The sequence below is a fragment of the Arachis hypogaea genome, chromosome 1 (genome assembly GCF_003086295.3).
Source record: "Arachis hypogaea cultivar Tifrunner chromosome 1, arahy.Tifrunner.gnm2.J5K5, whole genome shotgun sequence".
NCBI lineage: Eukaryota > Viridiplantae > Streptophyta > Magnoliopsida > Fabales > Fabaceae > Arachis > Arachis hypogaea.
In genome coordinates this window covers 106239246-106302383 of record NC_092036.1, presented here as the reverse complement: position 1 = coordinate 106302383, position 63138 = coordinate 106239246, and the positions used below count along the sequence as shown (strand labels likewise).

Genomic DNA, 63138 nt, shown 5'->3' with positions numbered 1-63138 from the left:
GAATTTTTTTATGACAGACAGAACAACAAATTCACTTTAAAATTGGTGTATCTTTTGAGCATATTTATCCTTTTTGAAATGTGCGTAAAAGTGTTTTTCCATACTCAGATTGGACATGTTAGTTTATTAATATGTTAAATAATTGCTTTCCTCTTTTTTAATTTTAAAAATGCATTGAGATTTATTGTGTTTCTTTAAATATTTGGTTGCCTCATGATTCACTGAGTGGCAAGAACAATGGCGTAAATTGATTTTATAATTGGGGTGTCCTTTGATCACATTTAGCTTTTATGGGCTGTTTCTTGTGCTTTTTGTTAGCAAATTTAATTTTTAATTGGTGTGTCTAAATTTGATGGTCAGATTAGTAATTCTCTGAGTGATAGTGTATGTTGGTTAAACTTTTGGTTTGTATTGTTATTCTTAGTCATGTGTCTGTGTTGAATTAGAAAACACAGAAGCTAAAACGTGGTGGTGTTAATGTCTTATATATATTTTTTTAATTTGCATAGCTTATTGTGTCTTGAGGTGAATTTTCTTATGACACACACAACAGCAAATTCATTTTAAAATTGGTGTATATTTTGATCATATCTAGCCTTTATGAAATATGCATAGAAGTATTTTTCTGTACATACATTGGATACATTATTATACAAATAGGTTAAATAATAGTTTTCCTCATTTTTTGTGCTAAAAATGCATTGAGATATATATGAATTTTTTAAAATAGTTAGTTGCTTTATGGTTCACCGAGCCACAAGTTTAATGGTGCATATTGATTTTATAATTGGTGTGTACTGTGATCACATTTAGCTTTTATGAAATGTTTCTAGGAGTTTTTTTTGCCGCCTCAGTTTGATTATGTTACTATACATGTAGATGTTACATGTTTGGTAGGACACATTGGATTTTCGCAATCTGAATTTATGTGGGTGTTTTCAATTTTTTTCGCTATCCGTTCAACTATAATAGGTTCTTACATGTTGACTCTATTTCCCCCAATATTTTGTACTTTTAGCTTAGTTGACTTTTGGCAACACAAGAGAAGTTTTTACTTGAAAATAATTTCTGCTCTTTACGCAGAAACCACCTTATATACATGGGAAAGCCAGTAAAACCTCATCCACAAATTTGTACTATTGTTATAGTTCCTTATCAGTTGTTTGCTTCTGATAGTCCCGTGGTATGTTTTACAGAAATTACTTGAGACAAGATGCTCACTATGTTACATCGCGGACTTGTTCAAAGAATTGGAAACCAACCAGGCTCAAGCAAAGCTTGATGTGATAGAAGAAATTGGTTTTAGTTTCCTGAAGCTAGTCCCAAGGTGGCAAGTGAGGTAAGGCCTAATGGTGATGATGGCCAATTCCTATGATACTGAAACGAGCACCCTCAAGCTACAAAATGGGAACATCCGCATTATGCTAGAGTTTTTCCAACGTGTTTTCGGTATTCCGCCCGTGGGTGAGTATACCTTTACCTATTACACACTATTGAATTGGTCATATTTGTTTCGGTCTCATAGTTATTACTATGTTCTACCTATGACACTGCTCATTTTACCCTATTTTATACATATCCATGTTGCAGTTGACGACTTCCTACCCTTCGACGGCAGGAATGCTGCTCATGTGTCAATTAAAAAAAGATATCACTGATTGAAAACTATACAGCTCAATGTGCAATGGATACCGAAGATGACAAGATGAAGTTCTGGAGACACTTCATCCTACTGGTGTTGAAGATGTTTTTGTGCCCGACTGTGCAACATGTAATCTCGCCATGGCACATCGACACAGTACTTGATGTATCTGATTCGGCGAGATATCGTTGGCCATTGCATATTTTTAATTCTCTAGAACAGGTAATTAGGAAGTACCAACATAAAAAGAACAAATCCTGTAATGGCTGCATGTTTGGGTTGCTGGTAATATTGTTAATTTATAATGCAATCTAATGTGATTAAAACGTGAATCCCTAAAACTAACTTGTTTATACAATATCTCCAGGTGTTGTACTTCTAGAAGCTAAAGCACGGTGAACTCGAGGGTTGTCAAGAAGCTGAGCCGTGGCTTTCTGCATGGACTGCCAAGGAGCTTAGCGCTATGGCAGAAACTATTCAACCGGAGGTATTCATTGACGTAGTGCTATCGGTGTCTTGTGTCCCGCATAAGTTGTTTAATTTTTCAAGTTATTGGTTTTGTGTAAAATAGTCAATTTTTAATTAAAAACACGTTTTCTGATGTAATTAACTACAAATGGACTTTTTGAATTCATGAAATTCATGGTTTTGCATTTTATTATTAAGCACTGGAAGATATCGCTAACGGGTGTGTCGTTTATTACGTCTGTATTTTTATGTTATCGAACATGATGTTGCTTTAGCTGTATATGTCTTTGACCAGTTAATGACCAATAACAAGATTGCAGCGAACCTGGCCAGAATGAAGATGGGAGCATGGAAGGTGCCACACTAGAGGACACAAGTGACCCAAGCCCTGAACGAGAAGACATGGACCACAGAAAAGTGAGTTAAGATTAATATTCACTAAATCTTTTTTTCATGCTTAAATGTAGATCGATTTAGTTTATGTTTTACCTTTCATTTACGTTGAAGTTGTGTTATTGATGTGATTTTAGGAATCTACTCGCAGGGAGGGAGTTAGAGAGGTTTTGATGCACCCGGATACACATGCAGTTGCATCGGATGGTGATGACGATGACGACGAGCCCATTGAAAAGAGATTGCGCCGAAGATCTGATTCAACAAGGACACCTCAACCACGTATGAGGGATGGAGAGGCAGGCACGACTAATAGGACAAATGAAAAAGGGAACCCTAAGGTGAACAAGATGTTCCTTCTTAGAATTTGTTAGTTGCATCTATGCAGTTTGGAACATGATCATGGGTTTATGTTATGGTTAAAATAGTTACTGGAGGTGCCATTATTTAATAAACCTAAATGATATGCTCTATCAGTTAATCTTGGGTTCTTTGTGTCATGTGAAAGCACTTCGAGGTGCTTGTGAACAACTTGTTTGATATTGTGGTTTCAGGGATCCACCATGAAAAAGGGAGTTATTAGCGCATCATTGCGCACAACCCATCATTCAATATCATCGGAAGCGGATGACGACGATGACCAGCTCATTGGCATCAGACTCCGCATCAAAACTCTTCAAAGGAAAACACCTCAGCGTCACAGGGTAGAAGGGAAAATCATCACAACCATCCTGTCGAAATCAACTAATCAACCAACCGAGACAGTTGATCCTGAACCAAAAACACCGTCAATTGCATTGGTTGAGTATGCAGGGGTTGAGGAATATTCTATTGAATTTTTTGACAGGCAAGTGATTACTACATAAATTTGTTTTTGGTAGTAGTATACAAGGTTTTCTTATAGCCTCCTAAACAATTCCTGAAGGTTGACCACCGTAATTTTTTTTATTTCAAACAGGCATCCTGATATCTTATCTCAGCGGGATCTGGAGAGCGAAATGATATGGGCAGATATAGAAAAGGGCGTTTACGCCTCGAGACCCATTAGCATAGATCCAATCCAAACAATCATTCTAAGAGGTTATTCCTACCGCACACCGAGTCCACAGCTCCCCTCTTTCTCTTTTGGGATGACGCAGCTCTTTAAATCACCCACACCTTCTCCTCCCCGACCTATTTATCCATTACTTCGGGGACGAAAAATCATCGAGCATAATGAACAACGAATCAGAGGATGGGCTGTGGACACTTCTCTTGATAGCCAGCAAACTTTGGTGTCATATGAGGGTAGACCACACCTAGTGCTATCGAGAGAAGACTTGTGCACACTAAGACCACGTGCGTGGTTCAATAACAGTGTATGTGACGGAAAATCATGTTACTCCACTTTGTTTGTTGCTTATGCGTTGTCGATATTTATGATTTTACAAGCTGGTTATGTAGGTTGTACACTGGATGTGTTGCGCATTCAATGACTCCTGTGATTCATTCGCTCTCCCAGCATAACCCCCAATTATATCTGGATTCATTGCTTGATCAACTTCCTAAAAAGAACAAACATGCATAAACATAAAGTGAATAACAATTACAACTTTATCCATCTAGTCATGTTAACAAGTGGTTTAAAACTAACGAAATGCTAAACACATACCGGCGGTGGATTCTTCTTCTTTTTTTGCATAGATTTCTTGATTTAGATGTCGAGTTTAGATCCAAGCCTCTTCAATCTCAGGCGACCCTTCGTTGAAGCCTTTGAAGGACCTTGAATGTCAGATTCACCAAGAGCGGGGTCGCGCTGTGTGACCGTGCCATTTTGTGTAGTTGGAACACGCCTAAACCCCAAGTTCGCATGATAATTAAGCAACTTTGACCTTAACTGATCAAGACTCGAATGTAACATGGCCGCTTCTTCTTCGCATGTCACAAAATCATGGGAAACATTATAGAAGTGTGAACACAGTCGTCTAAATAAGTTGTGACTTTTTTTCTGATCGCTTCTCGTTGTGGTTGCTCTTGATGAAAGTGTGTTTTTGTTGTACATTCTTGCTCCAACAAGGGATAACATAGCAAGACAGTGGCAACAAAGAATACCTCTTGATCCAAACATGTTGCATTCGTACCAAACCTTGTGTGTCTCTGGGTTAAACTCGACAATGTACGTCCAGGACCTAGGCTCCCCATATAGTAGGTATTGCTCATTCACGGTCACCCGAAACAAATCACCCTCTTGAGTGACACCACGGACTAAACAATCCCCTCTTTTCTTGAATTCATGTTGAACTTCCCTAAACTTAGAGGTTGTGTACTCACGCTGAAATTGTCTTTCAATTGTAGAGCTCGATAAACATGGGACAACTCCTTTAGAGTCTGCAGCATCGTCCTCCAATTTCTTTTGCTCTTTGTTCCCAAGCACATTGTCATACTTATGAACGAACTGAACGAGTCCATTTTTGCAATGCACATAACCACCGAAAAAGGCCTGCATACCCCCACTCCGTTGGGTACTTCTCATACCAGCCCAAAATTCACCTTGAAAATATATTGGAACCCACATTCGACGATCGTCATAAAGGTCTACTTAGTGAACCAACTATACATCGACATTTCAAGCAGAGATATTCCATAAAAGTACCCAAATAGGTTACCAATCATCCGATGACAACGGAAACTAAAATCGAGTAAAGTAAAAACAGAACATGTATGGCAAACCTACCATCCAAAAAGAACATAAGAGCACATACAGAACAAACCTGATAGCCATTTATTTTTCTCTAAGTTAAACTCAGTAATGAATGCACACCAATCCTTCTCGAAAGATTCTTCAGAACGGGCATTCCAAACAGTGCCATGCATTTTAGCATCTATTTCTCTATACCGAGCATATCCTCCGAGCTTATGTAGTATCTTCTTCATTATGTGCCATATGCACCATCAGTGTCTAGTATCTAGGAAGACATTCCTAATAGTGCCAAACATGGATTTGCACTGGTCCGTAATGATGGCTTGTGGGGGAGTTCCCATGCACTTCAACCATTGTTTAAAGACATACTCAAAGCTACGAATTTTCTCATTTTCCAACAAAGCAGATCCAATTAGAGTGGACTTTCCGTGATGGTTAACACCAACGAAAGATGCAAACGGAAGTCCATACCTGCAATAAATACAGCCAAAAACTACTAAATCACAATAGTGTGCAAAAAATGTAAACCCTTACAATGGAGACAGACACACAAACTTACTTGTTTCTACTGTACGTTGTATCAAACGATACCACATCTCTAAAATATTCATAGGACGCCCTGCATATTGCATCTACCCATAGCGCACTCTTAAACTTGTTAGTTTCGTCCACATCAACTGCATAAAAGAAATTCGAGTTTATATCTCTCATTCGCATGAAATAGATAATCATTTCCTTCACATCTGCATTTATGTAAGCACATCGCAGATTCCTCATTATGTTGTTCCTCACATCCGTTTCTAAGTAACCCAACTTTGATGACCCACCAACCTCGTTCGCCAGTGCGAGATAAGTCTTGTTGGGCCGTATGCTAGCCTCATCGTTGTTCTGAATCACAATCTTGGCATGCATGGTCAGTTCCCTGTACTCACTGTAATGCACAACTTGCTTGGCAAAACACGTGTGAGTGTGCTTCAATTCTAATTTGGACACCATCCAATTATCGTTCTGCTTATCAAGCATCACACACATCCTTGTTTTGCATCCGGCTGTTGTTATTCTCTTTACCCGCGTTGCTGCCTTCACTCGAGACTCCCGATAATCTTCACGACTGCAATGTATCGATTGGTTAATAGGTACCTTTAATTCCTTCATGGTCTTGTCAAAGTTGGTATTCCTAATCCTAGTCACAAACCAAACTTTTTTTACATAATTAGAATAGAACTCTTGTGCCCACTGTAATGAATCAAATCTCAATCCTACGTATGGGATTTTCTCTATTGGAATTCCAGTGTGATCCGACAACTGCAAATCCATTCAGAAAAGGTATCATTCAACACAAAACACAGCAAACTAATCAATTTCCAATATCTCGCTAATTTTGTGACAAGAATAAAATATGTTTCACACCTCATTATTAATTGTCATAGCATCATCCTTTCTTTTGAATAACGTCTTCAGATTCTTTCTCCTAGAATTGATAACCGAGGACATATCACGAAACAAGATAAACATCGACCATTCGACAAATAAAAACACTTCCAATAACCATGTATCTTTTGATAATACCTACAAATAAACAACCCAAACTAAACTGATAGAAAACATTATTATCCATGATCATAATCATAAAAAAAATGAAAAAAAAATTAATCAAAGCTGCAAACATCATCTCAACATGGTGAACTAAAAAATAATAAAACACAATCCTTGCAACAAAGTGTATCCCTGTTAATAACTCAACAATTAAAACATTAAAAATAAGTTGTAGGTAGCCATAACCAAATACGCTACTAAAACACAAATTACTTGTTCCACAAGTGGTGTGTCATCTTCACTCAAAGACGGATTATTAACGTCGGTGGAATTAGAATGCTCACTCACGTCATATGCAATGTCGTACATGCTTCTTCAAAAATTGATGTATCCATGGACGTAATGTGATACACTCGCCTTCAACGGAGACACATACATCGGAAATCAGTTCTCGATGAAGGGTCTGTGTCGCAAATGGAATAGCTATTTCAGATTCTTATTGACGTGAATAAAATCAGGACGGAGAGATTACCGGGTATGGTTGACGAGACGACGGTTGTGCGACACCTTCATGCACTCACGTTGCATCTATCTTCCACGGGGCTGTTGGTGCAACCAATTGGGATCCGGGGGGAAGAGGCGGTCACCGTCGGCTAGTCACGGTGGCGTCCCGGTGACTGAAAATGTTCCACAATGGAAGGAGATACGGTTGGCGATGAGAATTAGGATTAGGGTTGCGTGATCGGATTGGTGTCGCGGGCTTATCTTCCAAGGTTCTACTCACCTCATGTACAGTTAATAAGTTCTATATTCTTTCTCAATGTTATTTATGGACCCCACATTAAACCTAATTAAGCCATATACAATTATTTTAAATTCTTTTTAATTTGTGTTGGTAATAGTTGGCAGACTCTTCTTTTGGTAATGTATACTTTTTTCTTTCATTATAGTAATAGTGAAAATTTTGAATTTATTTTTGTTGATTTTTAATTTGAAATGGATAAATATTTTATTGGAGGATTTTTATTGGTTTTATTTTTATATGTGCAAAAAATGACAACTCATATTACTCTTTATGTATTATTATATGAGACTTGTATTTTAAAATAAAAACATTCCACCTTTTAGTAATAATACATATTTTTTAATTTGTTAATTTTCACCTTAATTGTCTAAAATAATAATAGTGTCAAATTATTATTTTCTTGGACAAATATATATTAAACTAAATGAAAATAGAATTCCTTTAGCGATAAATTAGTTTTGTCCATCATTAACTTTTTTTAATGTTATATTAAAATTTTAATTCTTTCATGTATATTTTTATGATCCAAAATTTTTTTCATATATACTTTTGTCTATTTACTAAAAAAAAAATCCCTACTAAACCACCAATCCACTCATATAAATAAAGCAGGTTTGTATATTGCTAGTATTTTGAATTTTACCCAATGATTTAAATTAACCCAATCCCACCATCACAAAGGACCTCTTCCAAATCATGTTACTACGGCTTACGGGTTCAAAATGACGCCCATAACTTGATCAGTTATTATTGCTTTCATGTTATTAAGTTATTTGCTACTCGGCCACTTTGTTATCCTGAACATAATGATAACATGCAATAAATAGAGTAGCACACTTTCTTATTTGAATCCTGCTACTATAATTTAACCATAATCTACAATTTCTTTCGTTTTATTTTAATAACAGTTAATTTTTAGATTGGTTAAGAATTTAGTGTATTTTAAACACAATTAAATCCAAATATATTAATTTATCACTACAACAAGTTTCTTTTTATAAATATGAAAATAGGTGAATAATATTTTTTGAATGAGTGACCAATAAAATTTTATTATTGAAGAAGTGTAAGAATTAAAGCTCTTGTTTACAGCGAGAGGTCAACTAACCTTGTCCCACATCATTAGTTAACGTTGCCCTCCATTTCCACCTCCAAAAGAGGTTTGAAATTTAAAACCAGTATAGGGGTCAACTCCAGCAAATAACGAATAGTCAAAGGGCATCTCCACTAATTCAACAAAGTTGAATTTGAATTTGAGCGGGCCAATATCCTATTCCATATTTCCATTTCCTTCCCTACTCCAACGTGATTTCACTGACGCATCACCTTCTTCTTCTGACACGATCACACTCTCTTTTATGATCTAACCTTCAAAATCTCACATCTTCAAACCAAACCTTCTTCTTCTTCAATCTCCATGAACTAAAAGCCTATCTCACTGAACAAACCACCGGAATGTTTAAAGATACCTCGGCTTCTTCTAGGACCTTCCATCGAAGGAACCCCCAAGCGGAACCAAACGAGAACGAATTTGAATCATCCTCGCAGTTGCAGAACCCAATCAACTATCCACCTCCTCGTACCCCTTTGAATTCGATACCTGACCCTTCTCAGTACGAGAAGGAAGCTCAGGACCCCGAAGCTGATTCACTCTCCAAAGCCGAAGCTGTTCGGCTGGGTCGGCGTTACTCTGAGAGGTTCGGGAACGGGAGCAGCGTCTGCCTCAGCTCCGGGACGACAAGGGCTTCGGCTCGGCTCGGGAAGTCGAATTCGGAGCCGAACTCTGCGCAGAGCACGCCAGCAAGGAATGCTTCAAGCTCGAGGGTTTCGCTTGGTGGAGGAAGCAAAGGAAGAGGAGGAGTGAGTTCGTGTGCGTTGATGAGAGGGATCTCAGCTGCCAATGTCACCGAATTGTGTACTGAAGTTCCGCATTTTGAGCTCAAAGATGATCCTTCATTTTGGATGGATCATAATGTGCAGGTAATTGGATTTTGTTGTTGGAGTTGGTGAAATTGGTGTTTCACTGTTTTGTGTGTCTGAATTTGGGGGTTGCGTTTTTTTTAGGTTCTGATAAGAATTCGACCGTTGAGTGCTGCGGAGAAGATTGTGCAAGGACATGGAAGGTGCTTGAAGCAGGAAAGTGCGCACACTTTGGTGTGGCTTGGTCACCCTGAGACCAGATTCACCTTCGATCATGTAGGGTGTGAGACTTTATCTCAGGTGCGGCTTAAATTTGGATGTTATTTTTGTTCTTTTTGTTTGGATATATACTAATGCAAATTACAATGTTGAAGTGTTTGTTTAGCATATCTTGAAAATTTATGTTACTTTGGTGTTTGGACTTGGCTTCAGGTTTCAGTGGTTGCGCTTGATGAGTTCTGTTGAACGTCGACTTATTGATTTTGAAATAAGAGTTTTCTGAAAGGGGGGTGTGTTGAAATGGTTTCATTTGAATTGGTGCAGGAAAACCTTTTTAGAGTTGCAGGAGTGTCAATGGTGGAGAATTGCTTGTCTGGTTACAACAGTTGTATCTTTGCCTATGGTCAGGTATGATTAGTGGGGACTTGTCTTTTTTTACTATTTCGCAACAAGCTGTTATATATCTATGTGGTTGGTGCTGAAGTGTTAGTCTGAATTTCTGCAGACAGGTAGTGGCAAGACATATACCATGATGGGTGAGATTAAAGAAACAGATGGGAATCTTACCGATGATAGTGGGATAACACCAAGAGTTTTTGATTATTTATTTACAAGGATCAAAGTGGTGTGATATTTTGAATCCCTGTCATTCCTTATGATAAATTATTCAAGTCAGTTTAATGTGGTTTCTCTGTTTTGGTCCTTTATTTTGTTGAAGTTCTTAAGGGAAATATGTTAAGTGTAGGAAGAAGACAGCACGAGGGAATATAAGATGAAGTACAGTTGCAAGTGTTCCTTTTTGGAGATATACAATGAGCAAATAACAGATCTTTTGGAGCCTTCCTCAACTAATCTGCAGGTTATCCAAAATTTCATGCATACAATCTGTTTTAAATTGTATTCTACGCTTTGATTAACAGCGTTTGTAACTCTATTCTCTCTGTAGCTCAGAGAAGATTTGAAGAAGGGTGTATATGTAGAAAACCTTACTGAGCATAGTGTTGAAACTGTTAATGATGTTCTCCGTCTCTTGATACAGGTGAGGTTTTGCTGTCAAATACGTATGTAATTAGAGTTTGCCTTAAATATTATATACTGATGCTTGTTATCTTGTTTTACACGCTCTTGTTCCCCAACAAAGGGTGCTGCAAGCAGAAAAGTGGCTACAACTCGTATGAATTGTGAGAGCAGTAGGTCTCACAGTGTTTTCACTTGCATTATTGAAAGCAGATGGGAGAAAGATTCTATGATGCACTTTAGGTTTGCAAGGTTAAATTTAGTAGATCTGGCTGGTTCTGAAAGGTAACTACAAGTTTTACAATTGCAACAGATACCATTGCTCCAAACCTTGATTAATTTGCACATTGTTATAGGCAGAAAAGCTCGGGAGCAGATAGTGAACGTTTGAAAGAAGCTGCAAATATAAACAAATCCTTGTCAACTCTTGGGTAACTATAATTACACCTACATCCAGCTTATCACGTTTTTCTTGCAGATATTATTGCAGTTTAAGAGTACCAACAGAATGTAGTGTGATCAAATGACTGGAATTTCTTATAAAATTAAAAATTAAAACTATTACTTTTTATTCTTAAATAGGAAAGCAATACTTTTTATTAATTATTTGGAGAGCTTTATGTTCAACCTACCTGTATCATTTTGTTCTTCCATATGGTTAGGTTGGTCATAATGTCTTTGGTGGACTTAGCACATGGGAAGCCAAGACATGTCCCCTACAGAGATTCAAGGCTTACATTTCTTCTTCAGGTTAGATACATGAAGCTACAAAGTTAGTTTTGGTTATGGTACCTACAATGTAATACATTGTTCTCTTGACTGAGTATGATGACTCTCCAAGACCTTATATGCAGGATTCTTTAGGTGGAAACTCAAAAACAATGATCATTGCAAATGTCAGCCCATCCATTTGGTTTGTGTAAACTTGCACTTGAAATTAAATGATGGTCCTTTCCATATCTTTTGCTTCCGAATATCCTTAATATTGCTTTTGGTTCCCATGCAGCTCTGCTCATGAAACGTTAAGCACTCTGAAGTTTGCCCAGCGAGCCAAGCTCATTCAAAACAATGTACTTATCTATTTAAATGCATTATGTTTTTAAACTATGATATCCTCGCACCATATTTTTACTCATCACTTAGAAACCTGGTTAATCAGGCTGGTTGATTATGCATATCTTATGTTTGATTTGATGATAATTGAGTATTATGATTTTATCACATCAACCACAGTCCAAAAACTAAAATCTGCTTTACTGAGATATCATGATACTTGACTGTTATTACAGTAATCACACTACATGCTTGATCTCTGATTAATTACGTTTTGTTTAATCATGTAAAGCTTATGACTATGGTTAATTGGAAGATTGTTCAGTGCTGCTGTCTACTGTCGATTCAGCCACAAAATACCGCAACTAACTCCAAACTTATACTAAATTAACCACAATACTATTATGCTTGTCCGCAATTTTATGAAGCATTAACTACATTGAGAGGTAGATTATGAATTGATTGATTTTCTCGCTCTTTCATAAATAAGGCAAAAGTGAACGAAGATGCTTCTGGTGACATAAATGCATTGCAGTGGCAAATTCAGCAGTTGAAGGTATCTTGTTAAGAGTTTCAAAATCTGAGGTCATTATACTCTATCATAGAGCTGACTTAGTTGAAACTTAACTGGAACAGAGTCAATTGTCCCTTCTGATGAAAAATAAAAACTTTCCAACTCCACTATCAAATTTGGTGCCAAATTCCAAAAGCTGCAGTCGGAGTGAAAGTTCAGAAGGATATGATTCTTTGGGAAAATGTGTGACAGCTGGCCAGAAGATGCTTCTTTCAAACAAAGAGGTACATTTCATGGCAACTATTTGTGCTAGTTTTGTATTTATGGGTTGTACTGTGTAAGAGTATCAGGTTTTATCGAATAATAATCAGTCGTGTAAAGTTAGAGACGTAATATCTGGCAGATTAAAAGCATGAAAGCTGCTTTGGTTGGAGCCTTGAGGAGAGAGAAAAACGCAGAAGCTGCAGTCCAGAATTTAAAGGCTGAAATTGAATGCTTGAACTCCTTGGTAAGTACAATTTTTACAGGAAATTAAGCCTTCAGGTTTACTCTTTTTTGTTTAAGTCTTGCAATAATTATTTTTATAAATATGTATACCTAAAAAGGTTTTAGGCTGGCTCTATGGATAAGCATAAGAATGACAATATCTTTTATATCATTGGCTTGGAAATAATCATAAGCCTTTTTCGTGCAGGCTCGACAAAGGGAAGAGGATGCTCGGCAGAGTTTAGTAATGCTGAGGCATTGTGAAGAGAAGATTAAAAACCTTGAACTACTGGTAGATGATAAACTGTCAGCTGAGAAATATCTCATAGAGGAAAACAAGGCCTTAAAGGAGAGGAACCAGTTGCTTCAAGAGAGTGTTGATAGAAACACAGAAGCAAGTCGACTTTCTTTGGAAAATGACAGACTTCTCCAGCAACTCCAACAGTAAGTCCAATGGATACTTCATATATTTACATGCCAAAATCTTCCTTCTTTTCAGTGGCTCATTATGCATCATTGCCTCTGTTCTTTATTGCCAGATTTGAAAGCTTCTATGAGCATGGAGAGAGAGAAAGATTGCTGGCTGAACTCTCTGAATTGCGTGATCAGGTCAGGCTGGACCCCATAGTTTGTTCTAGTTCCTGGAAATATCAAACTCAACTTCATGTTCTCCAGCTTATGAATGAATATTTGCTATTTTGCTTTTCATTTGCAGCTCCTTATTGCAAATCAAGAACAAACTATGTTTTTCATCAATAATGAAAATCAGGTCAACACATTTAATGATTAATGCAATATTTGTTCTGCTACTTGAGACTTCCTGTTTTCATGTCTCATGATGTTCTTTGATTTTCAGGACACTGATATTGAACAAGAGGTAGATTATTGCTGGAACATGAATTCCAAGTTGCTTAGGTAGGCAGTTATATATATGAAACCCAGCAATTTGTACAAGCATGCTTAAGCTGCAGCTATATGATGCATTATTTGATGATATATTTAATAAGTTATTATTATTGCCAAATATCTTATGGAGTATAACAATGCATTTATTGTGGAAAACTTGTCACATGATTGTTTGGATTATTAGATCATAAATTTGTTTGGATTATTGCCAAATCTCTTTCTATTTGAGATTACAGTTAGTAGTGATACTACTACACTGGGCTCAAACACTAAGTTACAGTAGAACGCTGAGAAGTTTCCTCATTTTCTCTTCTTTATTATTTATATTGCAGGGATGTAGATAAATTACAAACTGAACTTGGAAAGTATTGGAGCTGTAATCAATTAAAAACTGATTCTGTAAGTATTTCCTATAAAATGATGACAAACTTTGTGATGATATTGCTAAACATTGTTTGGTCATATTAAATCACATTCTATGGCTGCTGGTTCTGAATTTTTTTTATTTGAGCATCCTGATTAAATATTTAAGGATAAATAAATGTTCATTGTTGAGATCATTTTTAGTTTTAAATCTATGTAGCCTTTTTTGCCTTATAGCAGTATCTTTTAGATATAACTTCATCTTCATAAGTGAATGTCCTACTCATAAGATCTGTTGTAGAATGTGTTGGATTTTCAATATGACCAAAAAGATATAACACATTTTACAGTTGAAACTGAATATTAGAAGCAAAGCAAACATTTCTTGATCAAAGTTAAACATGTGTTTCCAAATATAGACATTCCACATATAGACTTTTCTTGACAGATTATGGTGCTCTTCTTATGCTCTTCTTTTTAGCAAATTACACGTGTATGCTTCCTTGTTTCATAATCAACTTAATCATGCAGGTTGAAACAATGTCCATGAGAAGTGATTCTGGAGATGAGATGCCAGCCTCCGCATGGGGAGTCGATTGTGCGACATCAAATATATCAGAAAGAGATGCTTTGGGTGTCTCATTAATGTTTGCTAAAGGTAATAAAGTAAACAGCAGCAAAGAGTTGGAAACTAAATTGCAAAAAATGTGTAAGGATCTTGAGGATGTTAAGTTGCTTAATGAGCAATATAAAGAGACATGCGCAATACAGTTATCTCAGAAACAGGAGACTGAAACAGTCTGTCAAGAGGTTGAGATGGAGACAACCCAAACAATTCTTCATTTGCAGGAAGAGGTTTCTAATCTTCAGTTGGAGTTGGACAAAAGGTTATGCTCCGTGGCTCAAGAAAATACAGAGCTAAGAAATATGGTTGCGGCAAAAGAAGAAAAAATTAGAACACTGTCTTTGGATTGGGAGAAAGCAATCTTTGAACTGACAACGTTCCTTTTAGATGGCTCCAGGTCTCTTAAAGATGCCTGTGGACAAGTGAAAAGCATTTCTTGTTCATTTCCTCAGGTCAATGCTAGGATTAGTGAACATATTGATCTGGCTGTAAGAAATTATCTTGAGAAGGAAGAAACAATTCTGCAGCTACAAAGTAGTTTGGAAGAGGCACAAAAAGTGGTGTTGGACATGGAGTTGAAATTAAGTTCCTTAAAGGAAGCTACTGTAGCCTTAAGTGAATGTCAACAAGACAGCATAGAAGGCACCAAAGAGGTAATTCAGTTAAGAGAGATGCTGACTGAGAAGGCCAATATGGTATGGATGCTGGAAAATGAAATAAAGTGTAAAAACAATCAACTTTGTAAAGAAACTAAACGAGCTGATGCCGTACTCCTTGTAGCCAAATGGCTTACCGATAGTTGTAATGTAGGTCCTGTCAATGATGTTGGAAGAGATATTTCCATCCCTGAACTACATGTGCTTACAGGAGTAGGCAGTTGTACTATTTCTGAGAATAAGAATGTTGTAAATAATCTTATACTAAATTACCTAATAGCTCAAGTTGAGTCAGCAAAGTTTGAAGTACTGGAGATGGAGAATGCTCTAAGAGCATTTTTTACCAATTCAGAAACAGATACAGTAGCCTTCCAAACTGGTGTCTTAGGTCTTTCTTCTGCTTACAGGGAGGTAATTCAGGAGTTGGTTAAAGATACACAGGACATCAGGAAAGAAGTAAGGGATCTGAAGATGCATCGAAGAAGTTTCCAGTGTAATACGGTTGACTTGCAAACTGCAAATGCAGACATTTTTCAGGCGTTTATTGATCATCATCACACTCTTCGTCAGATACAAGACCAATGTGTAGATATGAATAAAAGATTGCATATTATACAAAAATGTATTAGAACAGAAGATGTGTCTAGGTTTTTACTGGCAGATGAAGATCTTGTAGATGCTGATGAATTGAGTGCTGATAGCTCTTCAGTCTCTGAGTTGTCAGCTGAATGCGACAGCATTGCTTCCACAAGCAAGTCAGATGGGTCAACATATACCTACGATTTTCATTCTCCTGGAAAAGTAGCTGAACAGATGGTGCATCTGAAATCTGATAGAGGCATTGTAACTCAATCTGATGATAAATCATCAACTATAAGCAAACTTGTGAAAAGGCCAATCCATTGTGGTGCAGCAGTGTCCTCTCTAAGTAAAGAATTAGATGCAACACATGATAGTTTCCATAGACTCTATGTCTGTCTGTCTGCACTCCTTAGAGAATTGGATGATGGATCATGTGCTTACCCAAAAGGTATTTCATTATTACTCCCATTTTCCCATCCATATGCATTATAACTTCTACAATGCTGGATCAATTTTTTCATCTCAAGTGCAAAGGAAGAGTCTAATCATGTAATAACAAATGACAGATCTCAAGAAGGAGGCTTCATCTTTCCATTTGATGAGGCTGAATGATGGAGCAACTTGTGAGAACGAGACAGAGGTACGTAACTTTCCATTTGGTGGTGAAACTGTACGAAACTACTGCTCTTTTTGAGTTTCAACAACCATTGAAGTTTTGTCTTGATAGAAACAAAAACATTTATCTCTGTTCTTTAATTCTCTATAACTCAGGTATTTAATTTTGGGAACATTGAGCCCACTGATTGCTTCTTAACCAAATTTATGGAAGTTCATGAAACGGTCAAGGAAGCAGATATTACACTGCATGCTTTGACAAAAGCACTTGAAGATTCAAAACAGTTGACTGCTACATGGAAGCAGGTTGGTGAAAGTTTGATGATTGAGAGATCAAGCTTGGCAGAAGAGATTCAAAAACTCAATTCTTCAATGCTTCATAAAGAAGAAGAGAATCAATTACTGCAGGATCACATCCATATCTCTTTGTTAGAGATGTCAAACTTGGTTTCAATGCTAAAACAGTGTTTCTTGCAAGTTCAAACTGATGTTGAGAAGAAACTCATGATAATGTACTCTGATATTCTTCTGATGGGACAGGAGATGTCAAACTTTATGAATTGCCTGAGGTTATCATTAGAAGATATTTGCCCTCAGGTTGTGGATGAAAGGTTTGAATCTTTTGTTCTGTACAACTGCTTGGTGAAAGAGTTTATAAGTAAAGTTTCCAGCTTTAGTGTAAACAACAATTTGCATTCACCCCGGCAAGGTAATGAGTTCACAGGGAAACGAGATCAAAGTCTGTTAATCAAGAATATACCCGACGAGCCAAGTTTGCCCAATGTTGAGATAATAAATGAGAACATGGCTCTTAAAAAAGAGTTACAGAGGAAACAAGAGTTATTAGAGGGTTTACTTTTTGACTTTAGGCTGTTGCAGGAATCTGCTTCAAACAGTAAGGATATAAAGGACCAGACTGAGAAGTTAATATTTTCTCTAAGCCAAGTTCGGTATGAACTAGGACAAAAAACAAGTCAGCTAGAAGATATATTGGTCCAAAACAGAAAACTGGAAGGTTCTCTTGCTGACACAGAAAATGCTTTAGCTAAGTCAAATTATGAGCTTAGTCTTGCTAAAGAATCAATTGACAAACTGTCTGATCAAAATGCTGAGCTGAGGGAGCTATTGGGAGAACTCTATGCAAAGAAATCTGAAGCTGACGAGCAAGTGGACGAACATAAAGAGGTGATTAAGGGCTTGGAAAAAGAGATTGCTAATTTGACCACTTCACTAGAGAATCAGTCACTCTCTTTGTTTGCTAGCATTGAGAATGAATTAACAAAGGTGATAATGGAGAGAGACCAACTACATGAAGAAGTTTGTATCTTGAATGATAAGCTTGAGATGGCTTCTTCATTGGCTGATGAAAAGGAAGCTATTGCTATGGAAGCTCGTCAGGTATCTATATGCTGACCATGCTGGTTCTTTATACTTTCTAATGCTATTACTATTAGCGGAATTGCCTTATGTAATATTGAAATCTCATTTGTAGGAATCAGAGTCATGTAAGCTTTATGCTGAGCAAAAGGAAGAGGAAGTCAAGATTCTGGAACATTCTGTTGAGGAGCTTGAGAGTACAATAAATGTATTGGAGGAAAAGGTTAGTTGCGTATGCGGTTCACTCATACATGGAAATTTGTAAGGAAGTAATTCAAAGTTACCCCAAATGCATGCGTGGCCTAGTGAGATAATTGTACTGGTCTTCTTATTGACTTTTTACTGGCTAAACCCTATTTCTCTCAGGTGCATGATATGGATGAGGAGGTGGGTAGACACCGTTTACTCAATGATTCTCTAGAAATGGAACTTCAAGCATTGAAAGAGAGATTATTGTTGGTTAAAAATGTACCTCAGCATGCACATTCAGATAACAAAAGTGTTCATCCTGATGAGCTGATATCTAGGTTAGAACTCCTAAGTCCTATCATTTCTTTGATTTTTGTTGTTCTTTAATCTAGATCAATAAAATGTAAACTTGTTTTTGCTTTCAACTAATAATATATTGTCATATTACTAAGAGTCCCACAATGATTACATGATAAGTCAAACTCTTGGTGATTAAGGTCACATTAGATCATGCTTACAACAAAAATTCACCCTGGAAGTTGATCAATTAATTTCTATGTATTATTGGCTTTTGATTTATTCTTGTATTGTTTCCTACTTGGCTGGAATAGGCATTTTTGCTTCTTGGTTTTGGATTTCCCTTCTCCGTTTCGTTAATCATACAAAAAATGCAAATGCAGGCAACTACCCACTAAAATATTGGAACTTCATGAGGCACTAAATCGGATAAAGTTTCTTGAAAAGGAAAATACAGAGCAAGATAAGGAGGTATTCTCCTTAAATTCCAAGAAATTTCATTTCACCAGAAAGTTATGAAAACTATATGACACCCTTCTTTTGTCTTAGTTTGGTTGTCTCACTTTTTTCTTTATTTGGAAGATTAAAAAGTATCAAGAGTACATCTCCGAACTTGTATTGCATGCTGAAGCTCAAGCGTTGCAGTACCAACAGAAGGTGCATACCGAAGTTCATGTTCTTTTAACTACTTTTCTTGGTCGAATTTTGATTAATACTATTTTGTCTGGATAACTCAAAACATAGTATCTCTATAATTCTTAACTCACTTTCACTTTTGCTTCTCAATCCTTCTGGGTTCAGTACAAGTGCCTCGAGTCCATGTTTTGTGAAGTGAAAGCAGAAAATTCAAACTCAACATCAACAGTATCAACATCAGAGAAAATGGAGAAAAGCTCAATAAGGACAAGAGGCTCAAGCTCACCATTCAGATGTATTTCGAATCTTGTTCATCAGATGCATCAGGAGAAAGAACAAGAATTATCAGCAGCAAGGTCTCGTGTGGAAGAACTTGAAGCACTTGCAGCTAGCCGGCTAAAGGAGGTATTTAGCCTTTTTGGTCAGTGTCCTTTGGTTTTGTTTAATATATCCAAGAGAAGATAAAAAAAATATGTGAATCATGCCGTTATTCATCCAAACACAAATGAATATCTTCATTTTGTTTGGCTGGATATCTTTTAAAATGGATTCTTAAAGACTAAACTGTGGTGATGACAATTAGCAGTTAAAAAATGGATTAAAATTTCATATTGGATTAGGTCTGCATGTTGCAAACAAGGCTTGCTGCTGTTGAAAGCATGACTCATGATGTCATTCGAGACCTTCTAGGTGTCAAACTGGACATTACCAACTATGCTGTAAGTTTCAGCTTCTTTCTCATATTGTGGGATTTCCTAGATGCAATTCCTGATTGCATTGCAATTTTGCTTCTGATATGTTTTAGGATTTGATAGATCAAAATCAAATTGTAAAATTGTTAGAAGATGCTCATCATCAAAGAGAAGAATATTCTGCAAAGGTACCTAGTGCTGAGATTATGACCCAACTATTTTTCACCCTTCAGTCACGTGTTTATCTTAGTTTTCACAATTTGTCATTAGGAAAAAGAGAACCTCAACCTGAGGCTGCAGATTAATGATCTCCTTGAAGAAAGAGAAAGGTTAGTACATTTGCAAAAGCATCTGTCAGCAAAGTTATTTTCCTGTATATCTGTAGAATCTATGAATTTTCTGTTTTTGTAGCATTACCGCTGTTTCCTATCATATAACTTCTATCCTTAATATTTACTGATCAACCATGCATAGGAACTTTCTTATTTTGTAAAATTCCACATAAATGGTGGCTTGCTACTCTCCCTTAATGTTTATTGAAATACACCACGTTTAGGGTGTGGGACTATCGTGCTGCAATTTTCAAATCTTGGTGACTAAAATAGTACAGTTGGGATCTCAGGGGCTATTTCAGTGCAAGTCGTTAATTTCAGGGGCCACTTTGGGGCTTAAATCTAATTTATAAACTTAAAGTTGCACCAAATTTGTTTTTCAATTTTCTTACTACTTTTTTTATGGGGGAGAGTACATAATTTTCTTACTACTAAATTTGTCACCCAGCTGCATATCGGAACTCAAAACTAAAGAGGCAGATGTAATTGCTGCTCAAATTGCAGTGCAGCAACTTCAAGAGCGAGATCAGTTGCTTTCTGCACAGAATGAAATGTTGAAGGTATGACACAAGATACAATTGTGAGTAACACACGTCCACACTAGAATTAAAAATAATTTGTTAACCGTATTTACTGCCTCTTCTTGTAGACGGATAAGACCAACCTCATGCGGAAGATTGCAGAATTGGATGACATGCTGAAAAAACTTACTGGGAAACAAAACACCCAACATCTTTCTCATTCGTCAAGAATTCAGGCATGCTGCCTAACCTTCATTGCTTGGTACTTTTTACCCCCTCTTCTTACTCATGTTCCTTTTATTTTGTGTTTTACAGGTACAGGGTAAGGGTGCTTTGGATTCCAATAACAATGGACTCAATAGGAGATTTTCACAAGCTGAACGACTTTCTCGAGTTAATGAGGAACTTGCTCGGTATTGTAAATCAGCTGGTAGTAATTCACACCGCTAAAAACCAGATTTTTCTTGCTTGAAGCTGCAGGATTTAACTTCAACTGTACAGATGCCGGTCTGCTTTTTGAATTGATTCAAACCAAAAATTGAATCCTTCAATTTGTACATTTATATCCTTGTGTATTTGGTTGCATAAAATTGTGAGTGCATAGAACAAGTGTAATATTGGCATTTTGTAAACACTTCCCCAGCCGAATAGTGAGGGGGAAAAAAATCTGTAATTACTTGAAATGGTGCATATTCACTGGGAAGTTGTGAGAAGGGAAGAGGCTTGTAATTCAATTTATTCATAGTATATTTGTTGAATTCATGCACGCCGATTTATCATGTTTAAATGTTTTTAATTAAACAGAATGAACTTAACAATTATTCCCTTCTATGTAGTATGTACAATGCGTTTTGGTTTCTGTAGCAAGTAAAAAGAAGACAACACTCTTCATAAACATGCTCGTACTGCTTTATCTGATATAAACTTCCGAAACCAGAATAGAAATCTATTGTTCAAGATAACCCTTGTGACACTAGCAAAGCAACTTCTCAAAACTGCGTTCATAATATTTAATTAAAAGATAAGTTTTGGAATCATAAAAATCAAGAAATCAATTTTGTTCTTCAAAAAACAAAACTTAACAACTAGTAAAGTTCACAAACTGAGGAAACATAATACAAACTACAAATAAAATATAGTTTTGTATTCAACATTGATCTATGGTGGGTGCACAGTTACAGTTCCAATTCCAACCTAACCAGTACTACTTTCTACATAGAGTTTGGAGTTCATCAAAATGCAAATGACAATTCAATTAGATATTTTTGGCCATGCTTATAAAACTTTTAAGACAGGAAATCATCTAGTCTTTTATAAGGGATATGGAAAAAATAAAATGCATGTTCTGTTAGTTGCTTCTTGGTTGTAAAGCAGAAACATAATGTGACTCTTCCATGGACAGAAGGGGAGAAAGAGTTTTACCAATGCTAGATTATATGAAGAAAATGTTGTCCTATAATCAAGTGCATGACTGTTGAAATTGTTTGGTGAATGTTCATAAACACATTGGTACTCATTCGGGTGGTAAAAGCTTGAACTCAATTAGGACAAATTACTCCTACAACAATACATCCAGTAATTAAGACAATATTTCGTAAAATTATCTCCTCTTTTTTCCACCTTTCCCAGATTTGTTAGAAGCTCCTGCATTTGATGTTGATGCAGCCACCTCCTGCTTCTTTGTCCTTCCATGATGTTTGGGTACCATCTCTGCAACACGAATCATTAGCTGCTTTCCTGCAAGAAAAATAACAACCAATTTCAATAATTTGTTATATCTATGCAACAAATGAGAAGTAACTATAAGAATGTGTTTCTCAACATTCTAATATGGCATCTTACGAGAAGACACTAAGGGCCAGTTTGGCTAAACTTTTTAAATAAGTTCTTTTGAGAAAGGAGCTTAAAATATAAGGACTTTTATTAATATTAACTTTTAAATAAGTTATTTTGAGTTTGGAAAGTTATTATAGAAGTCCTTATTTTAATGTTGTGCATTAAATAGGAGTGATAAAATAGCTTTTGAAAATAGGAGAAGTCACATTTTTTAACTTCTTCAAAAGTTCTTAAATAACTTTTTGAAAAGTTAAAAGTTTATCTAAAAAATTGTACCAAACACATTAATGTAACTTTCTATAAGTCAAAAGTTGAAAAAAATAACTTTTTAGTGTTTCCCAAACGGAGTATAAGCATCCTTTCTCTATATCGTTAAAAAAAAAAAAATAATAAAGAAGTCACCATCATACCATTGCCTCAAAATTTTAAAAATATCAATACAAACTTAGGGATCTTTTCCTACTCTGGAGTCTGCACTTCAGCCTCGGTGAAGCAGCCCTCCCTCATCCACTGAAAAGGGGAAGGAGGGAAAACTAATAGCAGTAACCTATCACTCGGTGAAACCATGGAGCAGCATAAGAAACATCTACCACGATCTCATGTCGTGATTAATGTTATTTGGAATAAATTGCTATCAATAACTAAGACCATCCAACATCGAGACTTGATTCACATCAACTCCAAAGCTAGCAACAAGTAAATACATCAAGATTCGAAAGTACTAGGATACTGCTAATGCTACAAAGGGAAATGACATTTTATGAATTAAGTCTTGTCAAACTTTCAGCTCCACAATCACCAATAAACATGATCTAAAAATATGCCACCCTATAAGCAACACCTGCACTAGACTTAATCTAATTGATTTAAGGGAATTTCATATTGATGTTTGCAACCCAATACATGACTATTTACAGATAACAAAAGTCAAGGAACACATGGATTGGACATTCAACAGGAAACAATTCAATTTTACAAGTGACATTATCATACACATCAAGAACCATCTAAGACACACATGATTCAGCCAACACCCAACAGCTATTGATGTTAGAGAAAAACAATATGAGAGTAATACAATGATTCACCTTTACATAAACATAAAAGTAAAATGGGTATCCACAAAAATTTGATTACAAAACTACATTAAAAAACTTACTAGATGAGATAGTGGGATTAAAAAGAGTGCCATCCTCCTTCTTCAGTAACACCCTCACTCTCCCTCTTTGCATGAAATCACGCGGGTAAGCCTTGTCAATCTGTGTTCATCAACAAAGTTACCATACACAAATAAAAATCTGATAGCAATAAATATTCATAAAACCCTTTAAATTTTTTAAAATACCTCAATTGCAAAAGGGAGTTTCAGATAGCTGCAGCAATCGCCAATTTCAGCACACGTGGGATTCTCGCACGCTTTGCTGAGTCCAATTCGTCTTCCTTCTGCCATCGTCTTCTTCGAATTTATGTAAACAGGGTACAGCACTATCCATCTCTTTATATTCGGCAATTCACCATCCACGTTCATTATTCACAAAATAAACAACGAATTAACACGTTAACGCCACCAGATCCGAAGCCAAAATCGAATCTTCAAATTTTCTATGAGCAGCTGAAGACTAAAAAGAATGTAGAGGAAGAAACTTGTGTATGGAGAGAGAGAAAATATTGAAGGAGAGACTCAGGTAAATGTAGAGATGGCAACGGGTTACATCGAGTGAAATTAATATACATATAACAAGGATATTTTGGTAATTTCAAATAATAGGATTATTCGAGTCTCGCAGGGTGCAGAGGAATTTTATTTATAAATCCCTCCTGCTTAGGATTAGTCCTTGACCTATCGGTTGGGTTGGGAAATACTGTGGAAAACCAAAAAATTGGAGGCGATCCTGCAGAGGGAGGCACTGAGAAAGACAATCAGAAACTTCTGGAATACGGGAACAGGAGCGCAAGAGCACACAAGGGCAGTGCAGTGCGGGGGCAGCGCCGGCGGCAGCCTCGTCAAGTCAATAGCATCGTCTCTTGAACGAATTTTCCATCACCAAGCAGCAGGAGTCCCAGTCTGATCTATCTCATGCGATTTCGTCCTTGTGAGATCATCTTGGCCAATTTTATTATTATTATTATTATTATTGAGTATTATATATATATATAAATATATATATATATATAAGAATTTAATAAATAAATTTATTATTTTTTTTTATTTTAAAAATATAAAAAAATTATAATACAATATTATTGTATAATTAATAGTAATAATAATATTTATTTCATATTTTTTTGGATAAAAGATTATTATATTTAATAGAAAAATACATTTAAGAATTGATCTATATGTTAATTTTTTATGAAACCTAACATGTCTGAATAATTATTTTGTTAAAAAATAAATTAAAAACTAATTTATTTATCAAGATATTAAAAATTAAAGTATCCGCTTTTTAATATCCTTGGATTACTCTAAAAAAACATTTGCAGTGTAAGACTGTAACGGTGTAACTGTAACCCTAAACCATTCACCCTCACGGCCTCACCCATACACACACATGGGAGTTGGGAGATGACTAGCCAGCCACTATAAACTGCAGCCCCCAATTTCTCCGTCGGCCAGAGGGTGTCGCGCTGCTGGCGTCTCCCTCTCCGAGCTCACTCTCTTTCACCGTCACAAACGTCACTCTTCTCGCCCGCCTCCCTCTCCTTGGCTCCTTGCTTGCTTCTTCGGCGTCGTCGACGGTAAGTTCCTCGTCCACGCCTCTGGTCTCTGTTTGTCCCTGACCCCTGTTCGTCCTTGTCCTCGTACCTAAGCCCTCTGGCTTTTGTTCGTCCCCAACCCCAACCTCCCTGAGTCTCTGTTGTTTTAATTTGGTTCAATGATTTCAATCCCATAAATAAATTATTTTTTGAAAAAAAGGTTAATTAGTATCTGTAAGAGTATTATCATTGTTTTGATCATTGTTATAAATGTTTGGGAAAACTGGAAAAGCATTGTTTCAACAAATAACAATATACTTAAGAACTTAAGATCATTGTTAAGCATTATTTGGGTTTTGATTTGTATACATAGGATTGCTTACTGTTTGCATGTTAATTGCAACTTAGCAGCTGATGAGAAAAAGAAAAATCTGTTTAAGTTTGTCATTCTGGAAAATAACTACACTCTTGATTCTACTGTAGCAGGTTATGCTTGTAAATAATAACTTTTTATTCTTCATTCTTCAATAAAACTATGTACAACAATTATGATGGATATTGATAGTTCTGGATTGTTTCTATCACCAATTTGATATGATCTTTTGAGTATAGCATTTACCGAGCTCCCGCTAAAAATTGGTATAGACATGATAAATTGCTTTGATCATTGTTATAAATTGGTTTTGAAGATGAATGTAACTAATGATCACCAGTCACATGTCAGTGTTGGCCAACAATCACAATTTTTATGTTGAATTGAGAAATTTTGAATTTTATGGAAAATTTATATTGTATTTTTAATAATTTTTTATATTTAATTAAATCGGTTCACCCACCGTTAGACCTTTGAACATTGAACCCATCACTCGACTGGTTCACCAACCATTCGGTTCTCGCAACTTCTACGCGATGATGGATTCTTGTGAAGGAGCAAGGAAGGGGATTGAAGAGGTAAAATTGAAGGACGGGGAAAATGTTTCTGCACAACATGAATCGTGTCAGTTGCCTATCACGTGCTTCACCGAAATCGTGAACGATGCCAGCCTCCATTTTCAGATTATACAGTTTCCAAAACAGGTCTTTTTTTGCCCCAATTATGGTTCTCGTGCAAATTCACTTCTTTTTTGTGTTGATAAAATGGTAATGATTAATGGTCAATGATGTGTTTGTGGGATTATGGCAGATATATGTGTGGGTTGGTTACACCTCTGCCAAATTGGGGAACTTGTATGCAGCTGCTCACACTCGCCCTGTAACTTCTCACTCTTTTCAAAATCACATTTACTAATTCTTTTGTTTTCTAAAGATTGTGTTTTATGTGGATTTGTGATATGTGATTGTGATTAACTCAGAACAATAATGTATCAATAACTTCGTTAATGGGAGGGACTTCTGATAACACTGGCTCTGGTCTTGCTTGCCGCTTAGGTAACTATTGAATAAATTACCATTTGTACCCATGAAAGATATAAACGCTGACAAATATACCAATGTAAGAATAAAACGACAATTGTAACCACGGAAGATGGCCTCCGTGTGCCAAGAGTACCCGGACTTGGGTTACGCAATTGATCCGTTAGGGTACTCTTGGCACACAGAAGCCATCTTCCGTGGTTACAATTGTCGTTTTATTCTTATATGGGTACATTTGTCCGTGTCAGTATCTTTCATGGTACAAATGGTAATTTATTCGGTAACTATTATTATTGTCTTTCATAATAATGGGAGCAAAATAAAAATTGTTTATTTGTTTTGTTTTAGTTGTTGAATTGATGGTATTTGTGTTGTTTGTTTGTTGCAGTTCTGAAGACTGGTCTCAATGTCATTTTGGCTTGCAATATTCCCAAAAATAGCCCTATGATTGAGGTTTAGCACAGTTTTGTTATGTTCCTTGTATCATTGTGATTAATATGACGGTTCAAAAAAGAAATCATGTTCATATTTTATATCTTAGTTTTGCAAGTTGAATGGATATGCAGGCTGAAGCTGAGAAAATATTGGTTCAGAAACTCAATAGTATGGGTTATGGCATGTCTTGATTGGAGGAACTTGTAGCATTAGCGTTGCTTGCAAAACATTGGTACATTAACTCTCAATGCCCTGTGGCGCTATACCCTTTCTAGATTGGAAGAAATTTCTGTGTACATTGTACTTTTATATATGTAAGTTCTTGACAATTAGATCAGTTACTCTTTTAAGATTGTTGCTGCATTTGATATCAACTGGTTACAGATTTTGCAATTTGACTACTTATAGCTACTTGGAATGTTTCATATGTAATTTCTTGATTCAAGAAAGAAGTGACAGAAGAAATTCAGGGCCAAAACATTGTTACATCATTTGTATTGTATCTGAAAATCAGCAAAATTTCCTTGAGTGAAAGAGAGTAGATAAGTAAATTGGATATATGGTTTGCAAAACAATTTCCTTGGGACCAATGATAATGGTACAAATAAAAATAGTTTAATATGAATTAGTAGTTACTTTCATTCTTAGTTATAGTTCATAACTTAACATCTAGTTTTTGCAGAGTTTTTCAATTTTAAATGAAGGTAAATTCTTGGTATACTCTAAATTGATATCATGTTCCAAGTCTTGTTAATTTTTATTTTTCAAGAACAATCAAATCGATGGTAAAGCTACAAATAAAACAATCTCATGATAATTTTGAACCTCGGTTATTTTACTACTTTGAATTTTGGAGCCAGAGGCTATAGCCGAGATGTTCTTTGCTCACATAATCATGGCGTGAGATTTTTCAAGATAACAGAAAACATGGAAATGGAACACATTTCAATTGTGCAAGGAACACAGTTGGAAGCTTTCTTCCTAAACGAATTGAAGCAGAGAATATTCATAAACTTGAAACCAATCCAATATATATATATATATATATATATATATATATATATATATATATATATATATATATATATATATATATATCTTTGGTAGAAAGTTTATAGAACATTTTTATGCTTAAAGTCATACATAAGGAGAATATGTGCCAACTTCCATGAAGACTTGAACTCATAGCAATCTTCATTTTCTTGAAGTAAAGAATAAAAATGAACGCAACATTGATATAAATAATAAGCCTTTGGAAATAGTCCACATTCGTGTTACTGCACGCCGTAAATTTTCTTGATATGGATATTCTCCAGGATGGTTTGTTCCTCTCCTTTTCTTGGCTTGGCCATAATCATCATCATTGCGCAATGCTACTTGCGATTGATTTCATGTCTGACTTTTTCTGTACATATAGCATGAATGATTATAAATTTGTTTGGAAACCATTTAACATGAAAAAAAAATTTCTATTTTCTTTAAAAAAAGAATTTATTTCTATTTGAAACTCAATTCCATGATTTGAAATGATTATAATATATTAATAGAATAGAATTTAATTTTGAAGAGTGTGAGTATTGATTTGGAAATCATATCCTTTTTTGTGTGATTTACAAATGAAGAAAAAATGAGAATTAGAATTCTCAAAGGAATTCAAATCATTCATTTTTAGTTGTTTCAAAATAAGAAAAAGAATTCAACTTTTAAGTAAATTCTAATTCCTTGCATTCCAAACAAATTGATAGAAAACATGTCTTCACAACATGATACAATAGTTTTCATATATATATATATATATATATATTCACACATACACACACTTATGATGTTGCAGGCATTTCACAGTCTATATCTGATGCTCCACCAGCTCATTACGTAGTGAGAGTAGAGTTATTTTCGCTCCTCGCAAAGAATTCAATAGAAAAATACGTGTCAGAGAAATTTGAAGCTGGAGGATATAAATGGTAAAACACCATTGTTGAAAAATATATAAACTACCGTGTAATTGGATAACAATTTGGGTGTGTACTTCAAACAAAGTGAATGACAATTCATGTGCTTACTTACACCTAACAGGAAGTTGGTCCTACACCCAAGTGGAAACAAGGGCAAAAATATAAAAGACCATGTTTCACTATACTTGGCTTTGGATGAAGCAAGTTTACCTCATCCTGCTTGGGAGATCTATGCGAATTTTCGATTGTTTTTGCTTGACCAGAACACCGACAACTACTTAGTTGTCCAAGGTACTTGTTTGATTATTACCCTTTTTTCCAGTTCTTGCATGAGCATGATTTGTCCAACTTCCAAAATTTACCAAGAATGTAGATATTTATTGACATTCAACTCAATTTAGTGATGGGCAAATAAGAATTTGTATTACTAAGAAAGCACACCGAAATTTAACAACTGATAAATGTACAATTTACATCTTTTAACTACTAAAAAAAAAAAGCAAAAAAAAAGAGGCACATTTTTCATGCAATAAATGTTTCTGTTTAGCACATTAATGGCGTAGTACTTTAGCACATCATCTTGTAGACTCTTTCAATGTTGATATATGTTTTTTAAGCTCGTCCTTGAGAAAGGATTTTTTTTTTTCTTTTTTCCCTGCTTAGATATAGTTCAGTTTTGATGATCAACAAAGCATTTGATAGATGCAACGGGAAAGGAAAGGAGATTTTACAAAATGAAGGCTGAATGGGGATTTGATAAGTTCATTACTCTAAAAGAGTTCAACGATGCCTCTAAAGGTTATTTGGTGGATGATACATGTGCATTTGGAGCAGAAGTCTATGTATGCAAGGAAAGAAGCAGAAGTAAAGGGGAATCCATAGTAATGGTGAAGGATTCCTTTACCTACAAGCATGTCTGGGAGATTAACAACTACTCAAAATTGGACTTAGAATGCTATGACTCTAAAACATTCAATGCTGGCAGCTACGAGTGGTACAACAATCACCCTGCTTTGTTTCTAATATATGCTTCCAAAGTGTATCTGAAATTTTGCTTTGCATTTTACTTACATTGGTCATAATGCTGTTTCTTGCAGGAAGATAAAACTATATCCCAAAGGAAACGGCCCTGGATTTGGCAGTCATCTTTCTTTGTACTTAGCCTTATCTAACCCATCAACACTTTCTCCTGTTTCAAAAATATATGCACAGATAACATTACGCATACTTGACCAAAAGCAAGCCAAGCATCACTTTGGAAAAGGTAGAGTTTAGTTCACCTTTAAAACTGCATGAAATTCCCTGATGCCAGGGACACAAATTGATAGTTTAATTAATAGTTGACACTACTAAACATTTAATTCAATCCAATAACCTAAGTTCTCCTTTTCTCTACTTGCAGCTAATTACTGGTTTAGTTCCTCAAACCATGAACGCGGTGCATCAAGATTGATTCCACTCAGTTACTTCACCAGTCAATACCAGGGTTTTCTGGTAAAGGATAGTTGCTTGGTGGAAGCTGAGGTCCAAATTCTCGGGGTGGTTGAAGCATTGTCCTGAGTTTGTCTATAAAGCAGTCACAATGAAGCACCCACACAATTTCTATTTCGCTTTCCATAGGCATAATTGGTTATATATGAAAGCTATACATGGAATATTGTTAACAAAACTAAAATCAAAATAAAAACAGAAATCTGAAAAAGAAAACTTATGGATGAATGAAATTCACATGCTTGGACATACCTTTTCGGTATGTTCATAAAGCATTGTCGCTTGTATAAATATAATGTAATAATGTACATTAAAAATGAGAACAGGTGTCTACAATGGTGAAGAAATGGTTTTCTTTATGATCTATCAATTGTACTTTCCATTTGAAGTACAATTAGTCATTATTTACATTTTACACAAGAGTTTCTACTACCAAATCAGACAAGTGAATTATTTACTGGAGTGGATTCCAAACAATGAGGAGAATTCACAATGTGCAGATACATACAAGCATTAGCAAGCACAGCAAAGTTAGCCAAATGTTTTTTCACTGCTGTAACACATGTACAGAAAGCCGTCATCATCCTTGTAAGTGTCATAGATGTTGCTCAAAAGACTCGCTGTGAATAAAAGAAACCAAAGACACAGCCATTACATTATTAGATTTGATATAAGAGAAGACAGAAGTTGAATTTACCCAAGAGTGACATGGAGCACTTACTAGTCTGAGGTAATGTGTTCTTCACAAATATAAACAGAGCTTTCCCGGGCTTCATCCGTAGCCTGCCACTCAAAATATGAATGAACTGCCCAACAGACATGTCCCTTGGAACCAAATATCTAAAAGAGAAAAGAAAAGAAAAATGTATACATCAGACCTTGGACATATGAATCACCTACTCATGATTAAGGATTCAATGATGCACTATCACTCAATGGGATACTAATTCTAGTCAATGAAATGGATTAGAAGACAATTGTAAAAGATAAATGAAGAACAAGAAAATATCTGTTTATAAATAAATTTCACATAGCTGAATGGGAACCTTCGCTGAGTTACATTAAAAGCATTAATCATGAAAATAGTGACTTCAGTTTACAAAAAGACATATGTTATCAGTCAAGATGAATAGTAATAGGATTAAGACAGTTATAACATGGAATTAAAGGAACCTCAAAAAATAATAAATTATACTAAAAAAAATCAACCATACAGGTAGAGCCTACTTTTTCTTGTCCAATGTAGGGATATCTGCCCTCGCATATTTCTCAATGATGACCTGCAACATATAATGCATCAAAAGTGAGAAGGAAAAAGAAGAAAAAAAGAAACAGGAACGAAATAAAAGAAAAACCAATAGCCATTACTTAGAAAAAAGTCACTGATTCATAAAAAAGTAACCATAAATAACAATTTTTCAACCAATAGTGGTAATTGATTTTGTGTGATTGAAAATAATGTGAAAATCGAAGCCAAATGTGAAAATGTGAAATGTCAAATTTTGAAGAAATATCATACAGGAACTCGATCTGGATATTTGACTATGATGCTTGTAGATTCCTTTTTCCGTTCATCTGCACCAATCAAAAGCCAAGAAAGAAATCAGCAATGCACTATAATAATAATTATTATATTATCTTATATAAAATTAATTATATTTTGAAGAATTAGGAAATGGAGAAAAAAAAAAGAAAAAAAGAAAAAAAGAGAGAAACAAACCGAACGTAAACTCTTCCTTGAAAAGCTTAAGCTTCTTGGATTTGGATTTGCCCATCAGAATCAAAGTTTCAGAATGCGGAAATGAAATTGAAATGCAGATTGGAAAGATTAGAGAAGAAAAGAGAGAAATGAAGAAGGGAAATTGGATATCGTTATAAGAAATCGGTTATTCTACGCTGTTGCGTCCACCGTCAAATTTTCTGGCATTATCGTGCAAGTCATTGTCCATCGACAGAATCATGTCAACTACCAGGGAAGATTCCCATATACGTTTTTGGCGGGTTCTGTATATTGGGCTTCATTGTTTCAGATTCAATGGGCCTTGTTTGGCCCAATATATCATACCCGGCCCCACATTTTATTGGCCGTCTGGCGTCTATTATATCATCATCATTGTAAATTTGTAATATTTTATCATTGTAAAGCAAACCGAGGTGTGGCATATTTTGGTGACAATTTACATATAATTTTTTAAATTATTTTTTAAAAAAATATTATATAATAGATCATACAAAAATTGATATTTATATAATTATTTATTTTTATATTTATTAATAATTTTAAATTTTAAATTTTATTTTATACCTTTTTAGTATTTATTATGATTTTTTTTATATTTCAACGAGTGAATTATCAATAATTAATAATTTTAATTCAATAATAAGTTACATTCTGATATCAAATATATTGACATAACATATTTAATGTCAATTTAGATACATATTTCTTTTCAATTAAATTTTAACAAAGTATTAATGTAATCAATTATATATAAATTAATATTTAATGATTAATTATGTGAAATTTATTAATAATTTTAATATTTTATTTTAACTCTTTTTTAATAATTATCATGATTCTTTTTTATATTTTCATGCATCAATAATTATATTATTTTATTTTATATCACTTTAAAAATTATTACTTTATGGTGCCCATCTACATGTTAATGTTATTTTTAAAAAATATTATGTATTAAATAATTAAATTTGTTAATATTTAATGATTAATTATGATAAAAAATTGTCAAAAATTATAATATTCAATATTATATATTTTTAATAATTATATTGATTTTTTATTTCTCTATGAATATTATACATATTTTTAAATAATTTTTTATTCTTTCTTATATAATATTTTAAATATAGTATATTTTTTATTTCTGTTGATTAAGTTTATCTAGATAGTTAAAAATTATTCATTAATATTTCTAATAATATATTATTATTTTCTATTACTCAAATGAATATTATTATGATTATTATTATTATTTTGACAATATTTATTGAATACATATAAAATCAACTTTAAAATATTTTAGTTCATTTTTTCTTATAAACATTGAGTTATTTTTTTATTACATACGACACTTTTTCTTTATTAAATATAAGTACTTTGTGAATTTCTTTATTTTAATGATTATTTGGCATTAGTATAAATAACAAAAAATATATGAAGTTATTTTATATAAGGTAAATATATTTATGAATAATTTATATTAGAAGTATATTTCTATAAAAAAAAATACACATTTTTATGCATTACAAAAGTATATACACTAATTAATTTAAAATTAAGTTTTTGCACATAATAATGAAGCTAATGTAAAGTTTTGAGCATGTTTTTGTTGTTTATTTTTTTAATTCATTAAATTCAATCAATTATAATAAATTAATTATATATATCAATTAATTAATTCAATTAATTATATTTTATTTATTTTTTAATTCAATAAATCAAATTAATTATACTAATTATTTATATCAACTCGTTGATTTGATTAATTCTTAGAAACATCTTTATTTAATTTATTTTAATTAATTAAATACATTAATTATAATTAATAAATTATTTAATTTGATTAAAATAAATATTAAATTATTTAATATTAGTGATGAAACTGACATACAATGTCTTCAGAGGTGTTTTTTAATTTATTTTTTTAATTTATTAAAATAATTTAGTTATACTAATTATTTGTATCAACTAATTAATTTAATTAATTCTTGGAGAAATCTCCTGATTAAATTTATTTGATTTATTTGAATTTATTAATTATAACTAATATATATTATTTGATTTAATTCAAATATATGTATTTGATTTAGTTTATTACTCACTCCATGTCTTATATATGCATCTTCTATTTTATTTTAATTTTATTGTTAACATTTAATTTTATTTTTATTTTTGATATTTCAATATATTTCAGTTATATATATTACCAGGGTAAACTATATTAATTATAACTAATTAATTAAATTATTTGATTTGACCAAAATAAATATTAAATTATCTAATAAATAATGAATAAAAAATGAAATAAATAAATTTAATTTAAATTATTCTATTATTATTTTCTATAAATGAAATCATAATTTACTTTATACTTTTTTTCTCTCTCTTATGTTTTAGTTATAATTTTGTAGTTTCTTTATTTTTTGATTTTGTGCCAAAAAAAATTTATAATTTTTTTTCTTTTATGTATTTTGATTAATAGTTCTCAAAGATATTACTATTTTATTTACTAATATTTTAAATTTTCTGTAATATTTTTGTAGAACTTGATTAATAAATTCTTTTTTACAATGTTATTTTAAAATTTTTTAATAAGTATATATCTTAATTTTTATCTTTTATTCTTCATATTCATTAATTATATTCATTTTTTTACAATATATTTTTTATTGACTATATGCATTATCTTTTTTAACTTCTTCTATTTTTTTAATTATTTTTTTACTTTTATCCCTTCTATGTTTATTATATTCACTTCGTCTTAGTTTCAATTTTATAGTTATTTTTTAATTGTGTAAAGCTAAATACTTTCTTTCAAAATATATATATATATATATATATATATATATATATATATATATATATATATATATCCTGTTATAATTCATATACAATAATTAAGATAAATATAAATAGGTAATTTACTTCTATAAATGATTTGAAAAACAATACTATCTGATTGTCTTAAAATCAATTTTAATACAATTTTGTTCTTTCATTTTTCATTTTTCATGTAAATCGTGCGTTTTGTAGATGATTTATGTTTATTCATAAAAAGTACACGCAAAACCAATTATTTATCATGATGCGTATATATACACATAAATAATTGTGGATTTTATAAGTGTATCAGAAAATGATAACACTATGGAAAAAAAATAGCTAGAATTTTTTATTTAGCATTTATTAATAGTTATAATAATTAATAAATATTAAATAAAAAATTTTGACTAATTTTGATTAATTATTGTCTGTTATCAAATATTTTTTATTAAAAAAATCAACAAAAAATATAAAACAGGAAAAAATGCTACAATTTACGTTGTCAAAAGGCTAAGAAATTAATAAGGAAAAGAGCCAACAATTTAGGGTGTGTTTGATAAATACGTTAGGAAAGAGAGAAGTCCATTTGAGACTCTTGAAATTTTTATTTTTATGTTTGGCAATTTTTATTTTTTTGAACGTAGAATTGATTCTGCCTCTAAACACACGTTCAGGAGAAGCTAAAATTTGTAGTTTCTACGTTTTACCAATTCTACCCTTCATCTTCTTCTATGAAAAGGATACCAGTAACTATTACTTTTACAGAAGTTCTTTATAGTTCTTCTTACCTCTTCACAGTTCTTTATTCCAATTTTTTTCATCAAAATCGTTCGTATTTGTTTCAATTACCAGTAAATTAAATATTTTAACTTTTTTATTATTTTTCGTACTCATTTTCATATTTTATTTTTTTGTGTTTTTTATTGTATTTTTTATTTATATAATAAATATTTTTATATTATTTATATAGTGTTCTGATTTTTCATGTTATGTCTTTATATGAGTTTTTTTTATTGTTTACTATATTATTTTTTATATATATATTTTGTATGAAATATTTTTTTATTTTTGTTTGGCTTTGTTCATATAATTTTTTATTTATTTTATTGTATTTTTTTATTCACATGACAAATGTGGTTGATTTTTTTATTTTGTATAATACTCTGATTTTTTAGGTATTTTATTAATTTTTATGATATTTTTATTATTTTTTATTCATATTAATTTTTTTCTATCCTTTACTGCATTATATTTATGTTGTGTATGAAATTTTTTTATTTTTTTATTTGATTTTATTCATATGAATTTTATTTATTTTTTATTGTATTCTTTTGTTCATATAATATACGTCGCTGGTTTTATAGAATTTTTATTATTTTTAAACGGTATGATTTTTTTTTATTCTCTCATGTACTCTATTTTTTGTTTTGTATTAATTTTTTTATTTTTATTTTGACTTTTGTAAAATTTGTAATTGTAATTATTATATACTATGTTTATTATCAAAATTTCATATAATATAAATTATAATCCTATAAAAAAAGGACAAAATAAATAAAAAATTAATTATAAGTAACATTAGAGTCATAAATAATAAAAATTTATAGTCCAAAATAACATTAAATTAAAGAGTACTGGCAATACTAAAAAAAATTATAAAATATTTTTTTGTTTGACATTATAAAATTTACAGTACTCTCTTTTATATTTTTTTTTATTGTATTTATTTTATTTATATGATAAATATTTTTTATATTATTTTTGTTAGTGTTTTGATTTTGCATATATATAAAAAAATTATTTAAATTGATGTCTTTTTTAGTAATTTTTTATCTAAAAGTGATTTTAAATTGTATAATCCAAATAACATTTATTTTACTATAATCAATTTTAATATAAAAATTGCCAAATATAAATTACGTTAATCTAAATTTACTTTTCATCAAAATCAATTTTGCAAAATTAAATTTATGCAAACCCTATTTGCAAACTATAATCCAAACACATATTTTCTGTGTGGTGTTAATAAAAAAATAAAACAAAAACAAATTAAAAAAAAAAGAAACGACATGAATTGACCATTTTTTTTTAATATGAAAAACTAATGAACCTGATTCCTAATTGATCTGGTCCAGTTTTTTGAACTGTTTAAGAATAAGAATTGATTAAAGCTGGTAAAATTATTCAAAATCGGTGAAGACCGATCCAGCCAAATTGTTCAAAAGAAAATTTTAAAATTGATAAAGATGTGATTTAAACTTTGGTCTTTTTTGTGACTATATATTCTTTTTGTCATTAAATTACATTATTTTTTATTATTTTAAATATTAATTATAATTATATAGTAAAAATATACAATAATTTTTTAAATATTATTTTAATTTTATACTAACTTATATTTAAATTAATTATAATTTTTATTATTCATAATTATTAATATAAATATTATTAAATATGTATAAATATAAAATATAAATATATTTATTAATTACAATATAATTATTTTTTTATGATTATTATACGATATTTATTAATATTATTTTTTAATAAATATACACAGTATATAACAATATACTAAATATAAATTAATTACTTAGTTATTAAAATAAAAAATATTTACTTTAATATAAAAATAAAATTAAAACATCTTTATTAAGACGATTTAGAACTCACATAGTCACACTTGTTCATATATGTAGTTCAGTTTGCTGTATCCCATATTCCCATCGCATTGACCTACTAATTTCTTCCCCCCAAAAAAAAAAAAAAATTCAATGCTTCATATGAGTTGGACTCGTGTAGTGTTATTTTCTCATGCACACAAAATGCTATTATTGTGATTATATCAAATGATAAAGGCTTATAAAGCTACATAAGTCCTTAAAAATATCGTCTAATATATATAATAATAAAAAAGGTTGGTCCCTTTCGAAGGGTGTTGGGTTAGGAAGGCCTATTGCACCCACACCTCACCTACTCCTTTTTGCTAATGGTCAGAGTTGGTGGAGGAATTTACTTATTAAACGTGATATCTTTCTTCATGCTTACATCGAATTTACGAGTTACTATCACTGAATTTTCAATGCATGCCTTAGTGGCATTGAAGTAGTACAAGGAATTTGATTGTTGTCCACCAAAATTCTCTATTACACCTCGCAGGAACTTCATTTTATATTCAATTTATGACGAAAACGTTGTTTAGAATTGTGTGGTATATGATGTGGAATAGCAATTGAACCAAAAATTGAAATGTGTGCAGTAATATAATTAGTAAAATGAGGTTAAAAAGAATAGATGAATAATTGGTATTGCTCAACGGATTTTTTAATAAATAAAATAAATATTGTTTTTTAAATAAACAATTTGTAATATTTTTACTAAAATACACTGTATCTATTATCTAGTTTACAGTATAAATGAAATAAAAGTGCATATATCTCATTTACACGATAAATACGGGTGAAAATATGTCAGGTCAGATTTTGCTCTTAACAGATCTGGTCTGTCATGTAATTACTTAGCTTGAGTCTGACTTGCAACCTATTATAAACTTTTTATAAAGTACTAGACCTGCTCTATTATTCAATCTGGATTGGCTTGAAGTCTGTTAAAAGATATGATAATTTTTTTTAAAATAAAAATATTATTTAAAAAATATTTTTTAATAAAAATATTTATATATAATATGTCATATTTAATATTTACAAAAAATTTTAATCTTTTAAAGTATTTAAAATATACAAAAATATTTATAATAAAATATAATAAATTTAAAATATTTTATAATTTTGTTAATAATAAAAAAATATTTATATATTTAATTATGTTTTAACAGACTCAGGCAGACCTGACAAGCTAATAAGACTAATTAGTAAGCCTAGATCTGACCTATTAACATATTAAGACTTTTAAAAGAATTTGAGCATGTGCCTCTTTTATAACAGGCCAGGCTGTAGGCCCCTGGCAAGCCCCTGATAGGCCACATGACCTTTTTCCACTCCTAACGGTAAAGAAGATAAGACACGAAACAACGTAACTGTATCACGTTTGTACACGTAGTGTGTAACGGTATTATCTCATTTACAGTGTAAATGTAATACGTACACTCTTATTTCATTTATGCTATAAACGAGATAAGAGTGGATAAGACATATATGTATGTATTTTGTCCACAACGCCTGATGAGTCCTTATTATATTTGATCAATTTCTTCAACTTTTCTTCCACTTCTCCCCTTTTTAAATAAATTGTTCTATTTACTATGAGATTATAGCACGCGGCGATACATATAATTTGAACATCAACTGAATGAACGCGACATGGCATATTACTGGGGGAGCCAACTTTGAGGTTGGTGTTGTTTTTTGTTTTATGTTTATGTTAAAACTAACATACGTGTATAACCATACTTAGAGTACTTTTATAAAAGTAGTATACAGTATATGCTAGGTGAATGAATATATTATTAGTAATGGTTTATGATAAGGTATGATTTTAAGCATATTTTAAAATAAATTTGTTATTTAAATGTTTATTTAGGTTTGTTTTTCTTTAAACTAAGTTATTACGTTTATATTTATTAATTTAGTTATTAATTATTTAACTAAATGTTTCTTAATTAACTTAATTAAGTAACAAGATGTTTATGCTTTTAGTTATTAAATAGTTAAGTAAAGAGTTTTATTTAAATTTATTATTATTTAAATTAAATTATTAAGTTGATGGTTTACTTGTTGTTAATTATTTAAGTAAATAATTTTACTTAATGTAAATTATGAAGAAGATGGTTTGTTAATGTTGTTATTAATTATTTAACTAAATATTTTTAGTTAAATTAAATTATACAGATATTTACTAATTTAGTTATTAATTATTTCAGTAAATATTTTTTATTTAAATTAATTTATAAGATAAATGTTTGTAGTTATTTACAAAACTAGTTGACTTATAATTTAAATTAATTTGTTATGAACACTTTTTTTTGGGAGAATTTTTTACTATGAAATTTGTTTAGCTTTATAGGATTACACATTTTTTATTTGGATTTTGTCGTTGTTTACCAGAGGCCTCACCTACTTCTTTTCAAGAGAGTGAGTCACACACTCCCATCACCAGACGCCATTGTCCTTTACCTGAGGGAGGCTAGCTTCGACGACATGGTGTCACTCAGGAATTTTATGTTTGACAACTCTCTGATTACGATATTTGTGGAGTGTTAGCGTCCTAAAACCCACACTTTTCACCTGCCGTGAGGTGAGTGCACCATCACCCTATAGGACGTCATGTACCACCTCGAGCTACGCGCGCATGGAGAGCCAGTTGGTGGATGCTTCCGTAATTTTTGCATATGGTACGAGACCGAGACTTGGGAGTTGGTGGAGTGGTTACTCGGTGCCAGGCTTCCTGCAGTCTAGCAGCAAGGTGCACAGAGGAAGGAGTCTTCCTCCCTCAAGCTGACATCGCTTCGGGAGCGACTCCGACAAATGCCCGATACTAATAATCCAACCACTCTCCAACAGTACGTGAGGTACTACATATTGTTGATGATTGGGGTTACCTGATGACCGATAAGTCAAATAATCAGGTCTATCTCCGGTGGCTCCTACTACTAGATAATTTTTAATGGTGTCGTTCTCTGTCATGGAGATCTGCGGTGCTACCATGGACGTACCATTTTCTAAGTTCTGCAGCACACCGCTCCACCACAGACATTGTAGGACGCACTCCTTTACTAGTATCTTGGATATACTAGAGATTTTTCCAGTGGTGTCCACCTGAGCGATAGGTTTACATGTACCCCATGGCTGCGAGGTAACTGCTCACTACGGTTTTATTATTTTTTGTTTATGTAATTCAATATAATGTGCAATTAATTGAATCGTGGTTATTCTTGCAAATGTCCACGGGTTGATAGGTATGACCCCTTAATGCTTTTAAATTTGGTTAAGCCTTATTTGAATTATATTGGTCGTTGATATTCAAAACCTTGTGAAATTTTTAAAACAATATGAAATCTTTATATAAAATAATTTATATATGTAAAAATATTGAATAACTAGTTTTATTAGAATAGTTACTAGTTGAAAAATATAAGTGGATCTAGAAGTACTAACATAAAAAATAGACATACTAAATTATGAAGACACAAACAATGACAAGCTTTATTCATACCAATTAATTATAAAAAAAAGAAACATCATAGTCACAATTGCAATCACTTAATAAAGATAAAACAAGACACACAAAAAATCTTAATTCTCTTAATTTGTGTAACTATGAGTAAAACCATGCCTATTTTCCTCCTTAATAGGAATTCGGGTAAGCGCTTAATGTTTGGTATCTACGTCCTTGATATCTTGCTCCTAATAGTGCACTTATCTTTTCATCTCAATCGAGCAGTGTATTGCTTTGTACTGCGTCGTTTCTGAAGATGGTATGAAGAGAGGTATGAGAAACAAAAGTTTCTCATTAGTTTATCTATATGGTGTCATCGTATCCATCCCCAACCATTCCAAGTTTTACAATAAAAACAGTGATGATGCAATGTTGTTCAATTATTATTTTCAAAAGTATTTGTTAGTCAGAGTGGGGTGACTTTTAAATGCTTCTCATTTACTTATGTTATGATATGCGTGACAAATACAAAATGTCTATCTATAGTGTGAAAACATATAAAATGGAAACTCATGAACCTTGATTTGATGTTCTCATAGGCCATAAAGTAAGGCAAAATAAATAATAAATAAGAAAAAAATAGTAATATTGGCATAGATAAGTCAAACAGAATAGATCTGCATAAAATAAGGATCTTAAACAATATCATACATCAAACAAAAAGGAACTTTGGTTGAAAGAAGGATCTTTGAATGAGATAATAAACATAATAATAATAAAAAAGGATAAAAGAAGGACGATCATGATCACATTTTTTATTGTACTTTTCATTATTTTTTTTCGTAGCTTTTATGGAAGGTATTGAGCTCAAACCGGTATAAAAAGTGGGAGTCCCCTTCCCTTATCAAAGGTTCTTATCCCAAACGTTTAGGCGATCACCTTCCCTTATCGAAGGATAATCTCAATCGATCACCTTCCCTTATCGAAGGATCATATCGATATCTTGTCTTTAGGGGTCACCTTCCCTTACCGAAGGATCATTCCCTCAGTTCAATTTACAATCAAGGTTATTTAGACATACACAAGAAGGAAGTTATGGCAACAAAGATATATTATTATAAAATTAATGGGAGTCCTCTTCCCTTACCGAAGGTTCCCAAAAGTTTGTCGATCATATTTCCTTACCGAAGGATCATCTCGATTCGATCACCTTTCCTTACCGAAGGATCATCTCGATTATCTTGTCTTTAGGGGTCACCTTCCTTACCGAAGGATCATTTCCTCGGTTCTTTAGTGCACATAAGATTGTTATTATGATGCATAATGCGTATGAAGAAAAGAGACATTATATCATGACATGCAATTCAAAAATATTTAAGATATGACATATAAAAATTAGCATAAAATCCCCTACCTCGAGCGAAGTTTCTATATGTATTCTGATACAAATAGACGTGATTTGTTAGCGAATAGAAACTTGTTCAATGACTAGACTTTGTGTATGTTTTGATGTAGGTATGAATCTTTGACTGGATAAAAAGAATTTCTATATTCTGTAGTTCACGTAATTCGAAAAGGATATCTTCTTGAACAATATATGAGTAGACTTTGTGAATACTAGAATTTTTTATATAGAAAAAAGGGAATAGAATGAGAAAGAAATGACTCAAATAGCTCTTAGGTATATAGGTTTAATTCGCGTTTAAGGGAAATCTCCAATCTTAATCGTTACTTTGCAAGCCCTATTACATTCTCTACGTTTGAAATTTGAAAATAAATACCAGATACAAATTTATAGAGAATGAGTTAGCTTTAAAATGAATCTTAAACGAAGTCAATCGGATAACTACAGCTTGAGATATTCTTGAAATACTGTTAGTATATCAGGCTGGCTTATAAGAGCGTGATTTTCTACTATGAATTTGTAACAGATTTATCTACCTAATTTAATTTGAATTTCATTTTGTAATGAACTTAAGGAATAAAGCTAGTTTTCTTATCTTTTGATGTAATTAAATATCATTTAAATCCAATAAATATAGAATTAATTATGACTAGATCTTAAAAGGTTGTTTTTTGTTGGTTAGAGATTTACTATCACTAGTGCTTTCATATATTTAAATTTTAAATTAGATATGTTAGTTTTTTAAATGTATTATTTTTTAATTTTTTATTTTAAATTTAAATCTTAAATCACTACTACTTTAATTAATTAGTTAGTTATTGGATAATGAACCTGATTCAAAAAGTTGTGATGTTACATTTGATGTTGGATCAGTTACATTTGGATGAGGCAAGCGAGTTACCCTTTTATTTGGTTACACTTGCATAAATTATTTATACTTTTTTGATACCTGTCACTGATGATTATTTCACAACGTACATTGTAGTTCCTGTGACGCCTTACGACGATCCTGCACTACAGGATACTGTAATTCTTCACATCCGGCATCACTGCATCTCTACTCTTGAATCTGTGGTCAATCCTAAACTCCACACCACCTCTAAGTTGTAATCATCTTCACTCGTGTTGGAAAATAAAAATTTTCTTGTACATCGCATCCAGATCCAACATTTGATAGTAATTGGGTACAATTGAGAAAGCCGAAATTGGTTGCAGACAGGAAGAAGATACCAAAATGCACCGACATCTCAGGTACAAACTCCTCATCGTCATCATCTTCAGAAGAACCACTATCATTGCTATCCGCAACATACTCCTAGTCGGATTCCTCACCATCCACGTCCATGTCTTCTATTAGAATCGCAACGTGTATCGGTAGTGGTGCTAGTGGTGGGTCGTTCTGCACAAAATTCGAGTGGCCAGATCCACCAACACCAACATTATCGACCTCCACCTAAAACTCCATAACTTGTTCCGCCATGATTTTTCCATGGATGTCAAATATGAGCCGCACATACTCGTTGCCATGGAGCCAAAACAGACGAAAATGGAAAACCATCGGTGCTTGCAACCTATACCCCACCCTTCCTATCTCTTTTCTCCCGCTACCATCCGCGCTACTCAATATCAGACTTTTCAACTCGGACAAAGAACTAACTCACTAGGTGCGCAACAGAATGGAATTATCACACTCAAATATAACCTCGGTGACATTGTTTTTCATATGGCAATTGGGATATACACTTACAACCACATATTCACCACCACTAGACATTTTGACTATTTTTCGGAAAAAAAATGGAAGAGAGGAAGAAGTGAGATGTTTGTAAAGAATACAAAGGGTTATATATCCTTTTATAGCTGCTAAAAATTTGTCTTAATGTATCTCGTTTACACCATAAATTTCATAATTTTTTACGTATCTCGTTTATATTGTAAAAGAAATAAACATATCTAATGTTTTGTACATTATCTCGTTTACGGTGTAAATGAAATAAGAGATACGGTACATTTTGGTAAAAATGCTACATATTATTTATTTTAAAAAATAAAAATTTATTTTATTTATTTAAAAAAAAATTGTTGCTCAACTGAAATATTCTCTTCAGACTTTAATTCAAAATATCATATTCGTTGTATAACACAATTTAGAAATCCAGTCAACTAAAGTAATTTTATGTTATTGTCAAGTGTATAATTTAATTGGTTCAATAACCTTTTTTTTTTGGTTATATATGGTTGCATGCATGAATAATAAGGTCCGCAGGTGAAGTAGCTCGCATGATTTAATTTGTTATTATGAATTTAATATGATGTTGGTTCATCATTTCGATTGAAAGTGAATTAAACTCCTTAAGTACATATGATTTAGGGTCGATTTAAAGCACTTTTTGGGGAAACCGGGAGGGATTTTTATGAGATTACGTTTTTTTTTACCCGTTCAAGTGAAAAAATCTTTAACAAAATAAAGCTTAAAACAATATTACAATACACATACGTTATTGTATGAAAACCAAATTTTATCGTCAATTGCAGAAGTAGCTAAGCACGCATATGATTTGGTCATGTCACCACTCACCAATATTTTAATTCACAAAGGAACAATGCCTTCATAGTTAGGCAATATCCTATAATTATCCACTCAAGCAACCATGCACTAAATAAATAAATCTTCTTTCTAATTTATTTTAATAATTTTGTTAGCCAATATTATCAAAGTAAAGTTTAAAGTTTAATTTCAAAAGTAATTAGCCTTTTATGAAATATTCTTAAAGTTTTAACTGATTTAAATATATTTTAAAATAAAAATATTATATATATTAAAATCAGTCACCAAGTATTTATATATAAATATATCTATTACTAATAACGAATTTTAATGACTGATTTTAATATACACTTAATACCGTTGATTTTATCAGGACGGAGCTACATACATAAAAAGGGGGTCATATTACCTCCCTAATTTTAATTTTTTACGTGTAAATTATATATAAATTTCAATTTAACTCCCTTAAAATTTTGTTTTATTCTTATTTTATTGTGTAAATATTTTTGGCTCCCTTCTAATATTTTCTCTAGCTCCACCCCTGGATTTTATATATATTTTTCAATTTTAAAATCTTAACAAATTCTTTTTTGGCTTTAACATTTTAGTCACACTTTAATCATTTTTATTTTTTTTAATGAGCATATAGAGAGGCAATAATGGAGAATGGACCAATGTGTGAGAGTCAAAAACAAGAACACCATTGAGATTTGGGAGAAGGAGGCCAGGTATTTGCACGCAACAAGTCAAAATCAAACTTCGCAAAACCGCATTAGTCATCCCTTAGTAGTTGTTAGTACTTAGTACACAACACAACAACAGTACTTACCAACCATGAACCATCTTGTGGTAGGTGTGATGGCACTACATTATTATTTTTTTAACTTTTTTTTTTTTCTAAAAAAGATTGGTGCTTATAAAATTGAACTTATAATTTTGATCCTTAAAGTCTTAACTTAAATAGAAAAGACTTGTAGTCCCTTAGTCAAATATTGGATATTCTATCTACAACTATACTACGTATAAAAAAATTTATCACAAAATTAATTATTTATATAAAATATACGTTAATATATAAAATATATATTGAAAATAAATTAATTATAACATATATTTTTATATAAATATGTAGTAATTAATTTTGTGATTGATTTTATATATATAATATTTTTTATTTTATATATGAAAAATTTTAGGTTAATATTATTCTATTTATTAAGATGTATACTAATTAGCCAAAGATTAATTATTATTTTGACGGTGGATATCTGATGTTTTAATTAGTTCTAAATCGAGGGGTGAGGGGTGGGGGTATTTACGCGTTATTGTTAGCTTTTCTTTTTAAAGTAGAAAAGCGGATAATATATAACAAAGATATATATAGTTAAAGTACGACTTTGTTTTAGACATTATTTCTTGAGCCTTTGACTTGTGAGTCATTGCAATAAAAATTTAATTTATTAGAATATAAAAAACATAAATTAAGTTAATATTGATAAAAGTTCATGATTTTTTTAATTTGTGAATTTAATATATATATATATATATATATATATTTCAAATTTGTTGGGGGCCAGTGCCTACTTATTTTTATCCCAAATAATATAATCATTCAATAAAATATTTATTAACATTAATTATGCAATTGAGTGTAAAAAAAGTATTTTTACTGATGCAACAAAAAAATTAAATAATTTATTTAAATACACATGAGATATTTAATTATTTACACGCGCACTATGAAAATTAAACCCTGAATAATTTTACAAGAGAATTCCTTTTTAATATATTGAACTCAGTTCAGCACAGCTGAATTCAATTCAATTTTCTCGAGTGAAGGGGACGGTTCGCTCATTGGAAAATGGTTGAAATGAATCTAACCCAAAATATAATCCTCCTACCGAGGGGCATTTTCGTCATTGAAGCCCACTCGAGCAACCCCCACCCCTATAAATGGCGTCTCAGGGGTCACGTTTGAACTCGCACAGCTTTGAGCAGAGGCCCCAAGCTAAGCAAAGCATCCACCTCTCTCAAGGCACCATTCACTTCTCTCTCTTGCTCGTTACTCGGAGTTCGAGCTTCTTAACCGTTTCTCTGCTCTTCTTCTACCTTCAGAGGTATTACTCTCTTCTTTTTCTTCTCTCTCTTGCAATTTGCAAGTAGAAGTAACTGTTATGTTGGCAAGAAGAAGAAGAACAAGAAGAAAATGTCATGAAAATTTGTGTCATGTTGTAGATCTAGTGGTTTTCTTCACTCGATAGGCTCTTAGCTAGCGTGTTTATGCTGAATTCAAGTTCGGTCGTATGAGATCTTAATATGAAGTGCACCAACACTTGTTAATTTCGCGTTTAGATTTCAGATCTAGTTGAATTCATGTGTTAATGACTAGGTTTTTGTTCGGTTGACTTAAGATTTAGACATATAAGTTTCATTTCTTGGACGAATTTGTGTATTTTCTGAAATTTGCTGGATTTGGAAAATAAACGTTAGACTTTGAATTTGTACTGATTAGGTTATTTTTTTATAAAAGAATTGTTGTAATTACTGGTTGCTATAGGCATAGTTGGAATAAGGAGCTTCTTTTGGATCTTTTGTCTTTGCCTTCTATGTGTTTGTTTTTATGCAAGGTGTTAATTCTTTTATTTGATCTATTGTTGTGCAGTAAGTAAAAAATGGCAGCAGAGACTTTCCTTTTCACCTCCGAGTCTGTGAACGAGGGACACCCAGACAAGCTCTGTGATCAAATCTCCGATGCTGTCCTTGACGCCTGCCTCGAGCAGGACCCAGACAGCAAGGTTGCCTGTGAAACCTGCACCAAGACCAACATGGTCATGGTCTTTGGAGAGATCACAACCAAGGCCAATGTAGACTACGAGAAGATTGTCCGCGACACCTGCAGGAACATTGGATTCGTTTCCAACGATGTTGGTCTTGATGCTGACAACTGCAAGGTTCTTGTCAACATTGAGCAACAGAGCCCTGATATTGCACAGGGTGTCCATGGCCATCTCACAAAAAGGCCTGAGGAGATTGGTGCTGGTGACCAAGGTCACATGTTTGGCTATGCCACTGATGAGACCCCTGAGTTGATGCCCTTGAGCCATGTTCTTGCAACCAAGCTTGGCGCAAAACTCACCGAGGTTCGCAAGAACGGCACATGCCCCTGGTTGAGGCCCGACGGCAAGACCCAGGTCACAGTTGAGTATGTCAATGACAAGGGTGCCATGGTTCCCATCCGTGTCCACACCGTGCTTATCTCAACTCAGCACGATGAGACGGTCACCAACGATGAAATTGCCGCAGATCTCAAGGAGCATGTTATCAAGCCTGTGATCCCAGAGAAGTACCTCGACGAGAAGACCATCTTCCACTTGAACCCCTCAGGCCGATTCGTCATTGGCGGGCCTCATGGTGACGCAGGTCTCACTGGCCGCAAGATTATCATCGATACCTACGGTGGATGGGGAGCACACGGTGGTGGTGCCTTCTCGGGAAAGGACCCAACCAAGGTAGACAGGAGTGGAGCCTACATTGTGAGGCAGGCTGCCAAGAGCATTGTTGCCAGCGGACTTGCCAGGAGGTGCATTGTGCAAGTGTCCTATGCCATCGGTGTGCCAGAGCCATTATCTGTGTTTGTTGATACCTATGGAACTGGGAAGATCCCTGACAAGGAGATCCTCCAGATTGTGAAGGAGAACTTTGACTTCAGGCCAGGAATGATCTCAATCAACCTTGATCTAAAGAGAGGTGGCAACAACAGGTTCTTGAAGACTGCTGCTTATGGACACTTTGGAAGGGATGACTCTGACTTCACATGGGAGGTTGTGAAGCCCCTCAAGTGGGAGAAGGCCTAATTCAGTGATTTCACCGCTTGTGTGTGCTGGGAATTTTGCACCTTATCTCTATCATCATATATCTAATTAATCCCTACACCTGTGTGTGTTGTCTCTTCATTATGTTTTTTTATCGTTTTTTTTTTGTAATTTTTTTTACATGGTCAACAAGAAAATGTACTCTCAGTTTGTATGCCTAATATTGTGTAATAGTAGCAAATCAAAAAGAGAGTATACAACTTACTAAATGAATCTCATATTACTTTTTCCCACTCGAATCTTGTGCATTTTAATCCTAATCCCTATGCCAAAAAAAGAGAAGTAGCTGCAATACGTGTGTTCTGATTCCAGAAGAACTCTTATACCTTATTAACCTCGTCAGTGTTCCCCCTTCAAATCTTGAATTTGAAGGACAATGTTACTTTATGAGTATAGTTTACAATCCAATGTTAAACAAATAAAATGCTACTGCTACAAGAAGTTGCAATATCTAATAGAGATTCAATGCAATATGTAACCGACGTTTCACAGTATTTTCGCATGTTGGTAATGTCATATGAAAAGCTTTTGAAGCTCGTCTAAAAACCGTGTAAGAAAAATTAATTCAAAAGTTTTAGGGAAAGATCTTAAAGATCCCAGCTAGAAACTCAAAAGTGAAGCTAGGTTAGTTAGTACTTAGTAGGAAAAGCCTAACTGGCTAACTAGCTAGCACAAGAAGAATGACCTATATGTGGAATATATTAATTCGTTCAAGGACAATTACATTAAAGAACTTCTTCAGCAGAAATTCGCTACTATATCTATCTGTCTCTAAAATTTATGCGTCATCATGCCGAGGTAAAAAAGTATTTCAGTGAATCATGGAACTATGGCCCTCCATGTTAATGTAGTAGGTGGTGAAAATGGTAGGACAGTTTTGTTTGTTGTTCAACTTTTGGTGTTGTGCAAGACAAGGATCAGACAGATGGAGATTCCTCATGACTCTTAGCCACAACCGCATCTTAAAGCAACTACAATCACTACCAAGTTGCATTGAGCTAGCTAAGATCCACTTTCCATTGAGGTATACATAAAGTCGGTGAACGTGTTACCTTGGTTTTCAGTGTTCCATCCAAATTTTAGTTGGATAAAATTATTAAAATACCTAATATACCCTTATTTAATGTATATTACATTTCTGAATTGTCCACCTTTTTCATCAATTTCTTCAGTTTTCACTAACTTTAACTCTCCCCCACGGCCCACCGACCGGACCATAGCTATTCTAGTTTCCATCAAATTATCTTTTTAATTTTTGTTCCATTCTTTGATCCCAGACATGTCCATTAAACAAAATGAAGAAACTAAACAACAACAATTTGTAAAAATTTGCACTTGCAACATTAAACTCAACAACAAAACAAATCAGCAGCTAAAGGCTTCAACAGATGCAGAATTAATAGGTCTCTCATCAAGTTGTAATAGAGTTCAAATCTTAGAAGTGGAATATAAAATCCTTTTTAGTGTGTGTAGTGTAAGACAAAAAAGAAAAACAACCAAATAAATCACAAAAAATAAGAGTCAAAACTAACATTTTAGTTTTAGCCTTGTTACAAATCCCCAACCAAATTAAGGCCATAATTTCGAAGTGTTCTGAGTTCCTTAATAGTTGTGCAGTCATTCTGACAGAAGTCAAGAGGTTAGGGGAGATAAATTTTTCAAATAAAAAATGATACCAAGTCATTTGTGATATTATCTTATCATAAAACCAACTTCTCTTTCATCAAAACTTTGGAACCTTCAAGGTCCAAAACATTATTTTGTTTATAAATAAAACTTTTTTATATTGTCAATATTTATTATTATTATTATTGTGTTTGTCCAATTTAAGTAATTCGACAAAAACTAATTTCTCTTCAATGGCTCAAGACCACGTTGCCTGAACTAAAAGGAGCATGATGGCAGTTTGTCGTGTATAAACTATATGATGGCATCGTTATAGTGTCTTGTTACAGTACTCTTCGCATATGACGCAGCATTATTGGCCTGAAATCAGCCCCACCTCCATTTAAGTTAATACAAAATTTTTATGATATTACTAATAGGCACATGTGATTGTTATTGTTATTGATATTAACTTCTCCTAATTGTCCATATTCATTTTCCCCGTTCAAAATGTAACACACGCCCACTTCTCATTCGCCCTTTCTTTTGGACCACTGCACCCGACCCCAACAAATTTTTTTTTTATTTACTATTTTTTTTCCTTCTTAAAAAACAAGTATTTGTAAGATCATCAAACCTTACCTAACTTTGCTTTGGCAGCCAACTTATGAGTAACTCAATTAGCATACAATTGGGCTTACTTGAAACAAGAATGATGTTTTTAGGTCTAATCGAGAGGTCCAAACGCTTTAAAAAGGTTTTTCAACATTTTTGTCCAAACGATGGTAAGGATACTTAACAAAGAATTTTGATGTCTTAAATTAGAAAAAGAGTTTTAGCAAGTTAAGTCTAGTGTTGAGTATTTATAAAATAGAAAACGAGATTCAATCATACCTTATGGATGACTTCAAAAAATAGTGAGCATTAGAAAAAGTTATGCCTTTGTAAAAGTTGATTACTACCTGAATGGTAATAACCAAAATAACGAGGAGAGCATCTGATTTGTTTCCCATGTCGAGTAACAACTTGATTACGGGATCTGTACCTAATTGGTTCTCTAAAATAACAAACTTTGTGCTATTGGGCCGAGTTTGAGAGAGAGTAGCCATTTTTATAGGATACGTTGTCAAGTTTGAATTTGAGGTTGGACTACCTCAGATATAGATATGATCATATTATGAACAAAAACTTTTAATTATGTTAAAATTTGAAAATAGTAAAAAAGTATTAGCTTTCAATGTGAATTTCTTTTTTCAAGTATTGGTTCCTCGAAAGATATAATATTTACTACTCAAATAATTGTACCTGACTTGATCGGACTATACACGTCGTTTAGACTAAAAACATTGCCATGGCATATTATTATTATTATTTGAACACTAACAAAGGGTCACCTTATAATGGGAAAAGGTGGAGCCATCGAAAACCTTATGTTTTGATTTATGACAGGATCAAAGGAGCTAAAGAACAAAAATATTTTGATCTATGGAGAAATAATGCTATTGCCTTTTCATAGATTTTGCATATTACCATATTCTCGAAGCCACTTGTAACCAATTCAAGGTGCCGAATCTGTGGATTGGACCACTGGCAAGTAAGTTATTCATTCATGTAGCAGTGACTAATGAACATTATATGCATCATATGAAAGAAATTGTTACCATGTACTCTGTCGTTTTTCGCCACTACGTGTACGGTGATCTGCTGATTTTTGAATCCCCTTTAATTGGAAAAAAGCCAAAAACACTTCTCACTTTCTCCGTTCTCATATATAGTTGGTGGTGTATGATTTTATTTAATTAAAAAAGTGCAGCATGGTGATATTTCAATTTGGAAAAGTACGGGTGAATAATGAAAATATTAAATAATGTAAATAATAGATATATCAGATGTTCATTTTATTAGTGTACGAATAGTTATTTTAATATTAAAATTTAAAAGATTAATTTAAAGGTGTAATATATTTTTATTTAATTGATAATTATTCATATTGTTCAATAAAATTATTGTTCCCCTAACATTCTCCTTTTAATTTTATTTAGGGAGGGAGGACTTCAAAAAATCACGTGCCTACAACACATATGATTTGATGATTTTTACTCCTTTCCATGCATCGGTTTTGATGTTCTAATACAGATACTAAAAATCGAAAAATATATCATAATAGATAGAAAAATTTTTAAGTGTACCGTTATATCAATATATAGTAATTTTTAACTATTAATCTTAATTATATATATTATATATATTTTTTATAATTAAGATAAATGGTTAAAAATTACTGAAATACCAGTATAATAGCATACTTGAAAATTTTCCTAATAAATATGGTTTTATTGTAGATAATTGGTTCTGAGATATTGTTTGTCTTTCGAACTCGTCTATTTTTTAGTGAAACGAAATATAGGTCGGCTTTTTAAAGAACAGCGATGGTGAACACTTGTAAAGACACTTTAATGCTCAAATTTAAAAAATGTAAGACAGTAAAATGATATTTAGGTGAATAGTATATCTATATTTATAAAGTGAATCGGTTATAAATAATTGTTTGGTATCTTTAGAATTGTTTGTTTTTTTTTGTGGTAACCGCTTTTGACTCTTCATGGATTAATCCCTTAGAAGAGAGAATCTCGTTTATTTAGTGTAGCACGTAGTCTATTTTATATCTTCTAGATTCTAAATTATAGGTATAGTTGGTCCGGTGTTTTGGATCATAACCCCCAAACTTGATTTGTGGTATTTTTCAAATGTAGACAAGTTGAACTTTTTGACCTATAACTCGCAATAAAGTACTGGTAGTCTCCAAATGCAACTTGTATACATCGTGTGTTTTTATATTTGAATTTGAAAACTTGGTTTCGAGATTATGTGTGTAAATGAATAAATGAAATAAAAAAAATATTGAGAAAAGAGAAAAAGAAAAAATGAAATGTGTAGGTAAAATAACTGATAAGATATGGGTAATTAATGTAGTTGTAGTTACCAATGTCATGATAGTTGATTAGGTGTTTTGTGGTTCACGATGAACGGTCCTGATTGATGTGGAAGGGAAGAGGTGGCTTTGAGGGTCTTTGATTAGTATTATCTGTGATGGTAAAAGCGATAATTTTTTTTGTGAAGGTTGTGTTTTCAAATTTTTCGGAGGTTGATTAAAGTTTCTTGAAGATGAGTAAAAAAAATTTGTGGTTTTATTTTGTACTGTTTTTGTTGTGTTTGTTTGTTTTGTTTGTGAGTAGCTTTCAGAGGATGAGAAAAGACACTGGAAAGAGAAAAATAAAGGAGGGAATGAAAAAGAAGACGAAAGAAAGAAAGAAAGGAAAGGTAGAAGAAGGGGAGAAAGAGGAATCAGAGATTGTAGAGGTTGATGTAGTCGTAGATGAAAATAATCCATATGCTTGGGTGTCTTCTGTTGTCGGAGAGGATGTATCATGGTTTGTTAGTGAAGAGAGTATTCTGCAACTCGGGAATAATGCTGCTGGGTAAGAGACGGCCAAGGTTTGAGGATAGAGTTTTTATCTTGTGAGTTAGTTAATCGCATTTTTCATAGAGGAGAGGATAGTGAGTATTTCTATATGTAACCTGTGTTTTGTGGAATTGGGAATCAATTTCTCTTTTACTTCCTTTGAATGTGGTGTCCTGATGCAATTGAGGTATGTGCCATCTTAGTTGCACCCGAATTCTTGGACTTTTATTAGAGGGTGAGATTTTGATGGAATTTCTTGAGCTTGAACCTTCGTTGGAGGTTTTCTTTGCATTATTTCAAGCAAAAAGTATAAGAAAAAGTCTGTGGATAAACCTTGTCAGTGCTCTAAATGGTGCAATTTTTAGTTTATATAAGACATCCTTTAAAGGGTTTAAGACTATGTATGTGAAGGTAAGGTAAGCCAAGGGTGATTACCCATTTTATATGGACGAGTTTTGGGTGGAGAGGTTCCCAATATACTGGCAGGCATCTACTCGACAAATTTTAGGGATGAAAAGGATGAAATACAAGGATGAAATAATAGTGGAGCTTTTGGTGAATAATGTATCATCGTCTCGATTGTTAGCTATATCCGAGTTACTCGAGTGGGAAGAAGATAGAGAGGCTGTAATTGAATACTTAGATAAAGGCTTTCATTGTTGTGTACTTCCTTGTTTATTTGGTGTTGGTTATTTATTGAAGTTTTTGTTGTTTTTTCAGGTGAAAGGACTCCGAAAATGACAACAAGTAGTTTGTGGACATTTTTCAAGGTGAAGAATGTAAATAAAGAAGGTTCCATAAGTAATGTAAAAGCTAATGGAGGTGCTAAGGTGAATCAGCCGTCACTAGTAAAGAAGCCTAATTATAAGAGAAAAAGGGGGATGGTAATAAGAGCAATGTGGTGAACCTGACCGAGGACAAGTTTGCTGAAAAGGATGTTGATTTAGACCAGCTGAAGAAATTTATTGAAAATCAAAGAGTGTTACATGGGTATAAGGGTGATGAAAACCTTACTTCGTTATGGAGTGAGCACTTTCCTCTGATGCCGGTGGTTGATGAGTATGGTCATAGTCCTGCCGATGTGAAGCTTGTTCACGATGTTGGTGACATCGGCATTGCTCAATATTTGCAGATAGATAGAGTTAAGTATAAGATCCTTTTGTTTTGTGTTAATATACCTTGATTTCATTGTTTTGTTGTATTTTGTAGGTGATGGGAGTTTAGCTGATGTGCATTGGACGAACTCAAGAGCTAAAGCATGCCAGAGATGCATTTGACAAAGCTAGCATGGACCAAATTATGCAAGAAAATATAGAGAAAGGCAACACACTTTAGGAAGCACAGGACCAGGTGAAATTGTTGGAGGAAAAATTAATTTTGGCTGATGATGCTGGAAAGAAATTGGAAAAGGAAAAGGTGAGTTTAGAGGCGAGGTTGGTGGTGTTAGGTGTTGAAAAGAAAGAGTTGTAGAATAGTAAGGAGAATCATGGCCTTGAAATATTTGCTACTGGATTTGAGAGAGCTGTGGAGTAGGTGAAGTTCTTGACTCCTGAGATGGATTTGGCTGCTATGGATCCGTGCAAAGTTGTAGTTGGTGGAGAATTGATAGAGGATGAAGACAAAACTCAGGAAGAGGAGGGCGAGAATCCTGATGCTCCATGAATTGGGAAAAAAAAACTGGACTATTGGTATTAGTTTATTTTAAACTTATTTCTGTTAAGATAACCAACGGCTTGAGTGTAGCTGAGTACTTTTATATTATTGGTTTGTAAAAAATTGACTTGGTGTTTGTTTGGACATATGAAAGCGATGTGCAGCTTCATGCTTAGTAAATATTTTGAAATACTAATTCGATATTCTGAATGGTTGTGTTGATGATTTGTTTTGTCTCCTTATGTATGTGATATACGTGATAGATTTCCTTGCTTTTGTATGAATTGGTAAGTATGATGAGTGTATGATTGATTCAGATGCGAGGGTCTAAATTGTTCTAAGTTAGCAATTGACACGGAATGTCATTATTGTATGACTTACAGAGTAATTTGGTAGTGTGAACAATGTTCTGTTGATATGAAAGATTGTATTATTAGATGATAAAGGAACCTTTGTAATTTTGAAGGTGCGGAGGAGGGAAGGGATCCTAGGTTTTGGAAGATATGGCACTCAAATTCTTTGTCTTCGCCCTAGCGAGGGTATCTTCTCCTCTGTTCTTGGCCTCTTTTACATGAAAAATAGCATGTAACTGAAAGAGGGTGCTTGACTACATCTTGGGAGAACTGGGCGATGTTTTCACAGCCAGCAGAGCTTAAAAAATCGATCTAAACTGGGAAGTGCCTTCCACCCACGAGTTTATGGTTCCTGCAAGCAATTTGGTTTGGCTTTCCAGGCTTAAAGAGCCTTGTTACTATGTACTACCTTCTCGCTTCTCCTTCTAGCTTCAGAGGTGAATGTTCATATATATTAGAGATGCCTAAGGTACATAACACTGACAAGGAGGTCGAAAAGGTCTTGGTCTTAGCTGATGGTAAAGTAAGACGACAAGGAATACAAGCACGCGGTAGGAGTAAAGCATTCCGAGGTTGGCGCATCTCGTTGAGCGTAGAGAAGCATTGGGAACCCCAATTTCTTTCTTCGGAGCCATTTCCTTTCGAACTTATCAATCTCAGGATTGCTTGTAGAATGACTTTCTTTTAGAAGCTAAGTGATCTGTAGAATATGACAGCCTATTCCGACAATGGGCCAAGCAAAAGGCCAAGACTGGTATGCCGACAATAGAAGTAAAGGGAGGAGGAGGGGTGTGCCTCGTTAAAACCTCTCCAACAAAACCCAACTTAGGAAAAAAATTTGGTAGTAGGAAAATTGGTACATCACCTAGCCTGGCTTATAGATTTAACTATAGTAAAGTTTTAGAGACAAGATATTCCAAGTACATGGAATGTTATTGCCTTCTAAAGTTTGTACGCTCCTTGGCCAATGACTTTGTTTATGTGAAAATGGTCTTTCTAATTGGCACTTAGTTTCCCATGACCTGGTGGTTTTTGGGCTTCTTCTGTTTTTCTGAGAATGAGGTCTCCTTCATGGAACGACCTTGGCTTGATTCTTTTGTTGTATTTTCGGGCTATAGTAAGTTGAGTCACACATTGTTGAATTAGTGCTTTGTCTTTGACTTCTTCCACCTGGTCGAGCTCGCGATTGTCCTTAGTTCGGTATTTGCATCGTTGATGATATTCTATGTTCGATCAGATTGATGTGATACTTCAACTGGTATCATGGTGTCACATCCATATACAAGTCAGAAAGAAGTCTCTTTAGTTGATGTTTCATTGTTGTGTTATAGATCCATAGAATTTTTGGGATGAGTTCGGCCCATTGTCCTTTGGAGTCGCCTAGTTTTTTTCTAAGTTTCTGTAAGATGACTTTATTGGACAATTTACATATTTAAATAAAACTAGAGAAACCTTTACCCAAATACACAAATCAAAAAGTTGTTACGTGCTTGTGCAAAATGCATTATTATGTAAACCGTGTGAGCCAACCACGGTTTCTGATTTGTTACATGATTTTGTAGAATTGATTTTGGGTAGAAGTGAGTTTGTGCCAATATGATTTATGTTTGGCAAATTTTACTAAAATTAATTTTGATAAAATAAATATTGTTTGGATAATATTAGTTAAAATCACTTCTAGATAAATAATTAATTAATTACTAAAAAAATATAATATTAAATTATAATATTATTTTTTTAAATATATTTAATTTTTTTATATTTTTTAGTATCTTTTATATAGTATTTTTTTATATTACTCTATTTTAGTATATTATAATTTTTTATTATTATAATAAAAATTAATATTTATTGATAAAATTAAAAATAACATATAAAAATGGACAACTTTTTAAGTATTTTTTTATAGTAAAAAGTAATATTTATTTATTAAATTAAAAATAATATATAAAATAATATATTTTAGTACTCTTTTTAAGTACTCTTAATAATTTTATTTTTATTATTATTTTAGGTTCTAATTTTTTACAAGTTAGATTTTTGTTGTTATTTATAATTAATTTTTTATTTAATTTATCATTTTTAATAAGAGCAATAATACATATTATAAAAAATTAAAATAGTAAATAGTGCATAAAAATTAGATTAATTATTTTAATATTCTTAGCATTTATTTTAAAAAAAATTATGGAAAACCCAATAATAACAAGCAACAACCTAAATGTGGGTTGAGTAAATGCAGAAGCTATAATTTTTTGCTTCTAATGAACGAGCTTTTAGGATGCAGAATCAAGTTGGTGTTCAAAAAAAATGTATCTATATTAATATAATTAAAAATGTATCTATATTATATCTTAAAAATATATGTAAAAATGTATCTCTCAGGTTGAATCTCACCCACATATATATAGATATTCCCTCTTCATAAACCGTTGGAGGCTACAAGGGTTTATGCCAATTACCATTCCTTCATAAACCGTTGCTGGCAGCAAGGTTTTATGAAGATTTTCTTGCATTCATAAACCGTGGTAGCCTACCACGGTTTATGGTCATTTTGTTTCAACATGTAATCCGTCCCTACCAGCCACGGTTTATGTACAAATTAGAAACCGTGGTTGGCTCTCACGGTTTACATAATAATGCATTTTGCACAAACACGTAACAACTTTTTGATTTGTGTATTTGGGTAAAGGTTTCTCTAATTTTATTTAAATATGTAAATTGCCCTGACTTTATTAGCAGCCTCAGCTAAACCCTTAGTTTGAGGGTGTTCTACGGATGAAAATTGATGAGTAATTTTAACGTTTTGTAAAAAGGTTGTGAATTTTTTGTATCTAAATTATCTACCATTGTCAGTTATAATGGAGTGATGTTGTAATCTAATCTCTCACTGTTAAAGTTTGTTCTTTCTTTAATTAATAATCGACTAATTTACTTTCACTTTAAATTAATTGTTGAGAGTTTATTTGATTTATTTTTGTTATGTAGGTGGAAAATATTCAATAGATGTGTGCCAAATGATGGAAAACATTCAACAACACTGCAATTGGAAAGCGAGCGTAACGTTGACGACAGAGCTCGCAGTGAAGGCGAGCACGAGGTGAAGGTGATGAGGACGACAGAGCTCACGGGCTGGAGTGAAATTACGGCTTCTTCAAGTTTTGAGAGAGAGAGATGATTGAATAGGGTTTTGTTTTGATTTTTTTTAATTAGTAAGAACATTTTAGTAATTTAACTTATTTAAGTATTTATTTTTATCTTAGACCAAACAAGATGCTGAGATATAACTCAATCTTGTACATTTTATACCCAATATAATATAGAGGCTTGATTTATTCTCAGTCTCTTAGTCTCTGTTTTCTAGTTTCTATTTTCTAGTTTTTGTCTCTCTTCCAAACACTATCTTAACAAACTCTTCTTAGCAAGGCAATCAATACAATTGTTGCTCTCTCTAAAGATATGTACAAAAAGAATCTCCCAATTCCTTCTTTTCAATTCACTAATTCTTCCAATAAGGGAATTAGGTGGGTTCCTAGCTTTTTGTCCCTGTTTATCCGCTGTACCACTGCTGCTGAGTCTACTTCCACCACCACCCTTCTGAATCCCATTATCCATGCAAGCTCCAGACCTTCAATAACTCCCTACAACTCCAAATTGAAGACAGTACCAAATTCCAGCTTGCCTGATATAACATCCTACCACACATAACTTTACGCCTAGGACGTAAATCAGAGGTGGCGAATTAGCAATGCGCTACGACCTCTAAAAGTAAAATACATACATATATAATAAGGATAATATTAGGGGTGTTTGCGGTACGATTTGGATCGGTTTTGAGTAAAAAAATCATCCGATCCGAACACTATATTTACTTGCGGTGCGGTTTAGATTGGATGATTTAAAAAAAATCCGATCCGATCCGATTCAATTTCGAGCGGTTTGGATTAGATTGAATTTGCGGTTTTGTAAATTAAAAAAAGAATAAAACCCAAAATAGCCCCTGATCATTACCTCAAAAGACAACGAGGCCCTTAATAAAAAAAAACCAACCCGGTCCCTGACAATTACCTCGAAATGACAACGAGGCCCCTGTGCCAAAAAAAATCCAGGTATTTTTTTGCACAGGGCTAATCAGTCCCAAAAAAAATATCAGGGACTTGATTGGATGTTTTTTTTTTGGGGCCTCGTTGTCCTTTCGAGGTAATTGTCAGGGGCCGGATGGGGTATTCACTCATTAAAAAAATTAAATATATATAACAAGTCTCAACATCAAATTTTAAATAACCAACAATGACATAACAAGTCTTAACAATATCTTAAAAAACCAACGATAACATAACAAAAGAAATAAAATTATAGGTTTGTTAAAATAAATAAATAAATCACATTTTGAACATAAAACATCTATTAAATAATAATAATACATGAAAATTATAAAAATGTATAACAAATTGAATATGTTATAAGTATAATTGTAAACATAATAATAAAATAATAATATTATAACACATTGAGTGATTTGAATTGGATTGGATCGGTTGTGAAAAGTTGATCCGAAATCCGATCCGATCCAACGGTTTGCAAAAAATAAAATCTAATCAAATCCGAATTAGTGCGGTTTTAGTCGGTTTTCGGTTTGGATTGGATTGGATGAGCGGTTTAATTTAGATTAGTTTGGATTTGAACACCCCTAGATAATATAGCTAGGAGCCTTGAAGGAAAAGGGGTAAGATCAAAACAATACCGAAAGTGCACTGCTCACGAAAAATGATACGACAGGAAGCTTATACAGAAAATTAAAAGACAAATATATATAGAGTTCTAATGAATAAGTATAATCAAACTCTATACCCGACCTGTGAAGCCAAGACCGGCTAGAATATATATATATATATATACACACACACAAACACAGCCCTCAAAAATACCAACAATAGTAAGGTCATTTTCTCCAAAATAATTCCCTAAGAGGAATATACAACATAAGATAGCAAAGTGAAGAACAAGATACATAAACTAAAATAGAATATAAGTTCCAAAAGATAAGTCTTCGCTTCTAAGAAAGCAAATCCAGCACACTTAGTGAGGCGTGTCACATCCTGCATCTGAAAATAATAGAATACGTATGGAATGAGAACTGTGGATTCTCATTATGATTAAGGTGTTTACATAGATAATATATAAGATCCCAAAAAAGCCAAAGACATTCCTAGAACCCCAACACTCAGAATTAAACTTAAAGTTCATACTAAGCCAGAATTTCGGTAATGTATCTACGGAATTCTAGTTCTAATCTAACTATTCACTTTCCGTTTCCTTCACATCTCCTAACCACCATATATAGAAAAACTCTCATCACACCTCCGCCATATGAGGGATCTCTCAATAGGAAACACATACAATACAATCAAGGAAAACATAATTATGGATAGCAAGTATAACATAATTATGGATAGCAAGTACAACAGATAGGACAAGTAGCAGTTAATTGTAGTTAAATAATTAAGCAAGCCAAAACAAAGCATACTCAAACAAAACATGCAAATGCATATGATGAATGCCTATCATACTGGTCATGAGCTCATGTATCAGTTAAATTGATAGAACTCAACACACCCAATAGCTAACCCGGATATGCTCTTTTGGTTGTGCATCCCCAGGAGGATCATAAACGAAGGAGAGTACCTTTCTACCTTTTCCTGGAGGTATCACGAAGGAGCATGCCTTTCCACATCGAAGGAGTGTGCCTTTCCACCTTGCAATTAGAGAAAGATGTGGGGAAAAATAATACAAAGGAGGGTGCCTTTCCACCTTTTCCACATCCATACAACGATAAGAGGAGAAATCCTTCATCTTCAACTTGCCAAACTCGTGTGCGGAAAAAAACCATCGTCCTCACCGCGAGTGGAATAAAACCTCCATTTCCACAACTATATCGTAACCATGGAATAAGCGAGATGAGACCTATATCCTTGCCCGGTGCAGGTTCCAAAGTAATATCAAAGCAGTACGCAAGCGGGATACCACCGGGACCTTGCCAGAATAGTGATACAGGCCTCATTCATTTCACAATAAAACTTTTTACTCAATAAGTACATTTGCCCCAAGTCTTCATCAATACTCATTAACTTGATCCACAATCTCATTCAATCTATAGATTCACACTCATTCTTAAGCCTAAAAACAAGTTGCCAGACCTTAAACAGGGGTTACAAAAATTTACAAGCTTACCAGGAAGGTCAAACAGTTAAAAACAGAGTTTTGTTTGAAAACTGGCCTTTTGCGTACGCATCATTGTTATGCATATGCATGCACCAGACAACTTTTTCAGCCTGTGCGTACGCATCATAGTGTGCATACACACAACTTGTAAAATCTCCAGGTTGTGCGTGCGTACGCACGAGTCTCACCAAATGCCATGGTCTGTGCGTGTGCACGATAGTGTGCGTGCGCACACATACCATAATTTCTGGTTTTCTGCAAGATTCTGTTTTTATACCCAAATTTTAGACGCGCATAACTTTTTTGTTAAAAATCATTTTTATCCCGTTCTTCAAACGTTATAAAATTCACGGACCTAATTTTTATTCAAAACAAGCTTCACAAAATTTGGGAGTCCGGAAGCCAGGTTATAGCTCGTTGAAGTTGGTAAAAAACAAGTTCTCACAAAAAGTTGCTAAAAAGCCCCTAACCTCCAAACACTAAAACTAAATCAAATCAATCATACCAAACTTCAATATTTATATACTCCTACACCTTGTCCATTATTTCTCACTTACTTCTCAATTATTCCAACACTCAAATCATTAGACATTAAATTTACCAACCCATTTTAAAAATTCTCAATTATCACCAACCACTACATTTCATGCATCATTTAGTATCAACACTCAACAATTTTTATCAATCATTCGTCACAACTCAATAATCACCATACTTACCCGGACTTACTGGTCCCGGCCTCCGGTCCAAAATTTCTCATACTCATCATCATACTTATTATGCATCACAACATCACCAGCCATCATCAAGACTCATATCACATCATCATCATTATCATTTTTTTATACATACTCAAATTCAACCTCCAAATCAAATCCAGCACATATATTACACACACACATTCAATAATCATCATCAAACTCAATCATACAACACATGTATATACATTTAACAACTTCACAATCTTTTCAACACATACCATCTTCAA

At 33.1% G+C, this 63138-nt stretch overlaps 7 protein-coding genes and 1 long non-coding RNA gene across 14 annotated transcripts in view; 4 read left to right on the top strand and 4 right to left on the bottom strand.

Annotated features, from left to right (window-relative positions):
• Window positions 1-5434: 5434 nt before the first annotated feature.
• LOC112767433 (protein FAR1-RELATED SEQUENCE 5-like) lies at window positions 5435-7088 on the bottom strand. Its single transcript, XM_025813324.1, has 4 exons — window positions 6993-7088; window positions 6594-6752; window positions 5743-6488; window positions 5435-5654 (listed from the first exon to the last, which is right to left on the bottom strand). The coding sequence occupies exons 1-4, from the start codon at window positions 7086-7088 to the stop codon at window positions 5435-5437; spliced, it is 1221 nt and encodes a 406-aa protein (XP_025669109.1).
• A 1719-nt stretch (window positions 7089-8807) lies between these two features.
• LOC112707476 (kinesin-like protein KIN-12C) lies at window positions 8808-21353 on the top strand. 4 transcript variants are annotated; one of them, XM_072202080.1, is made up of 33 exons: window positions 8808-9504; window positions 9589-9744; window positions 9877-10071; window positions 10169-10288; window positions 10409-10522; window positions 10610-10702; window positions 10805-10965; window positions 11037-11111; window positions 11343-11430; window positions 11535-11593; window positions 11687-11750; window positions 12224-12289; window positions 12370-12531; window positions 12651-12755; window positions 12942-13177; window positions 13273-13342; window positions 13449-13502; window positions 13590-13648; window positions 13972-14038; window positions 14534-16313; window positions 16432-16505; window positions 16637-17878; window positions 17973-18080; window positions 18224-18384; window positions 18727-18814; window positions 18926-19000; window positions 19145-19384; window positions 19600-19698; window positions 19785-19859; window positions 19942-20000; window positions 20452-20563; window positions 20653-20760; window positions 20840-21353. In XM_072202080.1, the coding sequence occupies exons 3-33, from the start codon at window positions 9964-9966 to the stop codon at window positions 20972-20974; spliced, it is 6057 nt and encodes a 2018-aa protein (XP_072058181.1). In that variant the 5' UTR covers window positions 8808-9504; window positions 9589-9744; window positions 9877-9963; the 3' UTR covers window positions 20975-21353. The 4 variants fall into 4 exon arrangements, 3 of the variants coding, with proteins under 3 accessions (XP_072058181.1, XP_025615005.1, XP_029144066.1); XM_025759220.3 differs by having other exon boundaries at window positions 8822-9504; window positions 9988-10071; XR_011865199.1 differs by lacking the exons at window positions 20653-20760; window positions 20840-21353 and having other exon boundaries at window positions 8832-9504; window positions 9988-10071; window positions 19795-19859; window positions 20452-20530.
• Window positions 21354-21921: 568 nt separating this feature from the next.
• On the bottom strand, window positions 21922-24165 carry LOC112707494 (signal recognition particle 19 kDa protein). Its single transcript, XM_025759245.2, has 3 exons — window positions 23706-24165; window positions 23520-23619; window positions 21922-22261 (listed from the first exon to the last, which is right to left on the bottom strand). Exons 1-3 carry the CDS (start codon window positions 23886-23888, stop codon window positions 22125-22127), a joined length of 420 nt encoding a protein of 139 aa, XP_025615030.1. The 5' UTR covers window positions 23889-24165; the 3' UTR covers window positions 21922-22124.
• Window positions 24166-24243: 78 nt separating this feature from the next.
• Window positions 24244-27383, top strand: LOC112707483 (uncharacterized). 2 transcript variants are annotated; one of them, XM_025759232.3, is made up of 7 exons: window positions 24245-24453; window positions 24845-25099; window positions 25900-26134; window positions 26241-26309; window positions 26410-26485; window positions 26859-26923; window positions 27037-27383. In XM_025759232.3, exons 3-7 carry the CDS (start codon window positions 25967-25969, stop codon window positions 27094-27096), a joined length of 438 nt encoding a protein of 145 aa, XP_025615017.3. In that variant the 5' UTR covers window positions 24245-24453; window positions 24845-25099; window positions 25900-25966; the 3' UTR covers window positions 27097-27383. The 2 variants fall into 2 exon arrangements, with proteins under 2 accessions (XP_072058190.1, XP_025615017.3); XM_072202089.1 differs by lacking the exon at window positions 24845-25099 and having other exon boundaries at window positions 24244-24453.
• Window positions 27384-28083: 700 nt separating this feature from the next.
• LOC140173182 (protein RESTRICTED TEV MOVEMENT 3-like) lies at window positions 28084-30698 on the top strand. The gene is made up of 6 exons (XM_072202083.1): window positions 28084-28225; window positions 28740-28869; window positions 28982-29151; window positions 29563-29854; window positions 29958-30124; window positions 30263-30698. Exons 1-6 carry the CDS (start codon window positions 28207-28209, stop codon window positions 30418-30420), a joined length of 936 nt encoding a protein of 311 aa, XP_072058184.1. The 5' UTR covers window positions 28084-28206; the 3' UTR covers window positions 30421-30698.
• LOC112707466 (autophagy-related protein 8i) lies at window positions 30576-32306 on the bottom strand. Its single transcript, XM_025759213.3, has 5 exons — window positions 32072-32306; window positions 31871-31926; window positions 31579-31631; window positions 31073-31191; window positions 30576-30971 (listed from the first exon to the last, which is right to left on the bottom strand). Exons 1-5 carry the CDS (start codon window positions 32124-32126, stop codon window positions 30883-30885), a joined length of 372 nt encoding a protein of 123 aa, XP_025614998.1. The 5' UTR covers window positions 32127-32306; the 3' UTR covers window positions 30576-30882.
• A 14404-nt stretch (window positions 32307-46710) lies between these two features.
• Window positions 46711-49087, top strand: LOC112707447 (S-adenosylmethionine synthase). The gene is made up of 2 exons (XM_025759191.3): window positions 46711-47099; window positions 47645-49087. Exon 2 carries the CDS (start codon window positions 47655-47657, stop codon window positions 48834-48836), a length of 1182 nt encoding a protein of 393 aa, XP_025614976.1. The 5' UTR covers window positions 46711-47099; window positions 47645-47654; the 3' UTR covers window positions 48837-49087.
• Window positions 49088-60707: 11620 nt separating this feature from the next.
• LOC140184010 (uncharacterized) overlaps window positions 60708-63138 on the bottom strand; it is a 3047-nt gene continuing 616 nt past the window's right edge. The window contains exons 3-4 of one of the 3 annotated variants that reach the window (XR_011880665.1): window positions 61622-63138; window positions 60708-61033 (exon numbers count right to left, since the gene is read on the bottom strand). The exon at window positions 61622-63138 is cut by the window's right edge and continues 229 nt beyond it. This is a non-coding gene — a long non-coding RNA (uncharacterized lncRNA). The remainder of the gene's footprint in view (window positions 61034-61621) is intronic. The other 2 variants (XR_011880667.1, XR_011880666.1) reach the window with 2 other exon arrangements.

Coding starts and splice junctions, on each gene's coding strand:
- LOC112707483 (XM_072202089.1), top strand. CDS start 25,967: ATGATGGATTCTTGTGAAGGAGCAAGGAAGGGGATTGAAGAGGTAAAA. Junction 26,135..26,240: donor TTATACAGTTTCCAAAACAG/GTCTTTTTTTGC, acceptor GGATTATGGCAG/ATATATGTGTGGGTTGGTTA. Junction 26,310..26,409: donor CAGCTGCTCACACTCGCCCT/GTAACTTCTCAC, acceptor TGATTAACTCAG/AACAATAATGTATCAATAAC.
- LOC112707476 (XM_025759220.3), top strand. CDS start 8,980: ATGTTTAAAGATACCTCGGCTTCTTCTAGGACCTTCCATCGAAGGAAC. Junction 13,649..13,971: donor ATGAATTCCAAGTTGCTTAG/GTAGGCAGTTAT, acceptor TTTATATTGCAG/GGATGTAGATAAATTACAAA. Junction 19,385..19,599: donor CAGCTAGCCGGCTAAAGGAG/GTATTTAGCCTT, acceptor ATATTGGATTAG/GTCTGCATGTTGCAAACAAG.
- LOC140173182 (XM_072202083.1), top strand. Junction 29,152..29,562: donor CAACTACTTAGTTGTCCAAG/GTACTTGTTTGA, acceptor AGCATTTGATAG/ATGCAACGGGAAAGGAAAGG. Junction 30,125..30,262: donor CAAGCATCACTTTGGAAAAG/GTAGAGTTTAGT, acceptor CTCTACTTGCAG/CTAATTACTGGTTTAGTTCC.
- LOC112707466 (XM_025759213.3), bottom strand. CDS start 32,126: ATGGGCAAATCCAAATCCAAGAAGCTTAAGCTTTTCAAGGAAGAGTTT. Junction 31,927..32,071: donor CAAGGAAGAGTTTACGTTCG/GTTTGTTTCTCT, acceptor TGATTGGTGCAG/ATGAACGGAAAAAGGAATCT. Junction 31,192..31,578: donor CCTACATTGGACAAGAAAAA/GTAGGCTCTACC, acceptor TTTCTCTTTTAG/ATATTTGGTTCCAAGGGACA.
- LOC112707447 (XM_025759191.3), top strand. CDS start 47,655: ATGGCAGCAGAGACTTTCCTTTTCACCTCCGAGTCTGTGAACGAGGGA.
- LOC112707494 (XM_025759245.2), bottom strand. CDS start 23,888: ATGAACGTGGATGGTGAATTGCCGAATATAAAGAGATGGATAGTGCTG. Junction 23,620..23,705: donor AACTCCCTTTTGCAATTGAG/GTATTTTAAAAA, acceptor TGATGAACACAG/ATTGACAAGGCTTACCCGCG. Junction 22,262..23,519: donor TAATCCCACTATCTCATCTA/GTAAGTTTTTTA, acceptor TTTTTCTTGCAG/GAAAGCAGCTAATGATTCGT.
- LOC112767433 (XM_025813324.1), bottom strand. CDS start 7,088: ATGTACGACATTGCATATGACGTGAGTGAGCATTCTAATTCCACCGAC. Junction 6,753..6,992: donor ACACACCACTTGTGGAACAA/GTAATTTGTGTT, acceptor GTTTATTTGTAG/GTATTATCAAAAGATACATG. Junction 5,655..5,742: donor ACAACGTACAGTAGAAACAA/GTAAGTTTGTGT, acceptor TATTTATTGCAG/GTATGGACTTCCGTTTGCAT.